At 39.3% G+C, this 60,948-nt stretch overlaps 2 protein-coding genes and 1 non-coding gene across 6 annotated transcripts in view; 1 reads left to right on the forward strand and 2 right to left on the reverse strand.

The window, feature by feature from the left end:
* Ubxn8 (UBX domain protein 8) overlaps positions 1-3,315 on the reverse strand; it is a 25,650-nt gene extending 22,335 nt beyond the window's left edge. The window contains exon 1 of one of the 4 annotated variants that reach the window (XM_047551644.1): positions 3,189-3,315. In XM_047551644.1, coding sequence (XP_047407600.1) covers positions 3,189-3,276 — 88 coding nt within the window. In that variant the 5' untranslated portion in view covers positions 3,277-3,315. Of the gene's footprint in view, positions 1-2,519; positions 2,990-3,188 lie in introns of those variants that run through there. The other 3 variants (XM_047551648.1, XM_047551647.1, XM_047551646.1) reach the window with 3 other exon arrangements.
* A 9,314-nt stretch (positions 3,316-12,629) lies between these two features.
* Positions 12,630-60,313, forward strand: Gsr (glutathione-disulfide reductase). The gene is made up of 13 exons (XM_047549244.1): positions 12,630-13,101; positions 26,302-26,328; positions 31,158-31,246; positions 32,480-32,549; positions 35,046-35,193; positions 37,279-37,333; positions 41,547-41,646; positions 43,540-43,626; positions 46,257-46,415; positions 49,788-49,899; positions 52,659-52,790; positions 53,518-53,651; positions 56,708-60,313. The coding sequence occupies exons 1-13, from the start codon at positions 12,802-12,804 to the stop codon at positions 56,855-56,857; spliced, it is 1,563 nt and encodes a 520-aa protein (XP_047405200.1). The 5' UTR covers positions 12,630-12,801; the 3' UTR covers positions 56,858-60,313.
* On the reverse strand, positions 32,921-33,022 carry LOC124984087 (U6 spliceosomal RNA). Its single transcript, XR_007108554.1, has one exon. It is a non-coding gene; the product is annotated as a U6 spliceosomal RNA (small nuclear RNA).
* Positions 60,314-60,948: the final 635 nt, after the last annotated feature.

Here is a 60,948-nt window from a genome sequence, read left to right on the forward strand (position 1 = left end):
GACAGCAATCATTTTTTCAATACTGTATGTCTAAAAATACAGCACAAATGAATGAAGTTCTGGGAGTTCCATTTTTATCTTTAGATCACCCCTGGGAATTCAGTTGCCAGATCCTGCTAAGAATATTAGTATCCATAAGTAACTGCAACTAATAACTAACACTACAGCTGTCATACCGAGAACTATGGTTTGTAAAACAGACTCAAATACTGTTAACATATATGTGGAAGTCACTATCAAGAAACCAAAAGAAGTCAAGCACCGTGGCACCCCCCCATAATCTCAGTAACTTGGAAGGTTGAGGCAGGAGGACTGCAAATTCCAGGCCAGCCTCAGCAACTTAGAGAGATCCTGCCTCAAAATAAAAAACCAAAAAGGCCTGGGGATATATATAGTTCAGTGGTAAAGCATCCCTGGGTTCAATCCCTTGTACCAAAAAGGAAAAAGAAAAAAAGAAACCAAAGAAGGTACCCACCTGTAACCCTGGTTACTTGGGAGGCTAAGGCAAGAGAGACTGGCAAGTTCTAGGACAGCCTAAGCAACTTAACAAGACACTGTCACAAGATTAAAATAATAAAGAGGGGAGTGGGCTAGGAATGTGGCTCAGTGGTAGAGCATGCCAGGGTTCATCCCCAGTAGTAAAAAATGTTTAAACAAAGGTTTGTTTAGTAAAAGAAAGAAAGAAAGGAAAGGAAGGAGGAAAGAAAGAAAAGAAACCAAAGGAAACTACCAGTTCACAACAAAGGATTTTAGGAAAAAGTGTTAATTAAGTTAAATAAAAATTTCAGGAACTAGGAGCTGCTACCAGGAGCCCACTTGCATTTTCTGGAACTCTTAACCTAGTTTTACTAATTTAGATATTGTAATAAATTTTGAGAATACAAGAACAAATTAGATGTAGTTGCTACCCTCAAGAAGTATATTTCCCAGAGATCAGAGTTGATGAGGGAACAGGTCTCCTTCCATAAAGCTAGGCAGTGTCCTTCTCGTTGACTAGTGACTTAAATATTAGAGTAAAGTAGAAGAGTCTAAAGGAGCCAGGCACAGTGGCATATGCTTGCAAACCCAGTGAATAAGGAGGCCAAAGCAGGAGGATCTCAAGTTTGAGACCAACCTCAGCAACTTAACAAGAAACTGTCTTAAAACATTAAAAGAACTCAGGATGTAGCTCAATAGTAATACATCTCTGGGTTCAATTCCCAGTATCAAAAAATAAAACAATAAATAAACAAATGTTAAAGGAATAGAGGAATGAATGCTGTAAAAGCAAGAAAGCAGGTTAATTTTGCAAAAATAGGCGAGTGAGAATTTAACTTTTCTGTGTATCATCTTAATAAAGGTCTTATTATAGTTCAGTGCAGTTTGAATAAGGAAAGTCTTGTAAATTTTTTAAAAGCATTTTATTTCACTTCTTATTTCAAGCAACATTTTGGATCCTGACTTTCAGAGGTGGGAGGAAGGGTTGAAAAAGAAAGAAATATAAAGGATAAAGAACTGAGTATGAGAAGGGAGGCAGACATGTAAACTAATTATATCCAAAAATCAACTCCTGACTCTCCACACTCCTACTAGTTTCCTTTCAGTTTTCCCTTCAATAGCACTACTAACAAGGTTCAAATGTGTAGACCCATGTTCTGTGGCCTAGTTTGGTAGGAAGGAAATCAGGTTTATTCAAGGCTATCCCTGAAGATACAGGGGGTAACTCCTCCAAGCTCTAACATCCTGGGGTCAGGAGGGTGATGGGGTTGTTATGGTGAGATAAGGAAGGAGTGAAACTACAGGATGTGTGGTTCCTTCCTCAATAAGGGCCAAAGCCTTATCACAATGGATTTTGACCTAGTTACCAAGGAAGAGTGTTACAAAGGCCATCAAAGTTCTCTGAATCTAAATAAAGTCTTCATGTGAGGCCTCTCCTCAGAATTTGGATTCCAGTAAGGCCAATCCTTTGGTTTTGAACCACCAGGTGAAAAGGAAGGAATGTCAGTGGCCCACACCTGTAATCCCAGCAGCTCCAAAAGCTGACACAGGTTCAAGTTCTAAAGCCAGCTTCAGCAAAAGCTAGATGCTAAGCAACTCAGTGAGAGCCTGTCTCTAAGTAAAATACAAAACAGGGCTGGGTAAGTGGCTTGGTGGTTGAGTGCCCCTGAGTTCAATCCCCAGTACCAAAAAAGAAAAAAAGAAAAGAAGGGGAGGGGAGGGGAAGGGAGGAGAGGGAAAAAGAAAGGAAGGAAGGAAGGGAGGGAGAAAGGAAGGGGGGGGGGAGAGAAGGAATGCCAAAGAATGGGGAAGGGAAGATGAAAGTAATCCTGGTAGGACAACTTTCAGAAGGGGCTGCGCTGTTACAAATCCCCTATGCAGGAGCCATGCTTGAATTCTTCCCTTCCCTCACCCCAAACATCAACCCATCAACACAGCCTGTTGATTCTACTTTGTCAATATTCCAAATCTTTCCACATTTCACCTCCTGTTATTCTAGTCCAGGCCATATCACTACTTACCTATTTCATATCACTACTTACCTATTTACCTTACCTAATTTGCCTCACTGCTTTCAACTATGGCTTCCTTTCAAAACATTCTCCACAGAGTCCAGAATGGCCTTTTGGAAACCTCTGGGAAGTCTCTTATTCTCCTGGGTCTCAGTTCCCTGGGGGCTTATACCCTCATGGTTGTAGGACAATCAACGAGATGATGAATATACAGTGCATAGTGTTTGGTTTCTAATAGGGTTCAACATGAACCCCCGGTCATGATCCTGCCACAGTGACCTTCATCCTTTACCTCCAGCGTATCACAATCCTTTTGCCTGGAATATCCCTCCCACACACTGGTTTTTCACGGGGATGCTTCCCCACCCCATAAAGCTCAGCTTAAATTCCTATGAAGGTCTTCATCCTATCAACCTGCTGGTTTTCCTTTTATCCAACATAGTCTGAGGGTACAGTGCAGTCTCTGTGCCCTTACGTCTCGCCTCTAGTCTCCGCCCACGCAAAACTCGGCCCAGTCTGGAGGAAACTTGTTCCGGGACTTGGAGTCGGTTCCGGAAGAGAGAGCCAGGCGCAGGGCAGCCTGGGAATCGTAGTCACATCCGCCCGGAGGCGCTGCGGATAGGAGGCTGGTAATTCTTCGCAACGTTCACATGGAAAATTTCCCAGCTGCGAGCGCCAAGCGGGGAAAGCCAACCTTACCTAGATCCGGGATCCCACGCCGGAGCTCCAGACACAAAAGGGGAAGCGCAGACAGCAAGAAAACGCCAATGACCCCTCGAGAAGCCATGGCGGCGGTAGCCCCGCGTCCGGCTGCAGAGCCCGCCCCTTCCGGTCGCGCCCTCCCAGGAGGGTGGCGTGGAGTTCTTCCTACCCCAGGAATTTGCTGGGGGCTGGACCCCCAGATTGAGTCTTTGGTCAGGCTAAATTAAGCCCCTCTGATTTTGAACTCATAATTCAAACACAGGTCAGCTCCCCGTCACATGATGTCCAGGGTTCTTAGGGTGATGGCCTTCTGGAGCCTGGGCAAGCTGTCGGTCTGTCTTCACTATTTAGTCTAGAAGGAGCTCTCAAGAGTGAAATAAGATGAAGGGAAAGTGCACGCAGTTGACCTTGTGAGGAGGTGACTTGGACCTTACCTTGTGGTAGTAGGAGGTGACTGTGGGCTTTTAGATATTAGTTTACTAAGAGCCTTGTCTCCCTAACAGTTCCTGTGGCTTTTTTGGAGTGGGGCCTGGCACCAAATACCTGCCCACCCCCACACACCCTAATGCCTGATACTGTCCACCTGCCACCCCTTTCCTCTCCTTTTCAGTTTTGCCCACGCATGTTATTGTTAATGACTGGACCTTAACCTCAGTTTATGACCTCATTGCCATCCCATGACTCTCCTCTGGTGCTAATTTGAACCTGCAGCTTGGATGGGCAATGGAGGTCCTCCCAAACAACAAGATTTCATATTCAGAATTACTTTATCCAGCCGGGCATGGGGTTGCATGGCTGTAATCCCAATGACTGAAGGCTGAGGCAGAGGGATAGCAAGTTCTAAACCAGCCTGACAATAGCAAGACCTTTCTCAAAAGGAAATTTTTAAAGAGCTGGGTAATTAGTGGTGGGGTGCCCTAGGTTTAATCCCACAACAACAAGATAATTTCCCTTTTATGACCCATTGATCAATCCTCCCACTCACCCTTCTATTTGTTTGTTTCATAGTACTCGGATTGAATCCAGGGATGCTCCACCTCTGAGCTACATCCCCAACTTTTCAAAAGGCCATCTTGAGACAGGGTCTTGCTAAATATCGAGGCTGGCCTCAAATCTGTAATCTTTCTGCCTTGACCTCTGTAGTGACTGGGATTACAGGCATAGCCACTGTACCTCACTTAAACTTCGATTTAGTTCAAGTAACACTGAGTGCTGCACCTTGCCTAGTACTATATAACTCAAGGAAATTCAAATATGTATAAGTTTTTTAATTCATCCTCAATAAATAGCTTAACTAGGTGTGTTGGTGCCCATCCCCAGTACTGCAAAAAAGAAAAACAAACTTGGTTTAGTGGGAAATATACCCCTGTAAACACATAAATGCAATACAGTACATGTGTGCTCTGACAGGGTATATACTACAGAACCTTACACTGCAGACTTGGGGAAGCAATTCTTCAGCAAATATACCTAAAGTGTGCTGTAAAGGTTAGAAATTTGTGGGATTAGGAAGTTAGGAATTTGGGCAGCAGAATCTAAGAGAAAGGGTGGGATTTCAAATTTAGGAAACAGTGCAGAGGAACCACCAGAGGTTAAAATATTGCTGCAGTTTAAGCAAGTGTTCTATCACTGAGCAATAACCCCAATCCCCACCCAACCCCCTGTTGCTGCAGTTTAAAGATTGAATGCAAGTGCTCAGAAGTAGGTTGGAGCAAGGATCACAAAAAACTGCTTTATATATAGGCCAAGAATTTCATCTGCAAAAAGGTGCAAAATAGGGCTGGGGATGTGTCTCAGTGGTAGATCCCTTGCCTAGCATGCACAAGGCACCAGTTTCAGTCCCCAGCAATTAAAAAAAAAAAAAAAAAAATGTGCTAAGTATGTGAGCACAATCTGAAGCTAACAAGGAATTACAATATGGCTTACCAAGAAACCATACTGACTCATTCAGATGTTCCCATTGCTATTTATATCCAGTGTCCATTGTGCATTAGGACAAGAAAGAGGGTGAGTTCTACAGTTCTTACCAGCTTCATTTGGTATGATTTCCTCCTTTAGGTATTTTTTTCTGCCTGCTTAACTTCCATCATCTATTGAGGATGACATGGAATTTCTGTCTGGACCAAAAGGTAGAAGTTTGCAACTACTACAGATTTGCTTTGGTTCTTAACATGTAAGGAACCAGCATTTTCCAGATTTGTTGATTGTGAACTCCCTTTCACTACAATTATCAACTCACCACCACCACAAAAAGACTACCAGAAGAACTGATCAATACTTAAACAGAGTTTCTTAAGTGCAATTAGGGGAGAATGCTACTTTGATGGAATTTTAGAAGTATTTCAGAGGATAGGTAAAAGGTGTTTTCTGTTGTTTTTTGTAATACTAGGGATTTAACGGAGGGGTGCTCTACCATTAAACTACATCTCCAACCTTTATTTTTTGAGACAGAGTCTCCCTAAATTGCTGAAACTGTCCTTGAACTTGTGATTCTTCTATGTCAGTCTCCTGAGTCACTGGGATTACAGGTGTACACCACTACACCTGAATAAAATTTAGTTTTTATAGGTTTCTATAGTCTAGGTTGGAGCGATTTTAGGTGGTCTTTCCAAAGGGGGATCATATTTTTTTTTTTTTTTTTTTTTTTTTTTTTTTTTTTTTTTTGGGTGCTGGGGATCAAACCCAGGGCCTTGTGCTTGCAAGGCAAGCACTCTACCGACTGAGCTATCTCCCCAGCCCGGGGGATCATATTGATATTAGTCACAATTCATATGATAGTTTGGGATTGGTGCTGCCAACAAGGAGAAGGAATTGGAGTCAGAGTTGCTTTTTTCCCCCTGGTCCCTACCCTTTTTATTGTGTTGGAGATTGAACCCAGGACCTTGTACATGCTAGGCAAGCACTCTACCACCCAATGACATTGCCTATCCTGGCCCTTTTTTCTTTTTTCTTTTTTTTTTTTTTTTTGGGTGCTGGGGATCGAACCCAGGGCCTTGTGCTTGCAAGGCAAGCACTCTACCGACTGAGCTATCTCCCCAGCCCCTGGCCCTTTTTTGATAAGGAAAATGATTTGCCCAACTGATGGCTCAACTCAGTCTCTCAATGCATCTTGTGGCAGAATTTCCTGAAACAGTAAAGTCACGTTGATTGATATAGAGGTCTTGGTTCTTAGTGGTGATTTTAAAAGGGCTATAACTATCTCATAGAAGAGTTTTGTTTTGTTTTTTCAGTGCTAGGAATCAAACCCAGGGCCTTAAGCAAGTGTTCTGATACAAAGCTAAACCCTCAACCTCTTTATCAGAGATTGAACCTAGGGGCACTTAACACACATCTCCAACCCTAAGAAAGGATCGAGAAAGGATCGGGCTAAATTGCTGAGACTGGCTTTGAACTTGTAATCCTCCTACCTCAGGCTTCTCAGTCACTGGGATTATGGGTGTGAACCACCACACCTGACTATCAGGTTGTTTTGTGGGATTGGGAATTGAACCCAGGACCTCATGCATGCTAGGCAAGTGCTCTACTACTGAGCTACATCCCCAGTCCCTCAGGTATTTTCTCATAGAAAACTGACTATCACCACCTCCCACTAGATCTCACCACCTCTCAGGACCATCGCACTAGGGATCAAGTTCCTAACACATGAACCTTTAGGGGGACACACTCAAGCCATATCCAAACCTTAGCATCTCTCAAACCCTCCATCTTTTCCTCAATCTATCCTTTTTTTTCTTTTCTTTTTCTTTTTTCTTTATAGTTGTAGATAGACAGCATGCCTTTCTTGTATTTGTTTATTTTTATGTGGTGCTAAGGATCGAACCCAGTGCCTCACACGTGCTAGCAAGCACTCTGCCACTGAGCTACAGCCCCAGCCCCTATCTTATGTTTGAAGCACTTCAAGATGAAAACATTAGTATAATTTCCCCCCAAATACTTCAGCATGCATATCATTATGGCATATATATATATATATATATATATATATATATATATGACTCAAGATCACCTCTGCCCATCTTAGTTCTTAGTTGACATACCTATAACAAAAGACAAATTAACAAGAGAAATGTGAAGTTTATTGACATGGGTAGTATACTCAATGACTTAGAACTCTGGCTTATGCTGGGAATTTTCTCATAGTACTAGTTTTTGTGGTGCTGGGAACTGACACTATTTTTATCAGCTATGTATTCTCTTTTTGACCAAATATTAAGTTTTCTACAAAGAATGGGTTTCTTTTTTGAGTCAGGGTCCGGCTATGTTGCCCACATTAGCCTCGACTTTGTGATCCTCTTGCTTCAACCTGTGCCTAACTTATTTTCACTTGTAATGACTTTTGGGTAAGTTTGAAGGGACAAAGACGAGGCAACTTTTGATTCCTTTGAAAAATTCACTAACATGACAAAAAAAGAAAAATACTAAGGCAGGCATGGTGGCATATACCTGTAATCCCAGCAACTCTGGAAACTGCAGCAGAAGGATCACAAGTTTGAGGCCAGCCTCAGCAATTTAGGGAGGCCCTAATCAACTTAACACAACCCTATCTCAGGTCTGGGATTGTGGCTTATTGGTGGAACGCTCTCCTAGCATGCGTGAGGCCCTAAGTTCGATCCTCAGCATCACATAAAATTAAAATAAAGGTATTATATCCACCTACAACTAAAACAAAATATTAAAAAAGACCCTATCTCAAAATAAAAATTTAAAAAGGGTGGGATGTGTTACTCAGTGATAAAGTGCCCCTGGGTTCAATCTCTAGTACCAAAAAAAAAAAAAAAAAGATGTTAAAAGGCCCAAGCCCACAAAAATACAGGGAACAAGAGAACAGAAACTGAAAATACAAGAGCAAAAAACTTGGAAGATAACATGAAAAAGCAGCAAAGACTTATCAGACTCATGAAAATAGAACCCAAATTAGCAATAGGTAAATGCTATACACCAAAATGATTACCTGCAAAATCTTCAGAATACCAAAGGAATTGGAAGCATTCAGGTATCTCTGAGAATGAGTATAGGTAAAGGGGGAGCTAAACCAAAGACAAATAGGTGAGAGGAAGTCCATTTAAAATGCAGTACCCCCAAACCCTTACCTATTCCACAAGGCTGCTTCTCCTGACCCTCAGAAAAGATCTGAGATTTTTGGAAAAGGAAAAACACAGGTCTCTATACAGGAGACTGGTGTATTTAAAAGTCTGACTGTACTTGGTTTGCTCTTTCATAATTCCCTATACTTCTCCTTTAGAGCACTTACCACAGTCTTTTATTTTATTTTAGTTGTAGATGGACAAAATACCTTAATTTTATTTATTTTTATGTGGTGTTGAGGATCGAATCTAGTGCTTCACACATGCTAGGCAAGTGCTCTACCACTGAGCTATAACCCAGTCCACCAGCCTTATAAAATAATTATGTAGTTTTTTATTTAAATATTGTTCTTCTCTATTACACTGTTAGTCTCAAGAGGGCATGGATGTGTTTGTTCAATTTTTTTATAGAGCAAAAAGAGTTAAGCACACCTGTAACCCCAGCAACTCAGGAGGCTGAGGCAGGAAGAGTGCAAGTTGTAAACCAGCCTCAGCAATTATGGAGGCCCTGAGCAATTTAGTAAGACCCTGTCCCAAAAATAAAAATTTTTAAAAAGGGTTGGGGATATTGCTCAGTGGTTAAGCACCCCTGAGTTCAATCCCCAGTACCAAAAAAAAAAAAAAAAAGGTTTAGCAGTAGATATTTGTTGAATGAATGGACATATACATATACATGTATACATGCCAGGTAGCTAGGATGAATAGCTTACATTACAGGTGTGCATCACTATGCCTGACTCAATTTCACTCCTTGACTCTAGAATCTATTCTTTCTTGTCTCTTCTCCATTACTGCCACCTATTACTTTTATTACTTTTGCCTTGTATACTGCCATTTTCACCTTCTGCAGTTTGTTTCAGATTCCCAAGGAAAGACATCTTTGAGAAATCGCATTACTTGTGGACTAAAATCTAAACACCATATTTTGGTTATACCCAAGGCCTTCCAGTACTCCACCCATCTCCTGTTACCCCCTTGAGCTGCCTACTGTCCACTCAATCTGCACTGCTTTGCTTACTATTTCCAGTTCCTACTGGCTCATTTCCTCCACCTTTAAATTATTATTCTCTTTGACATGTTTACCTCCTTTTTGTCAGCCTCATTTTTTATATTTGCATACTAGTAATGTGAAGATAACCAGGCTAAGTTCAATTCAAGCTGATTCTTAAACATTTTCTCAAGTGATTTTTGAGCACAATAAAAACAGCCTCACAGCTGGGTCAGGTGGTACATGCTTCTAATCCCAGCGATTTGGGAGGCTGAGGTAAGAGGATCACAAATTTGAGGCCAGCCTCAGCAAATTAGTGAGACTTAAGTAACTTGGTCAGACCTCCGTCTCAAAATTTGAAATTTACAAGGGCTGGGGATGCAGCTCAGTGGTGAAGTGCCCTTAGGTTCAATGCTCAGCACCAAAAATTAAAAATAAATAGAAGGGCTGGAGATGAACCTCAGTGGTACAGGGCTTCTGGGTTCAATCCTGAGTACAACCAAACAAAACAAACAGCTTCCCAGTATCATGAAGAAACTGACTCTTAGGTTAAGGGGCTAAGGATACCTGTGATGGGATTTGAATCTAAATTTATCTGAAACAAAATGTTATTAAATAGATCAGTATATCTCTTATGAACAAGAATATTCTCTCATATAACTACAGTATAGTTATCAAACTCAGGAGGTTTTCTTTTTCTTTTTCTTTTTTTTTCTTTTGGTACCAATTGAACCCAGGGGCACTTAACCACTGAGCCATATCCCCAGCCCTCTTTTATATTTGATTTAGAGACAGGATCTCATTAAGTTGCTGAGGCTGACTTTGAACTCACAATCCTCCTGCCTCAGCCTCCAGAGGCACGGAGATTACAGGTGTGTGTCACTGCACTCAATTAACTCAGGAGGTTTTAACATTGATACAGTACTCTTGTGTTATACAGAACATATTCATATTTTACCAATTGCCCTTTATAGCAAATCTCTCCTAATGGAGAATCCCATCCAAGATCAAGCCTTGCCTTTATTTCTATTTCTTCAATTCTTAAAATCTGGGATAGTTCCTTAATCTTTTCAAAACAATCATTTTTAAAGAATGCTGAAGAGTAATGGCTAATTGTAAAATTCTTAATGCGTTGGGTTTTTCAAATGTTGCCTCATGATTAGATTCAGGTTGCTGACTTTTTTTTTTTTTTTCTCCCCAGTACTGGGGACCAAATTCAAGGGTCTCAAAATGCTAGGCACCTGCTCTCAATCACTGAGCACCATCCCCAGTCCTTTTTATTTTTTAACTCAGGGCCTCAAACATGCTAGGTAAATGCTATACCACTGAGCCCTTTAAAATTTTTTATTTTTAGTCACTAAATTGCCTTGAACTTCTGATCTTCCCAAGTCATTGGGATTATAGGCCTGTACTACCTCAGCTGGCAGATAATGGAATTTTTAGCAGGAAAATTACATAAACTGTATGTTTTTTATTGAAGCACATCATGAAGCATACAACTATATCTCACTTTTAGCAATATGAACTTCAACCATTTGGCAATTGTGGTGTGGTGCCTGCCTCACTGTTTTATTATTGGTGGTGCTGGGAATTGAACCAAGGGTCTCACACATGCTAGGCAAATGCTCTACCACTAAACTATAACCCCATCCTTACTATAATATTGCCTTTTTCCCTTTGTGACCAACAATCAATTCATAGGGACATATTCTGAAACTATATCATCTTTTCCCCATCAGACTTTCACCTCATGGTACCAGAGAGCCGCAACCCCAACTCCTTTTTATTTTGAGACAGGGTCCCTCTAAGCTGCCAAGAGTGACTTACTTTTTCCATCTGCCTCAGCTTTCCTAATAGGTGTGCCCTACCATGCTTGGCTTCCTTCTATAATTTTTTTTTCCATGATAAAGTTTTCCCTTTTCTCTAGGTGTTTTGTTTTTTAGTTCTGGGGATTGAACCCACTGATTTATGTCATTATTATTTATTTGGTACTGGAAATTGAAAAAGTAGTGCTTTACCACCGAGCCATCTCCCCAGCGCTTTTTATTGAGACAGTGTCTCACAAAGTTGCCAAGGCTGGCCTTGAATTTACTGGGATTACAGGAATGCTCTCTGTATCACTTTTTTGTTGTTGGGCAGCCAGGTAGGGGGTGGGGGGTAGAGGTGTGTGTGCTGGGGATTAAACTCAGGGGCACTCAACCACTGAGCCACATCCCCAGTCCTATTTTTTTTTTTTTTTTTTTTTTTTTAATTTAGAGACAGGGTCTCACTGAGTTGCTTAGCTGAAGACTGGCTTTCCCTGATCCTGCCTAGAAACCTTGAGCCTGTGCCACCGTGCCTGGCTCTTTATCACTTTTTAATTAGGGGGTAAATGCTTTAAAATTTTGAATACATTGTAATAGGGTGCAGTTGATTTCCATTTCCCCTGTTATCTTGGCCTACCAGCTTTGAAGCCCAGACCTTCATTTCTTTGCCAATAGGGCTGTCAATCTTGACCTGTATAGTGTCCTTGTGGTATACTGGCCTGGTTCTGGGCTTACCATGACACAAATTCAAAAGATCTTAGCTTATTATGACACAAATTCAAAGCCATGGTTACAACGTTTTGGGGCAGTTAGTACTTCCAGATATTACAAAAGAATACCCCAGACTCTACAGTTTGGGAGCCTTTGTGTCTTCCATCTAGATTCTATCTTTATTCTTCTGTGGAAGAACATTGTCATTGTGATTCAATCCATTATTACAAGTTTCTCAAATTAAATGTGCTTAAGAATCACTTGAAGACTTAGGCTGGCTTTGAATTATCACTGAGTTGGGTATGGTGGCGCACTCCTAATCCCAGAGGCTCTGGAGGCTGAGATAGGATAGCAAATTGGAGGCCGACCTCAGTGATTCAGCGAGACCCTGTCTAAAAAACAAAAACAAAAAACGTTTTAAGGGTTGGGGATGTAATCAAGAGTTCCTGGATTCAATCCCCAGTTCCAAAAAAGAACAGAATCACCTCAAGGCGGGGGTTGGGGGGGGGAGCGGGGGGAGCGGGGGAAGCATGGTTTAGAATGTAAATTCCCAACTCCTGGTCAGGGCCCAGAAACTGGCAATCCAGGTGGTCTCCAGAACAGACTGAGAAACTTAATCTCTGCAATAATAGAGGGCAAAGTTCTTCTCTTCCAGAGGATGGGTGAAACAGGAGAGGATGTTCATACTTCACCTCACCCAACGCGCCTTCAAATGCCTGTATCCGGCCACTGCCGCCCAGGGGGTGGGGTAGGGACCCAGGCGCTCCGGCGAAGGCCAGAACAAAGAAAGCCCCGGGCTCCTCGAAGGGGCAGGCGCCTCTCGCCGTCACTGCAGGGGGACCGGGAGGCGGCCCCGGGCGCGGTGGCGAGCCCCAACCCCCAGCGTCAGCCCCTCCTCCGCCCGCTCCCGCGCGGCGGCCGGGTGCTTAGTCACGGTGAGGCTGCGCTTGCCCGCGGCCCAAGCCCCCTCCCCCGGGGCCCGCCCCTGGGTCGCTCCCCCTCCCCGTGCTACTTCCGTGTGCATGGCTCTGCTGCCCCGCGCGCTGAGCGCGAGCGCAGGGCCGAGCTGGCGGCTGGCGGCGTGCACCTTCCACGGCTTCCCGCTGCCTCCGCCTGGGCCCGCCGGAGCCCTGCGCACCCTCTCCCAAGCCATGGCGTGCAAGCAGGAGCTTCAGCCACAGTGTCCACTTCCCGCCGCGGTGGCCTCCTACGACTACCTGGTGATCGGGGGCGGCTCCGGCGGGTTGGCCAGCGCGCGCCGGGCAGCGGAGCTCGGCGCCAGGGCCGCGGTGGTGGAGAGCCACAAACTGGGAGGCACTTGCGTGAGTATTGCGGCCCTCTGGGCGCTGTGCCTCGCGCCTGGGGCTTTGTAGCGCCGTTTTCTCAGCCCCTTTTAGTCCTAGCATTTACAGGAGAAAACCGTCCCCTTGCGTGCTGGGAACCACTTTGCCCCTGCCCAGAGGGCGGCCCCCGGCGCCGCGCTTTCCCACACTGCTTCTGAGGCCAGCACCCTTATCAGGTGGAGTTAAGTGTAAAGGAGCTTCTCTGCGGCCCCTGATGCTGGATCTGCGCGCGTCCCCGCACAGGTGCAATATTAACGAAAGTCGTAGTTTCTTAAATCGAACATAACTTCTTTGGATCCTCACTTCTCCAGGTGGGAGAGAATTGCATTCTTGTTACGCACCTAAAAGGATCCATGAAACCCAAGATTGCATCTGGGAAAACTGAAAGTGGTCTGTGGGGGCGGGTCCTTTCTCGTCTATTTTAGGGACAGTATGATTTATAGCAGCAGTTTAACATTGGTTGCACATTCACATCACCTGAGGAGTTAAAGTTATGCTTCGTGGATTCCCATCCTAGGACTTCTGACTTAATTGGTATGAAGGGCAGCCCCAGTTTGAGGAGTTTCAGAAGCTCCGCGGGTGATCTGAGTTTTAGCCAATACCGAGAACTTACAAGAGATTACCTTGATAAAAGGCTTTGAAGTCACTGATAGGTGATCTCTCAGATTTTTGTTTTTGTTTATTTGGGGGTAGATTTTTAACACCCTCTCCACACACAAAAAGGGTGTAAATCCTGAGATTGAAATACATTTTGAAATACAAATAGTTATTTGTGATTTTTGAAACGTAAGTTTTGTACCAAGGCTATTAGTATGTCCTTTTTTATCACAAGATTTGGTTGAGGTATTTGCTGCTGACTTTTAAAATGATTAATCCAAGACTAACTTGGGATTTGGGAATAGGTTCTTTAAATTCCTTTGAAGACGTATATTTAAATTATACTAAATTGGCAACTCCTTAGGGGCAGGGATGGGTTCCTGTGTTGGTGTAACTTTCATTATCTTAACAAAGTACCTTGTTCCATAACCATTTGTGAAAGGAATGAAACTGGTGTTGAGCAGCTATGAAAGACTGACTGCATTGTTAAGTGCTCAAGTTCAAAGTGAAGAAGGGGATGGGGAGAAAGGAAAAACCTCTTGTTAATTATTGACATGCACTTTGACACTTTAGTGCAGAAAGACCAGAAGTCTGTCTCTGCAAAAGGCAGATTGAGGGATACCACTCGGAGTTTCCCCAATCTTCATCTCAACTAGTAAGAGCGCTTGATCCCTTCTCACCCATGTACCACTCTACATTTTTGTTTTCCTTCTTCCTTGTTTATATATATCATTATCAGTGTGTGGCATGTGCTGTCATTGCTGATTATACTGGTATTAATCAAGAAGGGGCTGACCCATTTTTAGGTTCATTACCAACGTGAGTACAGTGAGAGATAAACCACTTGGGAGAGAAAGCAAAAGGACAGCCTAGGGACGGTCAGCCTTTTTATTTAATGCTTTGTTGAGTACCTGATGTTGCTCAACTCTTCCTCCTGTAGCAGCTTATATTTCCATCTGAGCATTGATATTTTTGGGAAGTCATCTATTTAGTATTTTAATGATGTTACATTAGGGCTTTTCTCTAACTTCTGGTTTTGAGTTACAAGGACGGGTGTAGGTGGTAGTGAATATTTGAGGAGGTAGAAACAATAGATAAGACGTGGGTTTAGATTTGTTCAAGGATTACAGTTATGTGGGCTATTCATAGTTGCAATAATAAACTACTTATGTGCAGTGATTTCCAAGCAGGTGTAGGGAGAATTGAGGCTTTCTGTTCATGTATTTGTTTATGTATTCATTTCTTGGATTGATGAAGACAGAGAAAAAGATAAATACAGACATTTGTAAGACAAAGATCCCTTCAGGGAATTTACAGTATGGTGGAGGAGACCAAATGTGGACAGTTGAACTGCAAAGTGGGGTGGCCTTGTCTTAATGGTTGCAAGTAATAACCAATTAAAGTCGTTAAGAAAGGAGTTGAAATTCTCACTTCTGCCTAGATACCATGGGAAGATTTCTGGAAGGAAACAGCATCTTTCTGAAACTTGAAGGATGAATATTATTCTTGGACTTGGAAGGGTGTGGGGCAAAGACATATAGCAGGGTATGTTGTATAATTGAATTTGGAACAAAGGGTGTCTTTTTTTTTTTTTTGTTTACGGTACTGGGAATCGAACTCAGGGCCTTGTGATTGCAAGCACGCACTTTACCAGCTGAGCTATCTCCCGAGCCCCAAAGGGTGTCTTTTATTCTTAATAGAGCTAACAGATGGTAGCTGATGGATAGGTTTTTTTTAAAGGTGGATTTTCTGGAAGCACAGTTAACGGTAAAAGGGTCTGAGCAGGAGAGTGGCAAAAATGGCCTTGTAGTAAATGATATTATTGAGAAATATCCCAGATAGAAGTTTCTTTAAGATTGATTCTCCACCTAGTTCCTTCCTAAATAAAATGCATTACTGTAATTTTAAAACTTGGTGATTTTTTTTTATTTTTTAATTGTTTTTGCAGTGCTAGGGATCAAACACAGGGCCTTGTGCATGCTAGGCAAGTGCTCTACTATTGAACCACACTCCCCTCCTTGAAGTTTGGTTAAATGTTTATTAAGTTTTCATGGATTAAATTACATGGAGAGTTCATTTGGTCTTTCTCTAGCAGTGGTTATTTCTACTTAGCAAGATTGTTTTTTGTTTCTAATTGTTTTATTTTTGTTCATTTATTTAGCCAACTTTTTTTTTTTTTTTTTTTTTTTTTTTTTTTTTTATGGTACTGGAGATTGAACCCACAAGCAATTTCCCCACTGAACCACTTGGAATGGACCCACCATTTGACCCAGCTTTCTCATTCCTTGGTTTATACTGAAAGGACTTTAAATCAGCATACTACAATAAAGCAGCTACATCAATGTTTTTAGCTGCTCAATTCACAATAGCTAGATTGTGGAACCAACCTAGATACCCTTTAGTTGATGAATGGATAAGAATACACAGTGGAATACTACTCAGCCATAAAGAAGAATAAAATTATGGCATTTGCTGGTAAATGAATGGAGTCAGAGAATATCATGCTAAGTGAAATAAACCAACCCTAAAAAAAACAAAGACCAAATGTATTCTCTGATAAGTGGATGATGATACATAAGAGGGGGAGAGTGGCAGGTGGGTAAGAGAAGAATGGAGGAACTTTGGATTGTATAGAGGGAATGGGGCGGGAGGGGATGGGGGAAGGAAAGATAGTGAACTGAAGCAGATATTTTACCCTATGTACATGTATGATTACACAAACGGTATGAATCTACATTGTGTACAACCATAGAAATGAAAAGTTGTACCCCGTTTGTGTACAATGAATCAAATTGCAGTCTGTAAAAAAAAAAAAAAAAAAGAAAGACAAAAAAAAAAAATGGTATTGGGGATTGAACCCACAGGCTGTTACCCACGGAACTACATCCTTAGTCCTTATTTTTTATTTTGAAGCAGGGTCTCGCTAGTTTGCTGAGGGTTTGCTATGTTGCTGAGGCTGTCCTTGAATTTGTAATCCTCTTGCCTCAGCCTCCCAACTCACTGAGATTACAGGTGTATGCCATCACACCCAGCTCCAAGACAATATTTTAATTAAAAAATAAGGTTGTAATGCAAATAAAGATAATTCTTTGACTATATCTAGTTTAATGAAACACTATACCCTCTTTTTTGTTTCATTAAAGATTGGATTTACATAGACCTTAATTGAAATATGAGAGGTATTGTTTTGTCCAACACCTTCACTTTACTAACTAACATACTATAAGCTAAAATGGGGTTGAAAATAATTTAAGTGCAGTTTTGTCATCAGAGAGGGGTTTTGACAGACATTGCAGAAAATAATTTCAAGATGTTGCAGAGACACAAGTAGAGATAATAATAGGAAGCAAATTTACATTCAAGGGTGCTGGGGTTACAGCTCAGTGATAGAGTGCTTACCTTGCACATGTGAGGCACTGGCTTTAATCCTCAGCCCTAATAAAAATAAATGAATAAAATAAAGGCATTGTGTCCATCTACAACTAAAAGTGTTCTTTAAAAAAATTACATTCAAGGGAAATGCAAGTTATCTCAAAGAATAGAATGTCCTTTCTGGGGTCTCATGCTTTTAAAGGAAATTGTGGGGGTAGGCATGGGAAGGTATGTGGAAATGGCATTGGTCTTGTCATCACAAGACAGTTCATGGTAGTCAGGCAGTTCTCAGGATATTTGTTGTCTCCATTATCTGATTAATAGTTAAGCTTTGGAATATATCCTATATATAAATTTCTTAAATTATTGTCTAAAAACATGTTTTAGTATAGTGCACAGGGCAATTTTCATTTTTTTTTTTAAATTTAATATTTTATTAGAGAGGGTGTCGGTTTGCTTCGGGCCTCTCTAAGTTGGTAAGTGGCTTTTTTGAACTTGCTATCCTCCTGTTTCAGCCTTCCAGGCTGCTGGAATTACAGCATGTGCCACCATGCCTAGCTACATATTTTTTTGAGACAGGGTCTTGCTAAGTTGTTTAGGACCTTGCTAAATTGCTGAGACTGGTCTCAAACTTGTCCTCCTGCCTCAGCCTCCCGAGTAACTGGGATTACATGTGTGAATCATTACACCTGGCTGTCCTTATTTTTCTGGATCAGGCAAAAAAGTGTGGTTGGTCTGAGTATGGTGGCACACACCTATAATCTCAGCAGTTTGGGAGACTGAGACAGCAGAATTGCAAGTCCAAGTCCAGCCTCGGTAATTTAGCAAAACGACATCTCAAAAAATTAAAAGGGCTAGGGATGTAGCTCAGTGGTAGAACACCCCTGAATTCAATGCCCAGTATCCCCCACCCACCCACACATACAATGTGGCTGGCTGAGGCAGCAGGATCACAAATTTGAGGCAAGCCTCATCATTTTAGCAAGACCTCAGCAACTTAGATCTTGGCTCAAAAAACAATGCCCTCCTCTCCAAATAGAGTATGGTCGTGTAGGGTATTGGGATACATATTAAATATTAAGGTATCTGTTTTGCCCTAGATTTCCCCTAGCGATTCACTTATTTCTTTTTTTTTTTTTTTTTTTTTTTTTTTTTTTTTTTTTTTTTTTTTTTTTTTTTTTTGCGGTGCTGGGGATTGAACTAAGAGCCTTAGTGCTTGCGAGCACTCTACCAACTGAGCTATCTCCCCAGCCCTAATTCACTTATTTCTGAAGACAGAAAAAAAAAAATGTGAAATGATCTTTAAATTCAGTTTTCAGATCTACAAAAAGCGAAACCCAGTGCTTCTGTTGTGATCACATGAAGACCACAGAGCAATGCAGAACTTGCCCAAAGGTGAAATAGAGCCTCTGGGAGCTTGTCTCTGAGGTAGTTCTCTGCCCACGCAGACCTTGGGAGAGTCAGCTTGGGGAAAAGTCCTCTGACTTACTGTTCCTTTGCCCCAGGGCCCTGGGAGCACATGCTTCTGTATTCTTGCTGAGTATACTGATTTTGAGATACAGGAGCCAGGTTCCTGCAGGACAGCCGGTAGTTCTTGCCAGTGAGAGTTGGATGGTAAGGGTTGATGAAAGGGCAGAGCCTTCCGGATCACTAAGTTGTGAACTGCGCTGCACAGCTCTTACTAAAGAAGGCCACAAAAGAGATGTGTGCATCTGGGGGTGGGACCGTCAAAGAGGCCTAAGAAATGGGCTGCTCAGTGGATTATTGTTCATTTAGGCTGCAAACAATTCCTTAGCAATATGCAAATCATAACTGAACTTGGAGTTAGTAGTTTGCACTTTGATATTGTGACATCTCTCACCCCCCAATGACTGAATATACATATCTAAATGTAACTTCCTAAAAGGACCTCAGTTTATTATTTTTATTTGTTTGGTACTGGGGATAGAACCCAGGGGCATTTTGCCACTGAGCCACATCCCCACCCCTTTTTTAAATTTTGATACGGGGTCTTTCTATGTTGCTTAGTCCTTGCTAAGTTGCTGAGGCTGGCCTCAGACTTGCAGTCAGCCTCTCCAACTGCTGAGGAGGCATGTGCCACTGTGCCCAGCTAAAGAACCTCAGTTTAAAGGAATGCTGTCAGTCAGTTCCTTCAGGATTGACAGGTGTCCCTTAAAATCTGAAAGTTAATCTAATTTGGTTTGTGGGTTTGGAATCCAACTGTATTCATAAGTGCTAAGCAAAGGAGTGATCATAAAGGGTGAGGATTGTTGGAGTGTGCAACCTATTGTTAAACTTTGACTGATTTACCTTATTTACTTTTTTGCACTGGTTTAGTAAAATATTGCTTTGCAGTCTGCCTCAGAACCCTCTTAATCTGCAGGATCAGATTACCTCTCAATCTCAGTTTCTATTTCCTTGTTCAAACATATTTGGAAAAATAGCAACAGGGAATGTTTTATAGAATGAAACTGAAGGAATGATACGGAAATACTAGCATTCAGAAGTGGATCCAGTCACTATTTTTTTTTTTTTTTTTGGTGGTACTCGGAATTGCACACTTTGAGCTACATCTCTAGCCCTTATTTATTTATTTTGTTTTGTTTTGTTCTTTTTGGTACCAAGAATGGAACCCAGGGGCACTTAACCACTGAACCACATCCCCAACTTTTTTTTTTTTTTTTTGAGATAGGTAAGGTGCTTAGGACTTTGCTAAAGTTGCCAAGGCTGACTACACTTCCAAGCCTTTTGAGTCACTGGGATTACAGGTGTGCACCACCACACCTGGCTTTATTTATTTATTTATTTTTGAAATAGGGTCTTGCTAAGTTGCCCAGGCTGAACTCCAACTAGTGATCCTCCTGCCTCAGCCTCCTGAATCTCAGGGATTATAGGTGTGTACCACTGTACCCAGCTCCAATCAGTCACTACTAATAACCATTTATTCACCATTTATTGTAACATAAGATATTAACTAGGATGTGGGATCCCAGATTCTTTCTTTTTGGAAGATAGGGGCAGGAGATAATAGGACAGATATCACTGTAGTGAGTATCGGACATTCCAGAAGAGTTTGATTTCACAAATTTTTTTTTTTTCTGGGCCCTCCTGAATGCCCCAGAGTAGCAATCTTTTTAAATTTGATGACTCCTGGGAGGTTCAGTTTAATATCATGTTTCGTTTAGTGAAGTATTGAGCAAAAACAGTTTTAGTTACTCTTTGTTAATTCCCCGCTTTTTTTTTAAACCATCCTGGGGATCAAACCCCAGGGCCTCATGCTAGGCAAATGCTCTGCCACTGAGCCACAACCCCAATATGGCTAGGGATCATCTCTTTTGATCACCAATATATTCCAAGCCTTTAGAACAGTTCTTGCCCATAGCAGGTACTCAGTATGTAGTTGTAGAAAAAAATGAGTTGGTGGATCACTAGTACTTTGCTTCAAAATTGTCAACTGGTCCTTTCCTCCCTCCCTTTTTTTTAGGTACAGGGGTAAAACCCAGGAGCACTTTACCCTTGAGCTACATCCCCAACCATTTATTTATTTATTTTTGTGGGTACTGGGGATTGAACTCAGGGACACTCAACCACATCCCCAGTCCTATTTTTTGTATTTTATTTAGAAACAGCGTCTTGTTGAGTTGCTTAACGCCTCACTTTTGCTGAGTCTGGCTTTGAACTCACTATCCTGCCTCCGCCTTCAGAGCAGCTAGGGTTATAGGCGTGCATGCGCCACTGCACTGGCTTATCCCCAACCCTTTTTATTTTTTATTTTGAGATGGGGGTCCTTCTAAGTTGCTGAGGCTGGTCTCAAATCTATGAGCCTCCTGTTTCAGCCTCCCTATTTGCTGAGATTACAGGTGTGCATCCCTGCACCCAGCAATGACTTGTGCATTTTCTAATACTAGCCTTCAACTATATTTTAGGGTATAAAGAAGGAAGACAGGAGAAAACTAGAGGCAACTCTGGTGAGGTTTGGGAGAAAACAGGAAGGAAGTCACTTCTGAGCACAGGTGACGTGTAGCAGTTGCAATTATAAATTAACTTCTCATTCTTTGCACCAGTATCGGCAGTGTGAAGAATTTCCCAATCTAGGCAAAATTGAAGGTCAGCATGCCAGTCTAGGAAAGATAGTGAAGTCTGAATTTTCCTACCTGTATATGTGTTCTATTCCTACTTGGAAGGTCTATGTCCTCACCTGGATCCAATGCTGGTGTGTGTCCACTGAACAGAAGGATTCTGGGGTCTTCCTGTAACTCTTTGTTGGTTAGTGCCCAACTGGTGAATGGAGGTTCCTTGAGGTGAAAAGTGCTGTATGCCTGGGGAGGGGGTTTATCACCTGTGTGCACCTGTCGAATTCCCAAGTCTGAGAGGCAAACTCCTGGCAAAACTTGATTTGTATCAGATAGGGAGCCACCTGGAGAATCCTTTATTGCCTCTCTTTTCCATATGTCTTGTGTGCCATGTGGGGAGTCAGCAGACTACAAAAATAATTCAGTTTTAATGTCATTATCAGATATATCATAAATTAGAGATCAATGCTTTACATTTTCTCTAACCTCAAAACTTTTATAAGTATCACCATTCCCATTTTATGGAATAGGAAACGACTCAGATTCAGAAACTTACCCACCTACATTGAGTGGGAGAGCTCAGTCAGACTACCTGATGAATTCAAGACCTGTGCTTTCTGACAACCTCAATCATGCATCAGCTAAAGAAGGAGGAAGGAGTAGAGAGGCATGAGCATGACTGGACATAGCTCTTTACCCTGGCTTCCCTGTGGTGAAGGTAATTAAATGTGCTTTTCATTCCTCAAAGAAGCCACTGATGTCATGTTTAACCAGGGGTTTAACTTGATCTCTAAAGCCAGCAGAAACCCCTGGAGGCCTATCCCAGGAACTGCCAAAATAGGACCCTTGGCATTTCTTGATCTTGGCCTTCCTTTCAGCCATATCCCCAGGCCCTGAAGTAAGCCAAGCTGGAGCACAAATTGTGTGACCTATGAAGGTCACAGTTTTCCACCACCCTCTTCAGATTTCTGGTCCAGCGCTCTGTGGTTTTAGGGAATAGAGTAGTTGTCTGCTGACCCTGGAGCCAGTATCTTGCATAAGCTCAGGGTCTTTCTGGTTAGAACTATAGACTACAGAAGAGCAGTACTTTACCATGCATAATGCCTGAGAGAAGTGGGTGTTTTATCCATACTTTGAGATGAAAGAGTGGCTGTCAGCTAAAAAACATTTAGATAACAAAAAGGCAAAAACTTCTCAACAATAATACATCAATCATCTAGTAGGCATTAGAGAGTGTTAAGTCAGGCCATCTTGACCCTTAGAAGAAGCATTTTCCAAACTTTTTTTAAAAATTGCTCTAAGCCTGTGTAAAATAGCTTCAAACATAGGTTTGGCATAAATTGATGGTAGGTGAAAGTAGTTACGAATGTCTTAGTATTTTAGTGCTATATGACTCCTTGAATTGCTTTTTTTTTTCTTTTTACTTTTAGTACTAGGGAATGGAACCCAGGGGTGCTCTACCACCGAGTGACATCTCCAGCCTATTTTATTTTATTAATAAAATTAAATTTGGGGGGATTGAACCCAGTGGTATTTGACCACTGAACCACATCCCCAGCTCCTTTTTATTTTAAGACAGGCTCTCAGAGTTGCTTATGACCTCCCTAAGTGACTGAAACTGGCCTTGAACTTGCATTCCTCCTACCTAGAGGCCTCCCAATTATTATTATTATTATTACTGTTTTTTTATTTTTTATTTTTGAGACAGGGTCTTGCTAAATTACCTAGGCTGATCTTTTTTTTTTGGTGGTGCTGGGGATTGAACCCAGGGCCTTGTACATGTGAGGCAAGCGCTTGACCAACTGAGTTATTTCCCCAGCCCCCCTAGGCTGATCTTGAATTTTTGATCCTTTTACCTCAGCTTCCCAAACTGTGGGTTTATAGGCACCTGCCCTTGGATCGCTTTTATGAAGATTCCTGGGAAACTGGAGGAGATGACTGGGGACAAGTAGTATGTATTTCTTTAGTATACCAAAATCATCTCTACTTTTGGGTAAACTGGTTTCGGAGTCTGTTCAAGACTTTGGGGTCTGTAGGCTGTAAACTGCAGGGCATAGCCACCATTCTTCTTCTTCCTATAAGTGGCCGGAGGTGATTTGTGAAAATGGTCCTCCGCTACTCTCTTAACCCAGAAAACCCCTCAAAATTATGCAAATCAAGAGATTAAAATCTTTGTGTTCACTTTAAGATCACCTGTGAAACTGTGCAGGCCATCAAAGGTATGCATATCTGAAAAGCCACCAAGTATCTGAAAGATGTCATTTTAAGGAAGCAATGTGTGCCATTCCAGCTTTATTGTGGTAGAGTTGGGAGGTGTGCCCAGGCCAAACAGTGGGGCAGGACACAGGTACGGCGGCCCAGAAAGAGTGTTGAATTTTTGGTGCACATGCTTAAACATGTAGAGGGTAATGCTGAACTAAAAGGTTTAGACGTAGATTCTCTGGTCATTGAACATATCCAGATAAACAAAGCACCCAAGATGCACTGTAAGTACTTACAGAGCTCCTGGTGAGATTAACCCATACACGAGTTCCTCCTGCCACACTGAGATGGTCCTCACTGCAAAGGAACAGATTGTCCCTAAGCCAGAAGAGGAGGTTGCCAGAAGAAAAAGATATCCCAGAAGAAACTAAAATAAAACTTATGGCATGGGAGTAAATTCAACATAAAATAAATGCAAATAAAAGTTAAAAAAACAAAAACAAAAAAACTGCAGAACATAAAGGTGTGGATCAAAAGCACTGGGAAGTACTTTGTTCACCAAATGAACTAGAAAAGTTAAGTCTGATGATAAAATCATTCCTGTTAAGGAACTGGGATTATTCTTTCTGATGGATTTCAGCTGCCTTTCTTTGCTATTAGCATTTAAGAAAGTCCTGTCATCATCTTTAAGAATGGCTTATTCCATTTGTCCCCATAAACTGTCACATACTTGGAGATTGAGAAATAGCATATCCTCAACTTAGTCAGATGGGTGTGCAGTCTAAATAGAAAGCCATAAATTGTTCTAACCGCTAATATAAAATATTTTCTGAATAGCATGTCTGTATGTTGGTGTGAATATTGATTCTTTAGTAGGTTTGAATTCTGCACCCTTCTCCAGTCACCTGGCCTCTGTTGCAGGAGCACTACCACCAAGCCTCACCCTTAGCTCTTCTCAGATTTTACTTTGAAATAGAGTCTTAAGTTGTTGAAGCTGGCTCCTGCCTCAGCCTCCTGAGTAGCTGGGAATACAGGTGTGCACCACCATACGAGGCTAGCTCTTTTTTTTTTTTTTAATGTAGTTTTCCTTGAGTCTTTTTTGCTTTTATTCCATATGTATTTTTCTATCTAGTAACAGCATACTGGAAATTATTATAACCAAGTATTTGCTTATATGTACCATAATCATCCTTGTATATGTAGCTTTTCTCTATCTTAGGTTACTTCTTTAGGCTAAGTGCTCAGACAGTCATAGTTCCAATTCATTTTTATTATTTGTAATATATATTTAGGTTTTATCTAGTTTCTTTTATCAGTGGTTGATTGGCATCCTAAATTCCAATCCGCATACCTTATAGTCTGTGCTTTTGATGTTTACCAGTATCTGAAGTTTTGGTCTTTACACTGTGCCAACAGGCATAGTGAACATACGGATTTATTTTTTATTTTTTATGTGGTACTGGAGATTTAACTCATAAGTGCTCTGCCACTGAGCTCCACTCCCAACCTTTTTATTATTTTGAGACTAAATTAGCCAGGCTGCCTTTGAACTTGTGATACTCCTGGGAGTGGCTGAGATTACAGGCATGCACCACTGCACCAGACAGAATATACTTTTTTTTTTTTTTTTAAGATACATGATTGATACCTTGTTTATTTAAGTTTTATAACTTATAGTGGCCAAGAGAGCCACCGCCTGGCAGTCAGTATTTATAAGATTAAAGGTAATCTGAAATGCACATCAGATGGCAAGTCTAGAGAACTAAAAGTCTATAATTTGTTCTTCAAAAAAGTGAGATCAACACAGTTTTCCTTCTACAAGCAACTCTTCCCTTAGGAACAAGAGTAGTTAATCATTCAGTTAAGTTCATATTTCTAATTCTTAAGGCCTTGTAGTCAGAGACCTAATTAACTCAGTTTTTAAAAAAATAGGAAGTAATCAAAAGAAAATTAACTGATGTGCACAAAAATGTGTGTGTAAGGATGAATGCTGCATCTTGATTATAAAAATCCTTGGGCTGGTTGTGGTGGTCAGGCCTGTATCCCAGCTATTTGGAAGATGGAGGCAGAGTGATTGAAAGTTTGAGGCCAGTCTGAGCAACTTTTTTGAGACACTGTCTCAAAAAGGGTTGGGGATGTATGTAGCTCAGTGGTGTGGCGCCCCTGGGTTCAGTCTCTAGTACCTAAAAATATTAAAAAAAAGATCCTTGTGAGGAATTTTTTCCTCTTTATTTAGTATTAGTTATTGAACTCAGGGGTTCTTTGCCACAAAGCTTTATCTCCACAATTTTTATTTTTTATTTTGAGATGGGGTCTTGCTAAGTTGCTGAGGCTGACCTTGAATTTGAGATTCCCCTGCCTGAGTCACTGGAATTACAGGCATGAGCCACCATGCCCAGCTGGAAGAAATTTTTCTCTAGCCTTATCTGAATAGTTGCCTTCCTAAATATCTTGGTGATTTTTTTAGTGGATGAAATATTACAACTGTTTGTTTTCCTTTGTGTATTGGCTGCTAGAATACTAAGAATCAAGGCTTCATAGTACAGATGAATTTTGTTGTTTTGCCCTGAGGAATAATATAATTTTCTGCTTGTGGTTTTAGCAGAGACCATCCTAGATGTTTTATCCATATACTCCATAGTCAGGTTTCCAGAAATCCTCCAAGACATGTGCTCAAATGATCTGATTGCCGTTTTTTCCTTTCTTGCTGCTCCTTTTCTTGAGAAAATGCTGATAATATGTTCTACTTCATCACATAAGGAAAATAATATTCTTACTTTTTCTAACTGTATGATAGAAAAAAGGAAGTAACTATAGAATCTAGTGACTTAGAACTCAGGGAAGTCTCATTCAATGCTCATTCATTTCTTGAAAAGGTGCATTTGATGGTTTGAGTTTCATTTCCTTAATGTATGTTTTGGTTTTTTTCCCCTAGGTGAATGTTGGATGTGTACCCAAAAAGGTAAGAATTCTTTTCTTCCTTCTACACTCCTTTTTTATGTTTGGTAAATCATGATCGGAATAAGGCTATTTTCAAATATATCATTTAAAATTCTTTCTGTGAAACATAACTGAGAACCCCACTAAAAGCGGCTTAAAAAGTTGCGTGTTCATGTGTATTAGTCCCGGTATCTGTGGTGTAGTTTTCATTGAATGAACTCATGTTTCACAAAGAGGAAGAAATGACAGCTTTTTTCCCCAAAGTTGCCTCTCAGTTATGGTTGCAAATAATTTTATAACACATTTGAAAGCACAATTGTCCCTCAGTAACCATGGGGGATTGGTTCTAGAATCCCCAAGGGTACCAGAATCCATGGATGCTCTAGTCCCTTATATTAAAGTGGTGTAGTATTTGCATATTTCTTATGAACAATGTACACATATATATACACACACACATATATATATATACACACACACACATATATATATATTATTTTTTTTTGTACCAGAGATTGAACCCAGGGGTGCTTAACCACTGAGCCACATCCCCAGCCCATTTTTATATTATACTTTGAGATAGGGCCTCACTAAGTTGCTGAGGCTGACTTTGAACTTACAGTCCTCCTGCCTGAGCCTTCCAAGTCACTGGGATTGCAGGTGTGTGCCACCATGCCTGGCTTTTTCTGTATGCTTTGAATCATGTCTAGATTACTTTTAATACCTAATGTAGTATAAATGCTTTGTTAATAGTTGTTATATTATTTAGGGAAAAATAACAAGAGAAGTCTGTAAATTTCAGTACAGATACAATTTTCTTTTAATGTTTTCCATCTAAGGTTGTTTGAAACCACAGATGTGGAATCCCTAGATACAGAGGGTCAGCTGTTTATTTATTGGGTAGCAGGAATTGAACCTAAGGGCACTTAGCCACTGACCCACATCCCCAGCCCTTTTTAAAAATTCTTTTATTTTGAGACAGGGTCTCACTAAGTTGCTTAGGACCTTGCTAAGTTGCTGAGGCTGGCTTTGAACTTTGAATCCTCCCGCCTCAGCTTCCTAAGCCACTGGGCTCATAGGCATGTGCCATTGTGCCTGACCTGAGCTTCAATTTTAAATTGGCAACCTTCTGATGTCCTGGAGGTATGCATTCCACTGATACTTCATTCCAGAAAGATTTTCTGAAATCTATTCCTTTGATAAAGGAGGTTTTCAGGGATTTTTTTTTTTTTTTTTTTTAATCTTTGGGACACTTTGTTTCCATTATTTTCTTTCCTTTTAATTATACATTTTAAATTTAAAAAAAAATTATGGGGATAGGGATCAAACCCAGGGCCTTGTGTATTCTAGGCAAGCACTTTACCACTAAGTTTCACCTCTAGCCCTTAATCCCAGATTTTGGAGTCTTTTCTACTTGGGGTCATGCAATTATGGATATATAAGTTATACAGTGATTTTAGGTAATTTAAACATATTATGGCAATAAATTTGGTGTTGATTGGTGCTACCTCATTATTTTTAAAAATATCATTGGACAATGGACCTCGGAATCAGACCAGAGACCCTGCATCTTTTTGAAGAAAAAGTAGGTCCAAATCGTCAACATGCCCGCTTAGGATCAGATTTCCTTAACAGGACTCCCATTGCACAAGAAATAAAAGCAAGAATCAATAACTGGGACAGATTTAAACTAAAAAGCTTTCTCTCAGCAGAAGAAACTATCAGCAATGTGAAAAGAGAACCTACAGAGTGGGAGAAAATCTTTGCCACTCATACTTCAGATAGAGCACTAATTTCCAGAATATATAAAGAACTCAAAAAACTCTACACCAAGAATACAAATAACCCAATCAACAAATGGGCTAAGGAAATGAACAGACACTTCACAGAAGATGATCTACAAGCAATCAACAAACATATGGAAAAATGTTCAACATAAGAGAAATGCAAATCAAAACTACCCTAAGATTCCATGTCACCCCAATTAGAATGGCGATTATCAAGAACACAAGCAACAATAGGTGTTGGCGAGGATGTGGGGTAAAAGGTACACTCATACATTGCTGGTGGGGTTGGAAATTAGTGCAGCCACTCTGGAAAGCAGTGTGGAGATTCCTTAGAAAACTTGGAATGGACCCACCATTTGACCCAGCTATCCCACTCCTTGGCCTATACCCAAAGGACTTAAAATCAGCATGCTACAGAGATACAGCCACATCAATGTTCATAGCTGCTCATTTCACAATAGCCAGATTGTGGAACCAACCTAGATGTCCTTCAGTTGATGAATGGATAAACAAACTGTGGTATATATATACAATGGAATATTACTTGACTATAAAGAATAATAAAATTATGGCATTTGCAGGTAAATGGATGAAATTGGAGAATATCATGCTAAGTGAGATAAACCAATCTCAAAAAACCAAAGGACTAATGATCTCGCTGATAAGCAGATTATGACACATAATGGGGGGTGGGAGGGAGGCAAGAATGGAGGAAGGAGGGGCTGTATAGAGGGAAAAGAGGGGTGGGAGGGGGGGGAGGAAAAAATAACAATGAATCAAACACCATTTCCCTATGTAAATGTATGATTACACAAATGGTATGCCTTTACTCCATCTACAAACAGAAACAACATGTATCCCATTTGTTTACAATAAAAATAAATTTAAAAAAAGAAAGATGGAGAAAAAAACCATGAAGAACAATATCTTAAAAAAAATATATCATTGGGCAAATACTGCATAGAAATCTGAATTTGTAAGATCTTGTTCCCATATTTTGTTTCACTTATCCCTTCTGATCACACCCGGTAGATTTTTGCTTTCTTTTTGTTGTTGTTGGGCTCTACTGATTTTAGAGTGCTTTGCATTCTTGAGTATCAGTTGGTAGTTGCCTCTTATTTTGTAGAACAGCCTGAAGTCTAAGAGTAACTGTCCCTGTCAGAAGGGCAGAGTGAATCAGCAATAGAGGAGGAACCAGAAATTTGGATGTCTGCTTGGTCCCTTCTACTGTGATTATATCTGAACCAAAAGGTCTAACATAGTTCATACAGAGGTACCCTCTTGAGAGGGTACATGATGCTATTGCACAGTACATGTACAAACTGGAAGTAATTAAGTGTTATACCTCATAATATGAAATAAAGTGATGCATAAAAATGTATTTGTGATGTTGGTGACTCATGTGCATTGTTTAAGATCAAAAATATAGCAGATTTAATTCTGTGGTTTAATTATATGTTATATGCATTTTACCTGGGTTTAAAAAAAATCAAACAGTCCTTATTTTTATAAACATTGACAATCTTTTAAAATATTTATTTACTGATTGTATTTTGTGTGGTACTGGGGATTAAACCTGGGGATGCTTTAGCGCTGAACTCCACCCCTTTTTATTTTTATTTTGAGACAGGGCCTCACTAAATTGTTGAGGCTGACCTTGAACTTCATGTCTTAGCCTCCTGAGTTCCTGAGATTGCAGTCATATGATATGGTGCCCAGAGCCCAATTCTCATTTTAATCATATTAAGTGTAAAGGACAAAGGCATAAAGAAGGTATTTTAGGCTGCCTATAAATGGAGTCTAAAGCTAGTCTGACAGAGAAAAATGGTAATTTTTTTTTTTTTGCGGTGCTGGGGATTGAACCCAGGGCCTTGTGCTTGCGAGGTGAGCACTCTACCAACTGAGCTATTTCCCCAGCCCAAAAAAATGGTAGTTTTTTATCCATACTTCTTCATGCCAGTTTGAATCTCGTTAAATTGATGATCATTTGGCATGAAAGACGTTTACAAATGAGAGTCTGCATTCCACAGAAGGTGCAGTCAACCTTTGTATTCCAGATGTCTGATTAAGTACATTCTTCTGAGGGCATGTTTGTAGTCACTGACTACATAATAGGAATTTGTTCTCTTAGAATGTTTAGCCCTTGCTTGATGCAGTGACGCATGCCTATAATCCCAGCGACTTGGGAGGCTGAGGCAGGAGGTTCAAAGTCAGCTTCCGCATCTTAGTGAGCCCTAAGCAACTCAGCAAGACCCTTTCTCATAATGAAAAGGGCAGGGGATGTGACTCAGTGGTTAAGTGCCCCTGGGTGCAGTCTGCAGTGCAAAAACAGAGAGTGAGAGAACAACAACAAAACTTAGAATATTTAGCTCTCAACTTTATCTCATAGCTTTTCTTCTAAATTACTCTCCTGTAAAGTTACAGATGCATTCCATTTCCTGTAACTGAATCAAAAAGCAAGGCTTACAGAAATCTGAAACTTAAAATAGGAATTTAAGTAGTGATGGGCTGGGGCTGGTGCTGGACTGTGGAGTGCTTGCCTCGCACACGAGTCACTGGGTTCAATCCTCGGCACATAAAAATAAATAAAAGTATTGTGTCCATCTACAAGTAAAAATATTTTTTAAAAAAGGAATATAAGCAATGATAAGTTTTAAAGGAAGGACTATTAGGCTTATAATATTCTGTTTGTATTTTGTTTATTATAAGCTAGGTTACTTAACAGTGGTTGTGATTTGCCTAATGTTTCAGAAGCCTCACTGTCCAGTCCATCTGGGCATGCTTCTGAACTTTCACTCTTAATGTGTTTAAGTTTGTGGTTTTTTTGTTGTTGTTGTTTTGTTTTTTTGTTTTGTTTTTGTTTTTTTTTGTGGTGCTGGGGATTGAACCCAAGGGCCTTGTACTTGCAAGGCAAGAACTGTACAACTGAGCTATATCCCCAGCCCCATTAGGTTTGTTTTTAATTTCAAGGTTAGTATCTTACCTGCTGTCATAGTTTACCATTCATTCATGATATCTTCATTCAGGACTCATGCACTACTGTTTTGGGTACTTTTCTTTATAGGTAATGTGGAACACAGCTGTCCACTCTGAATTCATGCATGATCATGTTGATTATGGCTTTCAAAGCTGTGAGAGTAAATTCAATTGGCGGTAAGTATTAATGTTCAAAGGGTTCAACTTGCAAATGTAGATTTATTTTTTTTTTTTACTAACTAAGCCATAAATTTGGGGAGATATTATTATAGTAAAATATATTCAATGGAAAATTTACCATTAAGTACATTCACAGTGCTGTGCAACTGTGACCACTCTGCATTTCCAGTACATTTCCACCATCCCAAACAAATTCTGTACCCATGAAATGTAACTCCTCATTCCCCTTACCCTAACCACTGCTACCTCTATTCTACTTTCTGTCTCTATGGCTAAACCTATGCTAGGTTCTTCATACAAGTAGAATCATATAATATATTTGTTTTTATGTTTGATTAATTTTGCTTAGCATAACATTTTCAAGGTTCATGTTGTAACCTGTTTAAGTAGTTTATGCTCTTTGCTGTGCATTGGTATCTTATATAATTTATTCAATCACCTGTCCATGGATCATTGGGTTATTTCTATTTTATGGCTATTAAGAATATTGCTGCTACAAAAATAGGTATACAAGTATCTGAGTTCATGTTTTCAGTTCTTCTGAGTCTGTACCTAGAAGTGGAATTGCTGGGTGATATGGCAATTCTTTGTTTAACTTTTTTTTTTTTTTTTTTTTTTTTTTTTAAACTTTTTAAGGAACCAACATAATTTTTTTTTTTTTTTTTTGTACTGGGGATTTAACCCAGAGGCATTTAATCACTGAACCACATCCCAGTCCTCTTTATTTTTTATTTTGAGATAGGGTCTTGCTAAGTTTCATAGGGCCTCACTTAATTACTGAGGCTGGCCTTGAACTTAGAATCTTCTTGCCTGGCCTCCTCAATCACAGGGATTACAGGTGTGCACTATTGCACCCAGATTGCCATAAACTTTTGAGACCATTGAATTTTCACAAAGTGTTAGTAAATCTATTCACGTTTCAATAAATATTTATTGAGTGATCACCACGTTCTAGGTGCTATGCCAAAGCAGCTATCCTTGATATCTATGCAGAAAGAAGTCCACACAAGTGGATGCCAACTGAGTGTTCTCCATGAAGTGAAGTAAGGGTGTTCAACATAGAGAAAGGCAGGTGGACACAGGGAAAGGACAACAGTCTTCAGAGACACTTACTCACTTCATTCTTTTTTACAGTCTATGATTTTCTACTTTAGGGGTGTTGGGACAGTTCCTCTGGCTATTTAAAGAGGAAAATCCTGTTTCTCAGTACTGACTCAGGTTTTGTTGCAGTGTTATAAAAGAAAAGCGGGATGCCTATGTGAGTCGCCTGAACACCATCTATCGAAACAATCTAACCAAGGTGTGTATGCTGGGTTTTTAACTTAGAAAAGGAAGGAGCTGTTTTCTGCTGGTGTTGGCAAGTAAGTGTGGCCAGGCAAAAATGCACCTTCATTTATATCTTATTGTTTTCAATTAATCGTTTTGAAGTTGACCTACCAGAGGCCTCTCACCTGCTAGGCTACTCTTTCCTGCCCAAAGTGGGCCAATTTCCCCTGATTGCTGCATCTTGAGTAGGTCTAGTGTTTTTTGTCCCTGGCAAATATATGTAGCCCTTCACCTTCCTGAGACTTTTTCTGCCTTAGTGCTTGGATGTAATACCTCCTCCATGCCAGGCCATGCTAGTGACATTGGCAAATCATATGTCATCCAGCCCTCCATTTTCTTTTTCTTTATAATATGGAATGTTTCACAAATTCATATGTCATCTTTGCACAGGGGCTACATTAATCTTTTCTCTTCCTATTTTAGTATATGTGCTACCAAAATGAACACCAGCCCTCCTTTTTCTGTTTTCTTTTTTAAATGTATTGTAGTTATTATGCCTAAGAGTAGAATTCATTTTGGCACATTCATAAATGCATGTAACATAGTTTTCTCCATTTCAATTCTCAATTCTACCTGCTTCCCTTCTCTCTTCCCACCTTCTTTTACTTGACAGCATGTGTCCCATCATCCTTCCTTTGTCTTTGTGGTTTGACTTTGCAGCTTCTAGGAGATTACATATTTACATAGCTTAGTTTATATTTAGGAGACAGATTCTATTTTTTTTTAAGAGTATTATAGTTAACTTATTAGTTGGGTTCATTCCAAGAAAATCATGTAGCACTGGACAGTAGATTCTTGTTGCTGTTTGGGCTGCCCTAATCTCAATAGTGACCTGTTTATAAACCAATGTTTTTTGTCTTTTGCTACAGGCATTGAACCCAGGGTACTCTGTCACTGAGCTACGTCCCCAATTCTTTTTATTTTTTGAGACAGGGTCTCACTGAATTGCTTAGGACCCTGCTAAATTGTTGAGGTTGGCCTTGAATTTGCAATCCTCCTGCCCCAACCTCCTGAGTTGCTAGGATTACAAGTGTGCATCACTGTGCCTGACTCTAAACCAATTTTTAAGGTGAATTACTTCTATAGATGGCTAATCTCAAATACTTTATATTGGTTCTTAGCATTCATTGTATTTATAGTTTGGAGGAGGATATTTGGGGATATTTGGATATTTTCTTGTAGTCACTTTTTTTTTTTTTTTTTTTTTTTTTTTTTTTTTTAGGTAGTGCTGGGGATTGAACCTAGGGCATTATGTAGATTAGGCAGTTGCTTTACCACTGAGCTACATCCCACCCCCAGAAGATATTTTCTGACCTTAACCCCCACTTTAAAGGGAAAGATACTTGAGGGCCTACAGTCCTGTATAAACTGACTCCATGGAATTTTAAGGCTACCAGACTTAACATTTGGAGATACAAAGTTCTATACTAAAGCACCCACATCAAAATTTTTAAATTAAGCTATATAAAATACTTTTGCAAAAGATAGGAAAATTATTAAGGAATCCAGCATTTTTAAATACTCATAAGTCTTGATATGTAATAGAACTTACTGTGACTTTATGATCAAGGAATTGTTTACAGCTATCCTTCATAGCAAAGGAAACTTGCTGTCTAATATCATAGGAAATGAAAATTCCTTCAAACTGTTGTCTGAATTATCACTACTTGGCCCACACTTCTTTTTGTCTAGCACCTCACAGGAACTCATTACTCCTGAAGAAAGGATGTTCTGGAGGCTTGTGGGTTTTGGCATTGATTTTAATTAAGCTTGATTAAGCAAGGCACCTGCAGGAACAGGCCTGGAGGGATGGTTGGAAAGGAGGAAATAATTCAGACTACACATGTTCTAGAATGTTGATACATTCCATTGTGTGATCATACTTGCATGGCTCTGTTATCCTTATAAGTCACCTGCATTCCCTGGCCAATACATGTATTACAACTGGCAGAAGCTTTACTGGCTTCTTTTCAATTGATGTCCTGGTATAGAGGATGCTAGTAAAAGCAATTCGGCTTCTGAGTTTTCAACATTTCTAGCAGAGAGCTTTGCTGTCATGTAGTTTTGTGATATTCTTCCCATTTTATTTAAGAAAAGGATTGCATCTTCTTCCCTTGGCCAGAGGATTGCCATTTTGCCTCTACTCTTTTAACATTTATCCTTTTGTTTTCCTCTTCCTTCTTCCCCTCCTCCAGACATATCATTTTTCAATCTCTTCTCTGTATGTAAGAAAGATTTTCTCCCTCCGCTTCTTTCTCCTCCTCTTCTTCATTTCTGCTTCCAGCATCTAATGACAACCGTTTACTTTACTTGTGTTTTAGTTATCAGTCAAGAATTCTACAGAAATGCAATGTCTTGACATTGCAAACCGAAAATCACAAGTTTCACTGGAGATATGAAAGCTGTTATGTTGCTGTAGGTGCTTTTGTTTTATCTTAAGAACAGGCTAATATTGTCATTCCTTCTCCAGTCCCATATAGAAATCATTCATGGACATGCAGCATTCACATGTGATCCCCAGCCCACTGTGGAGGTCAATGGGAAAAAATACACGGCTCCTCACATTCTGATTGCTACGGGTGGTGTCCCCTCCCTTCCTCATGAGAGCCAGATTCCTGGTGAGTTCCAAAGGCAAATAATCATTATCAGTGGTCTGGAGAAGTTTTCCATTGCATTCAGAATTGCAAACCTTGCCATGGATCAGCCGACACCAGTTTTCTCTTAAAAAAGACTGAAGGAGGTCTCTGTAGAATCTAAAATTAATTGGCTAAGTGGTTGTTAGTTAAGGGGTGAAGGAGATTTCATCCATCTCAAATATATTGTAGCCTCGTTCTTAGCATGTGTAGATTGTGTCCAGTCTCTGTTAGAAGTGTTGGTATTTATAAGACACAAATACATTGACCGTTGAAGGGAGAGAGCTCTTGTAAGGATGTAGTTTAACTAGTTAAGTAAGCCTTATGTGCATCCTTTTGTCTGTCACATAGGACATTATAAAATAAGTTTAAATTGGGAATATCAGAGATGGTTTTCTCTACTTTTGCAGGTCTGTGTGGATGGTGAGCATAGTTCATACATTTTTTGTATGTTTCATGAATTGGTGCCATAAGACCCATGACCATCCTGAATATATGTGGATCATTTTGAGTGTGTATGCATTGGTGCATTATTTTCTCTCTGAAGAGAGGATCGATAAATTTTAAATTTTAAATTTTAAAGTGTTCATGACCTAGCCGGGCAGAGTGGCACACACCTATAATCTCACCTACCTGAGACAAGAGGGTCACAAGTTCAAGACAACTTAGACCCTGTCTCAAAATAAAATAAAAAATAGGGCTGGGAGCTGAGAATGCTCCTGGGTACCAAAACAAAACAAAGTATTCATGACCCCCAAAAGTTAAAGACAACTGCTATAAAATATACAAAGATACCATTCTCGAGTAGATTAAAATTTATTTGGGAACGTTAAACATAAAAAATATTAGACATAAAATAGAACATTCACATATTCCCAACTGAATATATTAGACATATTTTAAACAGAATTAGAATATTAGACATAACTATCTTTGATAGGGATAGTCTCCAAGGTATATAAATATATACATATGTATATATCTGTATATGTGTGTGTGTGTGTGTGTGTGTGTGTGTGTGTGTGTGTGTTACGGGATTGAACCCAGGGCATTTTACCATTGAGCTACATCCCCAGCCTTTTTATTTTTTATTTTGAGACAAGATTTCACCATGTTGTTTAGAGCCTTGCTGAGTTGCTGAACTTGAGCTGAACCAATTTTTCTAGCACTAGAATTCTTAAGGCAAATACTGTGACCTGAGACTGGAATTGAATTGAGGCCAAGTTACGGGAACTCATTAAGCCAAATAGCAGAATCTCTAAGTTTATGGTAACAGACAAATAATTATTAGTTTATAAATATTGTAGTAACAAGATCTCAGTGATTATTTATTTATTTTTGGGTACTGGAGATTGAACCCAGGGGTATTTTACCACTGAGTCACATCCCCGGTCCTTTCTATTTTTCATTTTCAGGCAGGGTCTCACTAAGTTGTTACTTCAAGCAAGTGTCTGAAGACACTTACTATTCTTCTGCTGCAAACCAGGGACAGGAGAAGAGAATAGGCATAAAAGACACAGCAGAGGAAAAATCAGGCATTCTATCCATTGATATTCATTCACCTCTGAAAAGATGTATCCTATAATTATGGTGCTTGGATTTGGTTAAAATGCTGTGTATTTGCTTTTATTTATTATAATTTTTTCCCCCCACAATACTGGGGATTGAACCACTGAACCCAGGGACACTTTACCATTGAGCTACATACCCACATACCCAGCCCTTTTGATTTTATTTTGAGACACGGTCTTACTAAGTTGCTGAGGCTGGCCTCAATTTTGTAATCTTTCTGCCTCAGCCTCCTGAGTCTCAGAGATTACAGGCATATGCCTTTGCACCTGACCAGAATAATTGTGAAGTTACTTAGCTGCTGTTGCTTCTAGTTCTAGAGAGAAATTAAAAGTATTGACTCACAGAAGACTTAGTGGACCACTTCCCAAGTGAGACTTTAACAAAACTTGACAAAACTGTGTGTTGACTGAGAAGTGTTTGGTTCTTGCATAAAACACTGTGCCAGTTTTACAAGAGAAAGTGCAGTCTTGTGTGATCAATATTGTATTTTCTATACAGGTGCCAGCCTAGGAATAACCAGTGATGGATTTTTTCAGTTGGAAGAATTGCCTCAGTAAGTGGACTCCGCCTTAATGGTCCCCTCTTTGTCCATCCTTTCCTGGGAACTTTTCCTCTTCTCCCCTTCCCAACCATTTATAGGTGTTCCTTAAGTTCAATATTCCTACCTTTTCTCCTTTTCTGTCCTTAGGTACCTCATCCACTACTACTCCTCAGTAGATCCTTCAAATCTCTTGTGCTTTTGGGCAGAGGCTGTTAGAGAACATTTAAAACTCAAATCAAATATAGGGTAGTGTTGAAGACTCAACAGTAAAGACCTAAAACTTTCTTCAGCTTGATATGACATCAAGTGATAACATGTCTAAAGTTATTGATTCTGGGTTTTTCAAAGCAGTTAGTGCAGAGGGGTCTCCATAAAGGAGGCTCTGTTGGATTCACAAAAATTTATTTTCTGACATTGTTCTTTTTTTGTGAGATGGGGGTCTCATGATGTTGCCCAGGCTGGACTTGAATTCCTGGGCTTAAACTGCCATCTTGCTTCAGCCTCCAAGTAGCTGGGGACTATAGGCATGTGCCAAAGTGACAGGCTGACATTGGTGTTTTGGTTGCTATTGTTTTTTTCTGGTACTGGGAATTGAATCCAGGGTCTTGCACATGCTAGGCAAGCACTATACCACTGAGTTACATTTTCAGTCCCGTCCCTGACATAGTTCTTGATGTAGGTTTGTCTGAGTAATGTTAGTAAATTTCTGACATGAATTTTGATTCATAGAGGAAAAGAATGTAACAAGGAAGAACATTTCTCTTATTTGAAGGCCCTGCATGTTGAAGGCTTTTGGGGTTGGGGGGATTCTCCTTTCATTCATAGTATGACAGGAAGTGGACTCCGCCTTAATGGTCCCCTGAGCCTGACCTCTGTTTCCCTCTGAGTTGCTCCAGTTCATGTTGCTCAGTCTGCTGATCCCTCAGTGGCTGTTACCAATCCAGTTTGAGGTCCTAAGCCACACTTTCACAAAGGCTTTCAGAGATCATCAGTGACTAATAATCCATCTTTACCTTAAGTCACCTGTAGCCACATTAATAAATGATGAGGACTACTCTGCAGTTCATTGACTCTAGTGAAAATGGATATGTAGACCAAGCCAACTTCTGACTTAGATAAGGTTGAGAAACACATACAGTCCTTTTAGGTTTATTGTCAGTGCATGGAAATGTATTGGATAACAGCCTTTCTTCCTTCACCATCCACCCTATACTATTTAGTGTCGATGTTGAATGACATGACACAGGTGAGCGTACTTCCAGAAATGTGGTCGTGAATCATCATGTTTAGATAATAAACTTTGGTCTAGACTCAACCTGAAACAAGTTTTACTATAAATATCTGTCCATTAGGTATTTAAAAGTCACTTACTAAGCTTTTATTGACATGAATACAAGTTTAATGAATTAATTTATACATGTTATAAACAATAGACTTTAAGAACGCAGGAAAATGAATTAACTGTTGAGCAGGGCATGGCAGCATGCACTGCGGTCCCAGCTGCTTGAGAGGCTGAGGCAGAAGGATTGCTTGAGGTTAGAAGTTTGAGAATACCCTGGGTAACCCAGGGAAACCCATAAAAAAAAAAAATGGATTGGTGATTGCGATTGTGGCTCAGTGGTGAAGCGCTTGCCTCGCATGTGTGGAGCACTGGGTTCGATCCTCAGCACCATATAAAAATAAAACAAAAATAAAGGTATTGTGTCCATCTACAAGTAAAAAAAAAAGAAAAAGATCCCCTCATCATTGTTATAATCTTGGTGAATAAAGAATCAGTGAAAGAACAAACTGTTTGTTCAGCAGAAGGTACCATGTGCCGTGGTAGTTCCGTTTTATCCTGTGAGGGCTTATGGTTGGATGGAATAGGGAACATGAGTCCCATGGAAGGCTGTGGCATAAGTGGTCCTGAGAGCCAGAAGGAGGAAAAAGAAGTGCTTTGGGGATTTGGTAACTTGAAAGGTTTCTTCCAGTGAAGATGGCAAAGGCAAGTGGTAGCATTAAGGTGCTAATGGGAGTTGAGGGGAAGCACTGAGCTCCTCGTAGGTCTCTGAAGAAGCCATGTTTTTTTCGTGCCTGTTTTTCTTCCCTTTCTTTACCTTTTTTTTTTTTTTTTTTTTTTTTTTTTTTTTTTTAAAACTGGGGTTTGAACCCAGTGATACTCTACCACTGAGCTACATCCCCAGCTGTTTCTATTATTGTAAGGAAGGGTCTCACTAAATTACTGAGGCTGTCCTCAAATTTGCAAGCCTTCTGCCTCAACCTCCTGGAATTATAGGCAAGTGATACTGTACCCAGTACATGTCTATTCCTTGCATGTCTCCTCTGGCCGGACTGCTTCTGGGATCCTTGCAAGAGCTATTCGTGTTTCAGGAATCTGCAACATTTTCTGAGCTCTCTGCCTGCAAGAACTGACTGGATGTGATCCTTGACCAACTACAGAGCACGATTCTCCCCTTCAAAATTCCTCAAGAGCAGGGATTGTTACCCATCCTGTCTAGTGTGATACCTAGAACGGCATAAGATTCAATGATACATGTCTGGGGATAAAAGAGAAGGTGGGTAGAAGAAAGGAGAGCAATAGGAAGAAAGAACAATAGAAAGGAAAGATGTCAGCATATCATAACAAATGGTGGAGACGAAAGAACCCTATTTTGTAGGTTTGAACCATACAGAGGTTTTTTTTTTTTTCATACACTAGATTGTAGGATAAGAGGATCATTACTGGGCTGGGGTTGTAACTCAGTGGTAGAGAGCTCGCCTAGCCATGCATGAGGCACTGGGCTCCATCCTCAGCACCACATAAAAATAAATAAGGGTATTGTGTCCATCTACAAATAAAAATAATGAAAAAAAGACAGTCATTATTTCTTGTAGCCATTTGGTTTTTTACTACTTCTTCCATCCAGATTGTAAGCCCTGCAAAGGTTGGGACTTACCGTGTGAGTACTTTGCCTAAGAGAGGTATTGGAGGAAGGTTTCTTTTGTTCTCCCTGAGAACTTATTACAACCTTGCATTGCAACCTTGGAAGAGGTTTTATGAAGCTTTAGAGGGCACCAGCCCCAAAGGGGATAACCACCTAGAGCTCTTATTCTGTAGACTGCAGCATGAAAGTAAACCTAGAGCTAAGTCCAGGATCAGAGCTTCTTCGTTGTTGGTTTAGACCTTCATTCAAGCTTTTACCAGGGCTAAAGATTGTTTTAAACCAAAATTTATTCAGGAAGTTTAGTTTGACTGCAGAATTATCCCAGAAGTTAAAGAAGCTTGCTTAAATTGGCCTTTGACTGTAGTGCAAGGATTGATAAAACTGAGTCATGATCAAGGAGAATCACCCAATACAGAAGAGTCATAGTGCTAAGAATATTGCTATTAGTTTTAGACACAGAAGAAATCATCTCTAGAGTACATACCCACCATAGAAATGAAGTAATCCAGACTTTGGGGGTGTTACTAGAAGATCTCAGAAATAACTGTCTCCCAATTAATAAGAGAATTACAACTCCCAACAGAGAACAAGCAGAATGCAGCCTTTGAATTACCTCTTTAAAAGCCCCCTGTTCCTTCTGATGGGCAGAATCACAGCCTCTGGGACAGGAGTCCCCTGTGTTTCTCCTTTGCTAGCAAAGCAATAAAACATCTTTTTCCTTTTCCTTTTTCTTTTTTTAAAGTTTTTTTTTAGTTGTTGATGGACATTCACTTTTATTTGTTTATGTGCAGTGCTGAGAATCAAACCTGGTGCCTCACACATGCTCTTACACTGAGCACAACCCCAGACCCTTTTTCCTTTTTCTTAAAAAAAAAGAAAAGAAAAGAAACTATCTGTACTTTAAAAGGTTTTTGTGTTCTCTCAGAAGAAATGAAGGTAAGGAACTTAAAGAAAAAAGAAAATAGTAAGGTATGTATTTCCCTTCTACAAAGGGATTTTCTACTTAAAATTACAGTATGCCATCTGGAACAGAAAAAGGAGATTGGGTCCCAGGACAGATAAAGGAAATTAATAGAAAATCTGATTAACTCTGAAATCGGGGATTTATTCAATAGTAATACACTAATGTCAATTTCTTAATGTTGACAAATGTACCATGGTTATACAGAACATTAACTTTAGGGAAAACTGAGCAAATAGCATAAAAGAAATGTCATAGTATCATTAAGATTTGTCTGTAAATCTAAAATTATTCCAAAGTGAGTTAATTATAAAACATTAACAGTCTGCTCTCATTTTAGCCGCAGTGTCATTGTGGGTGCTGGTTACATTGCTGTGGAAATAGCTGGGATCCTCTCAGCCCTGGGCTCTAAGACATCATTAATGATACGGCATGGTAAGGTAAGTCTTAGCCTTTTCCTTTCCTTTCCTTGATGGTTTTGTTTTTTTTTGGTTTTTTGTTTGTTTTTTTTTTTTTTTTTTTTTTTTTTTTTTTTTTTTTTTTTTTAAGAGGAAGAATTTTTTCTTATGTTGCCATTAAATACTTGAATGCAAAGCAGGTGGCGGTCACATTGATCAGTCTCTTCCACAAGGGCCTGCCTGCAAGTTATTTGACTTTGGTCTTATGTTTCTTGCCAGTTGCTAGTTGATGATGGTAGTTCTGGGTTGACCAAACAGCTGGTATTTTCATCATGCAGTGATAGATAATTATCACATACCCTAAGAAGAAGATAGGCAGGCTTAAATATAAACATTTGTTGAATTAAACAGACTGTCAGGTTAATAATTCTGGAAATCCATTTCACATGAAAAGGTAGTATTGGAAATTTAGCATTTTGTTCCCTAAATTCTTTGCTTTAGGTTATCCACAAGGTACATCCACTTGAATTTCATTTTATAAAGAAACTAAAGTTAAGAGAGAAGTTTCCTGACTGCTGATTGATAGCAAAATTAGGGATTACTTGAGGTTTCAGAAAGCCCCAGGTAGTATTCTTTCTGCTTTGATGTGGCCTGAATCTCTGCCGTTTGGCTTGGTCAAGCATTGCTTTCTATGCTTGGTTGGTTTATCCATTATTATTTATTTATTTGGTGCCAGAGATTGAACCCAGGGGTGCTTAATCTCTGAGCGTCATCCCCAGCCCCTTTATATATTTTATTTAGTTGCTTAGGGCCTCACTGAATTGCTGAGGCTGACCTTAACTCATGATCCTCCTGCCTCAGCCTCCCCAGCCATTGGGATTACAGGCGTGTACCACTATGCCCAGCTGGTTATTCATTAACACCATTGTTAGGTAGCATATTAGGCTTTCAGAGACCTGGTGTGGGACATAACAAGAGTGTTGGTCTAAGAACTGATCCCTTTGCTAGCCACCCCTAACAAACATGCATCTTGAAGAAATCTTTTTAGTGCTTTTAGGGCCTGATTCTGCAGGGACAAATTTATCAGACCCCCAACCACTCAAATGCTATGGTTCTACTTCTTAACTTGAACAAATGAAGGAACCAAGGGGTTGCTGACAATCCTAGTCAGTGTGTACTCCCAGAACTTTCTCTTTGTTTTTGAAATTTGAAAAATTTCATAAACATGATTTTGCATGATTGGAATATATCCAGTAAATTGGAAGGAAGAGGAAAGGCAGAGCATTTTATAAATAAGTAAATTGCTACAGTCTTATCAGTATATTGTTACATCTGGAAAGTTGGCAAGCACTGAGCAACATCTCCAGCCCTTTTTATTTTTTTATTTTTTAAAAAGGGGTTTGCTAAGTTTCAGAGCCTGGCCTTGGAACTTGTGGTCCTCTGGCCTCAGCCTCCTGAGTAATTGGGATTATAGGCACATATCGTCATGCCCAGCTGACTGTCCATTTTATTTTTACATAAAACAGGAGTTAAATATAATGCAGACACTTGTAGGAAAAGAGGATTTATTAAAACTTCACTTCCATCTCTCAGGATGGCTTGCACCTGCGATCCCAGTGACTTGGGAGTCTGAGGAAGGATTTCAAGTTTGAGGCTAACCTGCACAACTTAGTGTGAGACCCTGTCTCAAAAAATAAAAAAGAACTGAGCTTATAAAAAGAACTTTAGCTTAGTGCTAAAGTGCCCCCTGATTCAGTTCCCAGTACCAAAACAAAAACCAGAAATATCCCTGCTTTCAACATGACTATGAATGAAGAAGGAGTTAGGGAGGATAATACAGTACCGAAATTTCCCTCCTGAATTTATAGCATGTCTTTAATCAAGTTTTTTTTTCTCCCCAAACCCCATCCCTCTGTTGCCTACATCTGTACACAGGTACTTAGAAATTTTGATTCACTAATCAGTTCCAACTGCACTGAAGAGCTGGAGAATGCTGGAGTGGAGGTCCTAAAGTTCTCGCAGGTATGTGTGCCCAAGGCCCTCTCTCAGCCCCTTGTCATCTGTTGCTGGTGAATCACACTTTTTGCTTTTGACCTCACCCAATTAGGTTTTGGATTTTGTTTCTGGATTGTTACGCTTCTTTTGCAGTGCTGAGGGCATTGAACCCAGGGCCTTACCCAAATCATGTACTCTTAATACTGAGCTACACCGAAGGCCTCAATTTTATAAACACAAACTCCTCAGTAAGTTTATTCTACTCCCTAGAGTACTGCCAATTATTATTATTATTATTATTATTTATTTATTTATTTATTTTAAGAAAACAGCATTTGGGCTGGGGAGATAGCTCAGTTGGTAGAGTGCTTATCTTGCAAGCACAAGGCCCTGGGTTCGATCCCTAGCACTGCAAAAAAAAGAAAACAGCATTTCACATTAGTGGGTTAACAAAGGTGGGCTGTAAAAGATTAGAAACCTAGCAGCAGCTTTGATGTTTGTGCCCATATGCCTTTTTGCATATCCTTATTTTTTATATTCACTTTTTTTATATTTACATTTGTTTTCCAGGAAATAGTATGGGATTTTTATTTTCAGTGCTGGGAATCAAAACCAGGGCCTTGCACATGCTAGACAAGAACCTAGCATATCTTGTTCATCCTACAGGTGTATTCTCCAATTCAGTTTGGAGCACCATAAAGATAGAAAGCACAGGAATTGTTTTCTTTTGCATCGTAGTGGAAACTAAAGTGGAACCTACTTTAATACAAGTACTTTATGGTTTACTTTAATAATTTTTTGATTTGTGCTGCTTGAAGTCTTTTTTTTTTTTTTTTTTTTTTTTAAGTTATACATGACAGTAGATTGTGGAATCCTTTTTTTGGTACTACGGATTGAACCCAGGGGTACTTAACCACTCACTGAGCAACATCCCCAGCCCTTTTTTAATATTTTATTTAGAGACAGGGTCTTGCTGAGTTGCTAAGCCTTGCTAAGTTGCTGAGGCTGGCTTTGAACTCTCAATACTTTTGCCTCAGCTCCCAAGCTGCTGGAATTACAGGCATGTGGCACCGTGCCCAACTGGAATCTATTTTTAAAGCCTCACTTTTTGGAATTTTTTTTTTTTTTTTTTTTGGGTTTTTTTTGGTGGTGCTGGGGATTGAACCCAGGGTCTTATGCATGCTAGGCAAGCACTCTATCAACTGAGCTATATGATACCCCACCCCCCACTTTTTGGATTTTGTAGACAGAATTACAAAGTACATTACTCCTCAGGGAATCACTTGAATTTCAGCCCTATTTTCCTGGAGACTAAATCTTGTAAAAATATTTTTCTTCCCCCACAACTTCACTCTTTTAACATCAACTCTATTAAAATAATAAATGAAAACATGCTGAACTAGTTGTATAGTCAGCCCTCTGTATCAATGGGTTCTGCATCTGCAGATTCAACCACCTGTCGATCAAAAATATTTGGGGGAAAGAAGTGGCATCTATACTAAACGAATAGACATTTTCTCTAAATAATACAGTCTAACTTCTATTTATATTGTATTTTTAATTTTAAGTAATCTGAAGTTGATTTAAAGTACACAGGAGGAGGTATCTAGGTCATATGCAATTATTGTGCCATTTTCTTTTTTTTTTTTTTTTTTTTTGCAATTGTAGATAGACAGCATGTTTTTATTTTATATGTTGATTCTTTTTTTTTTTTTTTTTTTTTATGCAGTGCTAAGGATGGAACCCAGTGCCTCACACATGCTAGGCAAGTGCTCTGCCACTGAGCTACAGCCCCAGCCCCTACTATGCCATTTTATATAAAAGACTTGAACATTCACAGGTTTTAAAACCTGTGAAGATTCCTGGAACCAGTCCCCTGCAGGAATGGAGGGGTGTCTGTATATAAGTTAAGCTCTCCCGAGTAGATTCTATTCCTCTCTCCCATTCTGATTAAGAATGTCCAGGAAGAAGCATTGACCATTCAGTTTGGAAAACTTTCCTGGTGATGCTGCTACATCCTTACTTTCAAGCCACTGTGCTTAGATTTATGACTTAAAATATTATCACAGTTTTGAAGAAGTGCACCTAATAATTTATTTTTAAGCCAAAACATTATGATGATGACATTAGCTGATACTTCCAGTCATTGACTGGGATGTTTGGGGCAACATGGGTAACAGGCCTCACTCCGGGAAGTTCTGATGCTGGTGGCCTTTGGCTAAAAGTAAATTGTCTGTCAGCTGTAGGTGTCAGGTGGGATTTTTTTTTTTTTTTTTTTTTTTTTTTTTTTTTTTTAGTTGTCTATGGACATCTATTTTATTTATGTATATGTGGTGCTGAGAATCGAACCCTGGGCCTCACACCTGCTAGGCAAGTGCTCTGCCACTGAGCCACAACCCCAGCCCGATTTTTTTTTTTTTAATGTTAACAATTCTAGGGACTAGGGTTGTGGCTCACTGGTAGAACGCTTGCCTGTCACTTGTGAGGCACTGGGTTCAATCCTCAGCACCACATATAAATAAATAAAATAAATGTATTGTGTTCATCTGCAACTAAAAAAAAAAGTTTTAAAAAATACTAGTTTCCTCTTTATTTGCTTTCCTCCCAACTTCTCCCCTTGCCTTGCTACTCACATTTAACATTTTATTTGCTAATAGGTCAAAGAAGTTAAAAGGACTTCATCAGGCCTTGAAGTCTCCATGATTACTGAAGTTCCTGGTAGCAGGTGCACCTTGACCACCATTCCAGATGTTGACTGTCTGCTCTGGGCCATTGGGCGGGACCCAAATTCCAGGGGCCTGAATTTAAGTAATCTGGTAAGCTGACTTAGTCTGCCCCAAGCAGTTTGGAATCTGCTCTTTTCTCACTCATCCAAAACTTGAGGTGGGATCCATTGGATTCTTTTTATTTCATATATTCAGTTTGTCATTAAATGCTATGGCTTTTCCTTTGATATATTTTCCCTTTCTAGTGCCATGCCATCACTCTGGATCAGTCCCTGATTAGATTAGAGGGATTCTAATCTAGATGGTCCAGTAGTTTCCTGACTGGCTTCATTCTTGCAGACTTCCTTTTTGCTTTGTGAATATTTAAAGTCCTATACTGATCCTAGATTGTCCCCAGTACCTAATTCCAGATAGCTGAGTGTATATTGCATTCTGAACATTGTATTACTCAGCAGAGGAGACGTGTGAAACTCTCTCTCTGTGGTCTTTACCAGTGCGTCACACAGAGAAAACATTCTTTGTTCTCTAATTTTGAAGTAAAGTCTAATATGTCTAACATAGTGATTTGGAGTGTAGTTTTCAGAGTTTGACCCAAATTTGAACCAGACTTCTGTCATTTATCAGTTGCATGGCCTTGAGCAAGCAGTTTAAGTTTTGTTACAATTGTTTCACGTAGAAAAGGGAAATAAAAACAGTACTTTGTCTCATTGTGTTATAGAGAACAGTAAATGAGAAAATGCATGCAAAATAATTAGCTTAGCTCCTGGCTTATATGTTGTTTGACAGTTATGATGTTTTTGTAATGGGCTATCCTATTCTATTGCAATAATAGAATATTTTATGTTGGAGGTTTATAGAGTTGATGGAGCCTCTGGAGCAGTGTGTAATATTTTTACTTACATATCTAATATTAATTTCTGTTACAATGTGAATTTCTTTTTCATCTCTGTAAAAGGTTATTTCTTCTTCATCTTCTTCATCATCCTCCTCCTCATCATCATCATCATTTTTTGGTGCTGTGGATTGAATCCAGGGGTTTGCATATGTTCAGCACACACTACCACTTATTTTTCAATATTTTATTTTATTTATTTTTTGGTACCTGAATTGAACCCAGGAGCACTTAACCACTGAGACACATCCCCAGCCCTTTTTATTTTGTTTATTTATTTTTTGGTACTGGGGATTGAACTCAGGGGCACTCAACCACCGAGGCACATTCCTCCTGCCTCCACCTCCTGAGCTGCTGGGATTATAGGTGCCCGGCCCCAGACCCCCACTTTCTTTTTTTCTTCTTCTTTTTTTTTTTTTTCCAGTTGTAGATGGACACAATATCTTTATTTTTTTACATGGTGCTGAGAATTGAACCCAGTGCCTCACACATGCTAAGGCAAGTGAAGTGTATTACCACTGAGCCACAACCCTATCCCCTCAGCCCTTTTAAAATACTTTATTTAGAGACAATCTTGCTGAGCTGCTTAGAGCCTTAGCCTCCCAATATGCTGTGATTACAGGCTTGCACCACCAAGCCCAGCTTATTTTTCTTCCTTTTTTTTTTTTTTTTTGTACCAGGAATTGAACCCAGGGGTACTTAACCACTGAGCCATATCCCCAGCTCTTTTTTTTTATATTTTATTAGAGACATGGTCTCACTGAGTTGCTTATGGACTAAGTTTCCGAGACTGGGTTTGAACTCGTAATCCTCCTGCCTCAGTCTCCCGAGTTGCTGGGATTACAGGCATGCTCCACCACACCTGACTCCCTATTCTTGAATTTTTTTTAATTAAAAATTTTTTTTTATTTTTACAGACTGCTTTTTGATTCATTGTACACAAATGGGTACAACTTTTCATTTCTATGGTTGTACACAATGTAGATTCACACCATTCATGTAATCATACGTATATATAGGGTAATACTGTTTCATTCTATCTTTCTGTCCCCTACCCCCTCCCACCCCATTTTCTTCTACACCATCCAAAGTTCCTTCATTCTTCTCTGCCCCCCACCACCTTCCTCATTATTTATCATCATCTACTTACCATATTCCTCAATATTTTAAAGAATAAAATCCCCAGGGAGATATTAGGCTTGTTTTTAATCTTGCTGTTCTATGAAATTTAGTCAAAGTAGTTGTCTGTTTTCATATTAACAAAAATAATCCAGCTCTTCCACCCTTCAAGAGCAATTTTGCCTTTGTACAGCGTGGGCATTAGTAGGTTCAATGTTCAATTAAATTTGCTGAATTTTTGAAGAATGAGTCGTGAAAAATGTTCAGTTTCATTGCAATGTTAAGATATAGATGTATAATGCAAATTGAATAACTACTGTTTGCTAGATCTTTGAAAGATGTTACTAGTCAAGTTTAATCTTGCCAATAACTGTTGGCAGGGTAAGGATGAGGAAACAGGAATAATAGATAACTCACAATGATGGAAATTATGGAGTGAGAAAGCAACCTCTCCATTGTATTTTCAGTGACTAGGTTAATACCTCATTTGCAGTAGAAACTCAGATATTTGTTGATAAATAGACAATTATACTAAGTGTTATAGTTAATAAGTGACAGAGCTGGGATTTGAACTCCAGGTTACCTGACTCTGACTCCAAAGGTTTTACCCTTTTTTTTTTTTTTTTTTTTTTCTTTTTGGTGGTGCTGGGGATTGACTTCAGAGTTTTGTGCATGCTAAGCACATGCTTTACCACTAGGTTATACCCCAACTCTTTAGTTTTTGAGACAGGATCTCACCAGGTTTCCGAGGCTGGTCCTGAGCTTGTGATCCTCCTGCCTCAGTTTCTCAGTGTCTGGGATTATAAGCATGTTCCACTGAACCTGTCCCTGAAGAGTACACTCTTAACCACCATGCTGCCCTGTAAAATCCATTATGCTTTTTCTTTTGCTGTACATCTGTTACTCGCACTGGAGTGTGTCTTCTCTGCAAAGACATAAGATAAGCACAACACGTCTTAGAGCAAAAATATGTCTCAGAAGAGAAGGAAAATTGATTATGGGAAATATCAGTATGTTTTATTGTAGAATGTGAAGTTTGCTTAAAACTTTAAAAATTAAATAGTAAACTGAAAAGAAATGTGCTTTTGGTGACTGCTTCAGGCTGTGTCCCTGTATGGGGTGCGCTAGCCTGCTTCAGGAGGAGTATGTTGGTGGGCAAAGTTGAAAAACACTTAGATGGGCCCCGCAGGTACAGCAGGTAGTACATCTGACAGCCGAGTGACTCCTTTGCTTGTTTCCCTTACCGGTTGAATTGCAGGTTGCAGTGTCAAACACCTTAAAACCAGACAAAATATTTAAAGATACAAAACTTGCCAACTTCACACATTTTTCATGTTGTTCCTGGATGCTCAGGTGAAGGGGTATGGGGCGTACTGAGGCAAATGTAGAACTTGGCTCTGTCATATTCAGTAGATAAACCAGTATTCATGTGCTGTCCTTCATAATTTTAGGGGATTCAAACTGATGAGAAAGGTCATATTATAGTAGATGAATTCCAGAATACCAATGTCAAAGGTGTCTACGCTGTCGGGGACGTGTGTGGGAAAGCTCTTCTTACTCCAGGTAATGCTGCTTCCCCTGTGTGCTACATAAAATTGTTCAGCTTTTCACAATCAAATCCACTTCAGCAAAGTGTCTTCATATCATCAAAATGATAGAAATGTATTGATATGGATGTTGGTTGGAGGTCTGACATTTTCTGTACCATATTCAATTTTCCTTAAAAGATTTTGAGGAAATGCTTAGCAATGACCAAAGTTTTTGTGTGAATTATGTGGTCACCCTCTGAAGAACTCTTTGAGTCTCAGTTTTGTGTTGTGACAGTGGAAATGGCTTTTGGAAGAAATCATTTAGATTTATCGTTCTTGTATAAATACTTGGTCTGTACTGATTCTCCTTCCCTCCCCCATCCAGTACCTCAATGCATGATCTGAGTTAAGGATCATATTCCAAGCTCTGTCTCACCTTTATCTAGTAGTGATGTCATTCCTTCAGCTTTTGGTCCATCTTTCTGTAGGACGTCATCAGATTTTCTAAAATGTCCTGGAGGTCTTGCTTCAGGATGGAAACCTATCCTGTCCCATACCCTAATCCTTTTAGCCACTTCAGGAAGTTCTTTTTTCCCCTTAGCTTATTTATTTTTAATTTTGTTTTGTGTTGTTGGTGGTGAGTTTTTTGTTTTTGTTTTTGTTTTAAGGCAGGGTCTCACTAAGTTGCCCAGGCATTTGTGATCCTTCTATCTTAGCCTTCCATATAACTGGGATTGCTAGGATTACGTGTGTGTCACAGTGCCTGGCTCCTTATTTATTTGTTTATTTTGGTACCAGGGATTGAACTCAGGGCCACTCAACCACGGAACCATATCCCCAGCCCTATTTTGTATTTCATTTAGCTTTCATTGTATTTCAACTGAGTTGCTCAGTGCCTCACTTTTGCTGAGGCTGGCTTTGAACTTACGATCCTCCTGCCTCAGCCTACTAAGCCACTGGGATTACAGGTATGTGCCACTGCACCCAGCTATTTATTTTTGGTACTAGAGATTGAACCCAGGGTGCTTATCCACTGAGTCACATCCACAGCCCTTTTTATTTTAAGAAGGGTCTTGCTAATTTGCTAATGGCTAAATTACTGAGGCTAGCCTCAAATTTGCAATCCTCCTGCCTTAGCCTCCCACATCCCTGGGATTATAGGCATGTGCCACCATGCTGGCCCTAATTTATTTTTTAATTAATTTAAAAATGTGTGTGTGTGTGTGTATGTGTGTATACACACATATATGTATGGTATATAACATGATTTGAAGTATTTATACATTGTGGATGTCTAAGTCAAGCTAAGTAAGGTATATATTACTTCACATGTATCTTTTTGTTTTGTTTTGATGAGAACATTTAAATCTATTCCCCTAACAATTTTCAAATATATAATACATTGTTATTAACAATAGTCAACATATTGTACAATAGATCTCTTGGACTTAATTGTCCCTTTTTTTAAACCTTTTTTAAAAAATATTTTTATTGGTTGTTGATGAACCTTTATTTATTTGTATGTGGTGCTGCGAATTGAACTCAGTACCTCTCACATGCTAGGCAAGTGCCCTACCACTAAGCCACAATTCCAGCCCCTTAGTTGTCCTTTTAAAAAAAAAAAAAATGTGTTGGGAATCAAATTTAGGTCCTTGCGCATTTTAGGCAAGCTCTGTGATACTGTATTATACCCCAAACCCCTAACGGTAATCTGGTATCCTTTGACAGGAAGTTGTCTTAACAAAAGCAAAATAACAAGCAAAGTTTCAAAAACTTCACAGCATAATCTAAACAAAAATTATGTCAAAGTGAAGAAAATTTCTTATATATTGTTCTGGCATTTTATTTTGGGGAATATACTAATAATTTAAAAGGAATAAAGTTAATAACTGATGGTTTTATTGAACTCAGGCCTTTTGTTTAAGACTGTTAGGAATAAAACAGGCTAAGGAGAATAAATTTTTGGGTTTTTGTTTTTTTAGTGCTAGGGACTAAACCCAGGGCCTTGGGCACACCAGACAAATAATCACTGAACTATCTCCCCAGCCCTTTTTAAAATTTTATTATGAAGCAGGGTCTTGCTAAGTTACCCAGGCTGGCCTCAAACTTGTGATTCTCCTGCCTCAATCTCCTGAGTAGCTGTGCTTACAGGTATGTACCAACTCACTGGGCACGAATAACCTCTTATGTTAAAATATCTTACTGTGAAATTAATATGGTTATGAATAGAACTGGAGATGTGCTAAACTAGTTGGTTCCACTAATATTGTATCAGGAAGCTAATATCCTCATGAAATAGATTAAATGCCAGGTAATTGGAAACTTACCAGTGTAACTTGTTTTTCTGTTTTTGTTTTGATAATAAAAGATAAAGAATTCCCATATGCCAGTGTTTTTTGAATTGTTAACTAAAGCTTGATAAATTTTCATTATATTGAACTAGGTTTGTAACAAACATTGGCATAAAATTTTGTCAAAATCAATATGTTGCCGCGTGTGGTGGCACACACCTGTAATCCCAGCGACTCGGGAGGCTGAGGAAAAGGATGGTGAGTTGAAAGCCAGCCTCAGCAAAAGCAAGGCACTAAGCAACTCCGTGAGACCCTGTCTAAATAAAATAACAAAATAGGGCTGTGGATGTGGCCCAGTGTCGAGTGCCCCTGAGTTCAATACCTGGTGCCAGAAAAATAATAATAATAATCGATACGTTATGCCACACAGATAAATGGTTAGTAAAACAACTCTGTTAAAATAAACATTAAGATAAACACTGATATTAAAATGTCTTTGTAGTTGCAATAGCTGCTGGCCGGAAACTTGCCCATAGACTTTTTGAATGCAAAGAAGATTCCAAATTGGACTATGACAACATCCCCACTGTGGTTTTCAGCCATCCCCCTATTGGGACGGTGGGCCTCACAGAAGGTAGGTATTTAAAACTGAAGCTTATTTTATTCTCTGTGGTCTCTTGTCAGTCTGCTAAATCATTCTCAGCCCCCAAGTTAACACTCCCTTTTTGTTTAGTCTCTAGAAACAGTTCCAATTTGTTCCCCAACTACCAATATTTTGAAAGTATGATTTCTTTTCTCCACACTACCCTGTTTATCTTTCTGATGGTTTTTAGCTTATTTATTTGAACTAATTTCAAATTTAAACAAAAATTGCAAAAAGAGTATAAAGGATTCATTTATATATCTTTAATAATTTTGCTTTATAATTTTTTCACTCTATATACACACAGAGTATTTAAGAAACACAATACAGTTTTCAAAATGAGAAAACTTCAATTGATAACAGTATTATCTAAACTTTAAACCTTATGCGAATTTTGTCAATTATGTAATATAATGTCATTTGAACATTTTCCCCCTCAAGTCCAGAATTCAGTCCAGGATAATGAATTACCTGTAGTGTTTATACCTCTAAAGTCTCCTTTAATCAAGAAACAAAATTTTTCAGCCTTTCTTTTTTTTTAGGTGCCCCCAGCATTTATTTTGTAGAATGCCCTTTATTTTGGTATTGTTTGAGGCATCTTGTGATTTAACTTAGGTTAAGTATTTCTGGCCAACTTTTTTCTTTTTTTTTTTTTTTGATAGCTCAGTGTAATTATTTAGATTTTTTTGATAGATGCTTTTTTTAATGTTCATTATAGATGAGGCTGTTAATAAATATGGAAAAGATAATGTGAAGATCTATTCAACCACCTTTACCCCAATGTATCATGCAGTGACCACAAGGAAAACTAAATGTGTGATGAAAATGGTTTGTGCCAACAAAGAGGAAAAGGTATGAAAAAATCCAGTAAACTAAACAATGCTCTGCAAAGTTGACAGGAGTCCTGGTAGTTTGGATGTCTGGGGCAGAGACTGGGGGACCAAGTAGGTAAGCCTATGGGTTCAACTAGGCAGTCCCATTTTATATAGATATCTATTACACACACACACACACACACACACACACACACACACACACACAATGTATCTGTCCTTCATAATATTTTCTTTAGAAATAACTTTCAACTTCTCTTAAAAAATGAGAATCAGGGTTGGGGATTTGGCACATGTTAGGCAAGAGTACTTGCCTATCATATGCAAAGCCCTGGGTTCAATCCCCAGCAACACCAAAAAATAAAAAAATAAATAAAAAAAACAACAAAAACCACCAAGAGCTTGTCAACATTGACTAGTAGACCAGAATAGATAGGAAACTCAAATACTGGTAAATGTTAGGGTATAATATAATTTTAAACACTATAAAACTGCAAAGCAATTTATTTAACCATTTTTTAAGATAACTTATGCTTTTGATTTAACTTTATTTATTTTTAATTATCAATGAGCCCTTCACATGTGATGCAGAGAACTGAACTCAGTGCCTCACACCTGATAGGCAAGTGCTCTACCACTGAGCTACCACCCCAGCCTTGATTTAACTTTTTGAGAACCTGCTAAACTGTTCTTGGTGTCTGCACCATTTCATACCCCATCCCCACCATCCCATAATGTATCAGGTTTTCATTTCCTTCATTCCCTTACCAACAATTGCTATGTCTTGTCTTTTTTATTAATAGTCAGTCCTGTGGGTGTGAATTGATATCTCATTGTGGTTTTGATTTGCATTTGAATCAGTTTCATTTTGTCATTAAAGAAATAGGTTTAGTTTGGGCCCTAGGCCAGAATTATTGGGCAGTTTCTACTAATTAAATATTAAAGTGAAACAGCAATATTGCTTAGAATGAGGATCTTTCCCACTCCCTGTGTGGGGCTTGAACCCAATGGCTGAGGCATGCCAGGCAAGTACTCTGCTACTAATCTATATGCCCTCCCACAACTGTTAGAAATGAGAATGTATTTTTGTTTGGGTTGTTTGTTTGTTTGTTTGTTCTTTGGAGGCAGGGTATCAATAGTGGGGGGTTTAAATGAAGATTTGGATATTGCTTCCAACTTCTATTATCAAAAAGATTATAGTCTGTCTAATTCAGTGTAAGCCAGAAACCACAGGTGTAGTCCCTAGCTTACAGAATTCAGCATCCCTGTGGACTGACAGAAGCTGAGAACCAGAGCAGAGGAGGAAGCTGGGTGGCAGCAAAACAGAACTTGCTATCTCAGTCCTGATGGCTCCTTGGTAGCCTAAGATTTCTTGATACTGGTCAGCAGGATCCCTGCTTATCTTGTCACATAAGTTATTTCTTCATACCAGCCAATATTCAATTAATTTGATTTGATGAATATTATTGGCAGTCTTCTAAAGATGAAGAGCTGCAATATGGAGAGGCAGAATATGAGGTTCCTGCCATCATCAGAGACTCTGTGTAAGGTCAGTTAGATCACAGTAGACCTTGCTGTGTTTAATGCACACAATATTTGATTTGGGATTTTTTGGTTTTAAATTTATACACAATTTACCATCTTAACAATTTTTTTAAAAAAACTATCTTAATTGACTTTATTTTTGAATCAAGAATCAGACACTACTTCATTCCATAAAATAGAATAAGTGCTCCCATAAGTTGAAGTTTTATAGATAAAGAAAGACTGAAGAAAATAGAAACAAAGAACAAAAACCAGATTTTTCATTTCAAAGTTACTTTCCTTGTAAGGCAGACATAGGGAGATGGAACAATAGGAAAATAATTAATATCAGGTTATTTCAATTACTCTTTCGTATAAGGATTAAAGCAGGGAACTTCATTTTTTTTTTGCCAGTAAAGCTGGCCTACATCTTAACCTTAACCATTTTTAAGTGTACAGTTTAGTAGTGTTTAGTGTAGTGCGCCTCTCTCTCTCTCTCTATTGGGGATTTAACCCAAGGATGCTTTATCACTGAGCCATATTTCAGCATTTTTTTTTTTTTTTTTGGGGGTGCTGGGGATTGAACCCATGGCCTTGTGCTTCCAAGGCAAGTACTGTACCAACTGAGCTATCTCCCCAGCCCCAATTTTTTAAAAATTTTGAGATAGTCTTGCTAAGTTTCTGAGGCTGTCCTTGAACTTCTGATCCTCCTGCCTCAACCTCTTGAGTTGCTGGGATTACAGGTGTGTAACACCACACCCAGCTAATTTTTGCTTTTTAATGGAATGATAAATATATCATAAAACTGTTTGCTGGAGATAGACAACATATTGAGAAACTTCACAGTGAAATGGGATTAGAACCAAATGCCCTTTACGTCCTTTACATGGCCAACCAGCATATTTGGATCGAGCACCTCAGAAGTGTCTATCATTGTGTTCAGCCATGGGGGTAAAATGGGGAGCAGAAGCAGAAAGGGTCCCCTCTAAGTATTGATTAAAGTCTGCTGGGAAAGGTGAACTGTAATTTTCTAATCCCCCTAAAAATATAACACTATGACTGTGATAGAACCATGACAGAGAACTAACTATTGGCACCGAGAGTTCGTTTGATGGAATTTAATTTAGTCTGAAAGATACTCCTCTATAGCTATCTGAATCATTAGCTCTTAATACAGGGGAGAACAGACAGAAGGACATGTTGTGCAAAAGAGATCATGGTTGGTACATGAGGCATCAGAAAATCTGGCCAGTCCAGAGTGAAGAGAACCTGAGGAAGAACTGTTTGACATGGGCTGGAGGAGGACATTGAGGCAGTCCTACTCAGGGTCACATTGTTATGCCAAAGTAGGATTAAAAATATTCTGTTTTTTTAGGTTTTTTTTGTTTCATTTTAGTTTTTGTCATGCTGAGGCTAGAACCCAGAGTTTCATGCATGTTAAGCAAGCACTCTACACTGCACTATACACCAGCCTGTAGGGTTTTTAATATCACATTTCTCTCATTGTGCACCAAATAAGAGATTTCTCTTCATAATTTCTTCTTTCCTCAGGTGGTTGGGATCCATATGCAGGGAATTGGGTGTGATGAAATGCTGCAGGGCTTTGCTGTTGCAGTGAAAATGGGAGCAACTAAGGCTGACTTTGACAACACGGTTGCCATTCACCCTACCTCTTCAGAAGAACTGGTCACACTCCGTTGAGGATCCAGAGACTTCTGTGACTGGCAGTTGGGCCAGTGAACTTTCTGATATGAACCAAACAATCACATTTACTTCCTGTTCCAGTTTTATATTTCTTTAATCAGGATCTTCTGATAGTGGAAATTTTCAGTAAAGAATGGAAATTATTTATGTAATCAGAAATGTGTTAATCCAGGATTGCTTTTTTTCATTTGATCCTATCTCACAATAATGTCTTTAAATTTTTTATTAACAGCTCTGTGCTAATATTTTTTCCAGCCTCATCCCAAGTATAAAACTATGTGAAATATAATGAAGTTAATGTACTTGAATGAATATAGCTTCCCAATTTTATAAAGGATGGCAGCTCTACATATTTAAGTGATGCACATGCACAGAATCTATATTTTTTTGAAGCCAGTACTGTGTTCTGCATATTGGAAAGCTGCTTCAAGGATGTGACTGTTCTCTAATTCCCTATTTTTATTCTTTTAAGTGACTTAAAGTGGTTTTTGTTCTTTTTTTTTTTTGAGATGAAGTGCATCAAACTTGGGAAGGATTCGAAGAGGCTGGTTAAATATGTGAGAGGCAGTCTAGAAGTAGGTGGATTCAGGTACTTCAAAAGTCCCTTCCTCTGCTAAGAATTCATAGCTCAATGAATAATTTCAACATTTGTATATGTTCTTGTCATTTTATTTTTTCTAACAATTGTTTCCAAAATTTGAAAATCATAGCATTTTCTTCTTATAAAATTTATCAACTTAATCAACATTGGTTTGTTTTCTTAAGAATATTTTACATTGAAAGATGCTAAAACATATGAGGAAGAAAAGAGATGTCTTTTGAAAATAAATACCAGAGAAGTCAGGTATGGTGGCACACACCTATATCCCAGTTGCTTGAGAGACTGAAGCAGGAGGATCACAAGCTCAAGGTCAGCCAGGGCAACTTAGCAAGATTGTGTCTCAAAAAATTAAAAAGGGATATTGCTCAGTGGTTAAGCACCTCTGGGTTCAATCTGATACCAAATGAATTAATTTATTTATTAAAAGGACTAAAAATTATACCTCATCGGTATAGCACTACTGGATTTAATTCTTGGTACAAATAGATAAATATAAGATGTATAAAAGAAATCTTCAGCAGATTAATGATTGATCTAGAAATATAACCTAAGTGATTAGGTTTTTAGCACTTTATTTCCGTTGTCTTCATAAGCTAGTTATATTTTCCTGTGGTTTTCATACAGTGCTGCTGGATTTTTTCATTAAGCTTTTTGTAAATGTCTGAGTGATCCTGGCCAGTAGCTGCACTCATTTCTTAAGTAGACCCAATATCAATGAAAGAAAAGTATTGCATTAGTAACTAAGTTATGTGTTTGTGGTATAGCAAGAAAATAGGATTGCAAACCCTAGACATTGCCTGGGTCCCTTCCTTTTCCTACCAACCTAAGATAGTGGACCAAGTTTCTGGGCTCTGCTGTCCTGCTGGGTTTCTCACTCTGCACAGGTCTCAGACTTGAAGTGTGCCTCTGCCAGGAAAAGGGAAGTTCCCAGAAGTCACATCCATTCTAATATCATGCATTTTTTATTTTGTTTTTTGGTGCTGGGGATTTTTGCTCATGCATAGCATGTGATGTACCACTGAGCTACACTTCCAGCCCTAACATCATGTGTTTTTTGCAGGTGTGGTGGGGAGGATACCAGGGATTGAACTTGGGTACTCGACCACTGAGCCACATCCCCAACCCTATTTTGTGTTTTATTTAGAGACAGGATCTCACTGCATTGCTTAGCACCTTGCTTTTTGCTGAAGCTGGCTTTAAACTCGTGATCCTCCTGCTTCAGCCTCCTGAGCCGCTGGGATTACAGGCATGTTCCACCGCGCCCGGCACATCATGACTTCTTAATCCTATATGAATCCTTTGTTCTGCCTGTGTACTCGTTCCATAGTAAAACAAGATGAAAATAACTACTCAAGTTCTAGCCCACATTCTCATTAAATTGACCCAGTCCTTGAGGTATTGTGGCCTAATAGCCTGTTACCCAAACCACTGGGGAATAATTCTAGGTAAGTATGTTGTATGTGTAGCACATTGTATGGGCTTGGATATTTACTGAAGAAAAAAACATGATCCTTGCTTTGAAGTAACCTTATATATAGTTGAGAGAGAAAACATTTCTGTGCAATTTCAAATAGTAGGACAATTAAGGACAGAATGACCATATGGTTTATTGACTAAGATGAAACACTTTTGGGTCTGAGGTATAGCTCCGTGGTAAAGCTACTATCAGTAGAGCCTAACATTGTAAGACCCTAAGTTTGATCACTAGCACTGACAAATATAAAAAACAAAATCACTTCTGTGGGGCGGACTTCAGTAGTTGAACACAACTACTGTGTGAAATCCCCAGCATCCAAAAATAAATAAACATGTACAAATAGACACAAATTGGAACAGTTTCAAACAAATGAAACACTATCATTCTGATTACACATTATTAGGTAAAAGTATCCTAATGCTGGGAAATCAGGAAGGCTTCAAGTTAGGATTAAAATTTGGGAACTAGAGAAAAGATCAGAGCAAGTAGAAAGTACAACGTAGGCAGAATTGTATCGCAGCTTAACAAGCTACCTGAGAATTTAGCTTAAAACAAACTTTTTCTTAAACCTCATGATTTTGTAGTCAGGAATTAGAGTATGGCTCAGCCAGATAATCTGTTGGTGTTAACAGAGGTCATCAGGTAGAATTCAACTGGACTGGTCTGGAGTCTTAAAGAGTCATTTATGCTGTCACCTCAATAGGGATGAGGGAAGGCTGTCCTCTGCTGGGACTGGCAACCAGAATGCCTACCCAGGACCTCAAGTAATAGACTTGTGTCCTGGAATAATAGACTTATGTGGAAGCTCTGGGCTGCCAGAGAATGTTCTAAGAATCCCAGGCATATGCTGCAAGCTTTATGACCTCATCTTGAAACTTCTAGAATGTCACTTCTGCCACGTGATAATTGGCTAAACAAGTCACTAAGATCAGCTCAGATGTAAGAGGAAGTAAATTGCACTTCGCTTCTTAATGGGAAAAGGGTAAAGAATTTGTAGCCATCTTTAATCACCCATACCTGGGATTTTATAAGACTTGACATCACCTTTGTGTGGCTTCTCTAATAGCTTTGTTGTTAAATTGTTTCCATAACAACAAAACTATTACATATTGTCACATGGTAGGTCCATGCTACATGTTCATATTGTGAATGTCATTTTGCACTTGGGTCAATCATTTCTGTCTTCTGTGTTGTGTATCATTTCTAGCATGTGATGCATTCAAGTTTGGATGGAAGAATGCAAAGTACGTTACATGATTTGTTTTTTCTTTTTTTCACTTGTTCTTTTGATATGCATGACAATAGAGTATTTAGACATATATATAGAGAGTATAACTTATTCTAATTAGGATCCCATTCTTGTGGTTGAACATTATGTGAAGTTTCACTGGTCATGTATTCATATATGAACATAGGGAAGTTATGTCCAGTTCATTCATGTCTTTTTTATTCTCATCTCCCCTCCTTTCCCTTCATTCCCCATTGTCTGATCCAATGAATTTCTATTCTTCCCACCCCCTGTTACATGATTTTTTACACTAAAATTTTTAGTGAAAAATTATTTTAGCCTTATACCTTTTGGAAAAATAATGTATTAGGGTTCTCAAGAGAAATAGAATAATATGATGTGTATGTACATATAGAAAGATTATTATTAGGAATTTTCTCATGATAGTATGGAGGCAGAGAAGTCTAAAATTTGCATTGTAGTTCCGCTGGCTGGAGACCAAGGAGAGCCAATGGTTCAGATAAAGTCTAAAGTCATCGCTAGAGAATTCCCCCTTACTCTGAAAGAGTATATTTTGTTCTATTAAGGCCTTCAACTTGTTGGTTATGGCCTACCCTTATCATGGAGGGCAATCTGGTTTACCCAAAGTTCCCCAATTAATAAATAAATATTAATCTCATCCAAAAACATCCACCAAGTTGATACAGTAATCATTACAAATCTACTTCTTGTCAACTTGGCACCTATACACATCTTAAATCATACTTAGAATCCAGATAGAC

Source organism: Sciurus carolinensis, chromosome 4 (genome assembly GCF_902686445.1).
Source record: "Sciurus carolinensis chromosome 4, mSciCar1.2, whole genome shotgun sequence".
Lineage (NCBI taxonomy): Eukaryota > Metazoa > Chordata > Mammalia > Rodentia > Sciuridae > Sciurus > Sciurus carolinensis.

Excerpts from the sequence above, each read along its gene's own strand:
- Gsr (XM_047549244.1), top strand. The coding sequence starts at position 12,802 with ATGGCTCTGCTGCCCCGCGCGCTGAGCGCGAGCGCAGGGCCGAGCTGG. Across the intron at positions 37,334-41,546 it reads CAGTTGGAAGAATTGCCTCA|CCGCAGTGTCATTGTGGGTG; the intron begins GTAAGTGGACTC and ends CTCTCATTTTAG. Across the intron at positions 46,416-49,787 it reads GCCTGAATTTAAGTAATCTG|GGGATTCAAACTGATGAGAA; the intron begins GTAAGCTGACTT and ends TCATAATTTTAG.